Source organism: Amphiprion ocellaris, chromosome 5, assembly GCF_022539595.1.
Source record: "Amphiprion ocellaris isolate individual 3 ecotype Okinawa chromosome 5, ASM2253959v1, whole genome shotgun sequence".
Taxonomy (NCBI): domain Eukaryota; kingdom Metazoa; phylum Chordata; class Actinopteri; family Pomacentridae; genus Amphiprion; species Amphiprion ocellaris.
Genome location: NC_072770.1, coordinates 18,280,464 through 18,347,703, shown reverse-complemented (window position 1 = coordinate 18,347,703; position 67,240 = coordinate 18,280,464). Strand labels below are relative to the sequence as shown.

Genomic DNA, 67,240 nt, shown 5'->3' with positions numbered 1-67,240 from the left:
TTTCGTGTTTGGGTTGTGTTTGGTTTTTGTACGGTTTCATTTGGACGACTATCTTGAGGCCACTCCATGTGGTTTAGTGAGGTTTTCTGCAACAGTTCTACAAAGCAACCTGCAGCAGAAGAGACTTTGAGAGTTTTTAGGAAGTTCTGGAGACCAGACTTTAGAGCAGCAGAAACATTTGTCAGCAGTTTGAGCAGGAGAAGGTGAGCTTCAGAGTAGAAATGAGACAGAAACCTTCTTGACCCGTGTGGTGAGATCCTGTACCAAGAGTTTGAGCAGGTTGTGAAGAGTCTGTAGTTCTTTGGTCTGAAAGCACAAGAAGAGTCGACTCATTAAAGGAGAAAACAGGAGATATTGTTGGTTCTTCTGTCGCTCTGCAGTTTCCTTAGACTGAATATCAAGTTTATATTTTAAATGATTTCCCATTTGAGCCCAAGAAGACTTCAATAAACTCCCTCCATCCCCTGGACACAACGTATTTTATTACCATGTTAAATCTTTTTTTAAAAATGTTTTTGAGTTTTAATCATAGTTTTAGCATAGTTTTTTTCTCTTTGCTTGTTTAGTTTTGTCATCTGTGTAAAAGGTGCTAAACAAATAAAGTTGAATTGATAAACTGAATAATTGACTAACTCATGATTGTGACAACAGAAGTATTTTCATTGTGATTTAAGAGTTTATTTCATTTTTAAGGTTGGGGTTAAAATCTTGACAGAAAAAGAAGATTAAAGAAATAAACTACATTAAAAAAAGCAATTAAATCAAAGGGAAAAAAATTTAATACAATAAAACTTTTAAAAAGTTTTATTATTAAAAAGTATATTGTAAATGTTTAATATTCTTCTTGTTTAATTGTATTTTTTAAATGTTTAATATTTTTCTTGTTTAATAGTATTTTTTAAATGTTTAATATTGTTCTTGTTTAATTGTATTTTTTAAATGTGTAATTATCGAAAATATTTTATCTGTAATTTTTAATATTTGTATTTTAAAAATTTTGTTTAATTTCATAATGACATGTATTGTATCTTGTTTAATTATCTAATTCAATATTTTGTCTGTTTAATATCATTTAATTGTATTTAATGTTTAACTATATTAAACAGACAAAATATTGAATTAGATAATTAAACAAGATACAATACATGTCATTATGAAATTAAACAAAATTTTTAAAATACAAATGTTAAAAATTACAGATAAAATATTTTTGATAATTACACATTTAAAAAATACAATTAAACAAGAAGAATATTAAACATTTAAAAAATACAAAATATTTAATTAGATTATTAAACCTTTAAAAAGACAAAACATTCAATTAAAAAATTTAATGTTTAATTAGAAAATTACATCTTAAAGACAATAAAACTTCAAATAGGAATTAAACAGAAAATACAATGAAGCATTTAAAAAGAAAATTAAACATTAAAAGGTGGTAAAACATTTAAAAAGAAAAACCTTACAGATTTAATCAAAAAATTAAATATTGGGAAAGAAAAAAAAATTCAAACAAGCCGATAAAACGTTTGAAAAAGCAATTAAACATTAAAAAGACAAAACATTTCGAACTCAAATCAGACATTAGAAAAGAATAAAAGGTGAGAAAAGAGCAATACCAAACGTTTAAGAAGAATCAAACTAAAGACAAAACATTTGAAAAGACACCAGTTAGACTTTAGACAGACAAAAGTCTTAAAGCGTTTTCTAGTCTGAAATGAAAACATCAAGTTGTTTCTTCAAACATTTCCTCTTTCTATGTTCTTGGTTTGATTGTAGACAGATTTACTAAGAACTCATTCAAGAAAACTACTTTCCAGATAAAGTCTACTAGTAGTTGAAGGCATTGATCAAACTAATGTTACCTTCTGATCTCCACAAACTTTACTGTTCAGTGAAGAGAATCAAAGTTTGTTGAGGATTTCTAAAAAAACCCACAGGTGAAGGTCTGAGAAGAACTCAGATGGATGGTCTAAATGTGAAATCAAGACTCATGGTCACAAGTTTTAAGGCTTCTGTGAACCAGAAAGTTGAAACTAACAGAGAAGTACTGAGAAACTTTTAAGATTTCAGTCCTCGGACTGTCGAAAGGTTCAAACTAAAGGGGAACTACTCAAGAACTTTTAGGTTTTCAGTCCTCAGACTGTTGAAAGGTTGAAACTAACAGAGAAGTACTGAGAAACTTTCAGGATTTCAGACCTCGAACTGTGGAAAGGTTCAAACTAACAGAGAACTACTCAGGAACTTAGAAGATATCAGTCCTTGGACTGTCTGAAAGTTAAATCTAACAGAGATCTACTGTGGGACTTAGAAAATTTCAGCCCTCAGACTGTGTGAAAGCTCAGGTCCTGAGGACTTGGGAGGTCTGGAGGCTTTGGAAAGTCTTGGAACTGAGGGTTCAACCCTCCAGCACAAAGGCTGAAGTCCAACCTCCTGAGAAAAACGGTCAAGTCGAGACTCAAGTTAAAAAAAAACTCGAAAACGACAAAAAATAGATGATAAATGCGCAAAAAAAAGAAGAATTAGTATCTGAGCGAGTAGCTCAGGGGGATAAGAAGAGGACTACCAAGCGGAAGGTCGCAGGTTCGAGACCCGCCACCGGCAATTTTCTTTGTTTGTCTTTGTCAGCATTTTGAGAAAATTTAAGAAGTGTCTGGTCTTGAACCAGCGACCTGCAGCTCCACAGGCAAATCCTTAACTCACTGAGCTACAGATCAGATGAAAAGAAATGATTTCGTCGTCCCTTTGGCATCGTAGTTCCCAAAGTGACCACATGGGCAGAGCCAAGGCGGAGTCTGGGTGGAGTCAGGGCGGAGAGTAGGTGGGGAGGTGGGTGGCGGCCTCCCCTCTCTACTCCCCCACCTCCCACCACACCTTCCCCCGCCCCACGAGTTCTTCGAGTCTCCACGAGTTCTTCGAGTCTCGACAGGTTTTCCCGAGTTTCTTGAGTTTCCACGAGGTCTGAGGCAGGACAAGTTGTCATGAAGAGGTGCTGAAGTCGGCCAGGATGGTGTGACTTTTTACAGCGACTAGAAGGAAGACCACTAGAAGAGCAGGTCTTTAACCACCATCCATAAAATCCATGGAGTCGACTCCAGAGAAATGAAAGAAGGTCAACTTTTATCAACCTCCATCAAGATGTTCAACTTGATATCTTTGACATTTTTAGCACCACAAACCTCACACTTTATTATCATTTATTAGGACTTTCATGGAATCCACCAGTAGATTTAGTTTTTGTTGAGAAACTTTATTCTTCTTGTCGTGGGACTGCAGTATTTAAAACTCTTCCTTCTATTTGACCTTGTGTTTATTAGTTTTAGTGGAGAAAGTTATTTTAATTGTCCATTAGTCTCTTAAAAACCAAATAATAATTTGGATTAGTCAAGAGCTTTAAATTTCTTACTTTCTTACAAAAAATATAAAAATAAAGCGTCTTGGGACAATTGGACCTGTAATTGGCGTTACATAAATAAAAATAAAATTGTATCTTGTAATGTTGGAGTAATTCAGCCATATATGTTGGAAAATACATTTTCTTTCTCCATTAATCTGTTGTTTTCTCCAGTATTTCATTTCTTGTTTTGGTTTATAAAATGTCAAACCCAAATATATTCACTTTACTGTCATAAAAACCAAAAAGATTTACATTCATGATGCAGGAATCAGACAGTTTTTCACTTTTTATTTTAGTTTAGTCAGAAAGATAGTTGATAATGTGTGAATTGTTGCAGCTTGTGAGACGTAGAAGGTTTTAATCTTTGGGGCCGAGTGTCAAAAACCATTTAGAAACCAACATTAACAAAACACTCAAAGATTTGAACATCATTAAAGGGAAATCCAACTTTTGCATGACAATGTCTAATTAAAGGACATTTATTTCCAACGTAAATGTGTGATATTCATCCTCTGGAGCTTTCTCTTCACATCGTCTTCCACCTGGACTGGTTTGGTCAGGAGCATGTGCAACAAACATTTGAAAAACTGCACTTTAACATCAATGAATGACACTGAATTTTAATCTCTACATAAATGAGACTGAGTCTGGATGTGCTGCTCTTTCATTAACTCCTAAGTTTAGGGAAAGTTCAAACAAAAGAGGACAGTTCAGATGAGACTTGAGAATGAGTTTATTTTGAACAAACATCTCAGACTGTCTGAGCTTCAGCGCCTATAGCAAGATATTTTAACAACAAGCAACTGAAGAGATCCAGAAGTTGGAGAGAGTTAGCTTTAGCTGAGCCAAAGAACATGTGGGATGCTAACCTAGCAAACATTTCAGACTTTTCTCTGTGAATTCTGAGAAATAATTTCCTATTTATTGACAGAGCTACACATCTTAACTCAGTCTCATTAAAACAGACTCTAATTCAGTATCATCCATCCATATTAAAGTGCAGTTACCCAAAATGTTTGTTGCATGAGCTCCAACAAAACCTGTCCAGGTAGAAGGCCACTTTGACAAACAGGAAGTGGAAGATTCCAAGCAGATTTATAGAAGGGGGAACCGGACTGTACTAAGTGTGGTCAAGTATAGAGGGGTGTTTTGTGGGTTTTTAAGGCTGATAATGATTATTAGTGAGACATTTGGAGTAGATATTCATTTGCAGTAAATGAAAGTATTTAAAATCTTGGAGTTAAACTTAGAAGAACACAAACTAACAGAAAACTTTGTTGATACGTTTTTGTTTTGTTTACAGATGTTAAGTTAAAGGAGTTTTATTCGTGACGTATAACCAATCAAATCACTCCAGAAGAGAGAGCGACCACAGGTAGATAAAGGTTCAGAGCCAAAGTAGCGCCATTTTTAAATTGATTTATTACCGTAAATCAGTAAAAAAATTAAATACTGATAATCAGTAAATCAGTCAGGCCACAATTATTACAATTCTACAATGTATGTCTCTTTCCTTTGACTTGTTATTTGTACAATATACGATGTATATGATGGTGTTTTTTCATACTGAAGGCTATACTGGGCCACTGCACTCCTCCTCTGTTGTTTTCTGGATTGTACTCAGCTGCATGCCTTCGTCCACCCGGCCTCCGTTGACTCGTCCCGCCTGCCGTCTCTGGAGCTGAAGCTGGATTGGAACAGACCAAAGTACAGTCCAATCACGATGCCAGCTGCCTCTCAAAAGGCTCCTTCATCTGGCAGGTGGCAGCACTTCTTCTGAGGGGAAGCTGAGCTGGCCCGGCAGAACCTTGGAGATGTGTTCCAGTGGTTGGTGGATGTGTGGGGAGATAGAGAGAGACCTTTGAATTGTTCGGAAAGGAAAACAGGGAACCCATTGGTAGTTTTAGTTTAGGGTGCTACTGCGGTGTGTTTTTGGGTTTTAAGAGGTGAACAGGAAGTTTTTTTTTCATATTGATTATCTTTTACTTTGTTCCTGGTTGGAATGCCCATCAATGTCAACGTGAAGTTCACTTTTAGTTCTGTTTATTTATTTTTATTTTACTAACACCCATTTGCTTTTAACCCCCTCACATGTTGTGTTGTTGTACACTTACTCTTTCAAATAAATACTCATCTAACCCTCTGGAAACCAGCGTGTGGACTGTTTTTGTGTTGCTCTTCACCTACTTCAGACAGCTGGGAAATAACAACATTTTGTTGGACCAAAGGCTATACTACGACGGTTGTTGAGCGACATGCTATACTATGACGTTTTTGGTCAAATTTTGGACGAAATACTATACTATGACGTTTTTGTTAACTATTTAACTTCAAACACTGTGTTACAACATGTTGAAAAATCACATTTATTTTTCGACATAGTATACTATGGCGTTTTTTTGACGCCAAAATTCATGATGATTTCTTTTTCAAACAAAACCTTTCTGGAGTGTGTTTCACGGCCTCCGTTACATTATTTCATCATATGGCACGTTTTTACAACATGTTGAAAAATCGCATTTATTTTTCGACATAGTATACTATGGCGTTTTTTTGCAACAAAATTCATGATGATTTATTTAAATAGAAAACCTTTCTGGATTGTTTTTCACAGCCTGCTTTACATTATTTCATCATATGGCATGTTTTCACAACATGTTGAAAAATGACATTTTTCGACATAATATACTATGGCGTTTTTTTGCGCCAAAATTCATGGTGATTTTTTTTTCAAAGAAAACCTTACCATAGTGTTTTTCACGGCCTCCTTTACAGTATTTCATCATATGGCACGTTTTTACAACATGTTGAAAAATCACATTTTTTTTTTGGACATAGTATGCTATGGCATTTTTTTGCGCCAAAATTCATGATTTTTTTTTCAAAGAAAACCTTTCTGGAGTGTTTTTCACAGCCTCCTTTACATTATTTCATCATATGGCATGTTTTCACAACATGTTGAAAAATGACATTTTTCGCATAGTATACTATGGCGTTTTTTTGTGCCAAAATTCATGATGATTTTTTTTTTTTTCAAAGAAAACCTTACCATAGTGTTTTTCACAGCCTACCTTAGAATAGGTCAACATATGGCACGTTTTTACATGTTGAAAAATCGCATTCTTTTTCGACATAGTATACTATGGCGTTTTTTTTGCGCCAAAATCCATGATGATTTTTTTTTTCAAAGAAAACCTTCCTGGAGTGTTTTTCACGGCCTCCGTTACATTATTTCATCATATGGCACGTTTTTACAACATGTTGAAAAATCGCATTTTTTTTTCGACATAGTACACTGTAGCGTTTTTTTGCGGAAAACTTCATGATGATTTTTTTTAAAAAGAAAACCTTTCTGGAGTGTTTCTCACAGCCTGCTTTACATTATTTCATCATATGGCATGTTTTCAACATGTTGAAAAATGACATTTTTCGACATAGTATACTGTGGTGTTTTTTTGCGTCAAAATTCATGATGATTTTTTTTTTCAAAGAAAACCTTTCTGGAGTGTTTTTCACAGCCTGCTTTACATTATTTCATCATATGGCATGTTTTCACAACATGTTGAAAAATGACATTTTTCGACATAGTATACTATGGCCTTTTTTTTGCGCCAAAATTCATAATGATTTTTTTTTTTTTTTAAAACAAAACCTTTCTGGAGTGTTTTTCACGGCCTCCGTTACACTATTTCATCATATGGCACGTTTTTACATGTTGAAAAATCGCATTTTTTTTCGACATAGTATACTATGGCGTTTTTTTGTGCCAAAATTCATGATTTTTTTTTTCAAAGAAAACCGTACCATAGTGTTTTTCACGGCCTTCTTTACAATATTTCATCATATGGCACGTTTTTACAACATGTTGAAAAATGAAATTTTTTGACATATTATACTATGGCGTTTTTTTGCGCCAAAATTCATGATGATTTTTTTTTGAAAACAAAACCTTTCTGGAGTGTTTTTCACGGCCTCCGTTACATTATTTCATCATATGGCACGTTTTTACAACATGTTGAAAAATGACATTTTTCGCATAGTATACTATGGCGTTTTTTTGCGCCAAAATTCATGATGATTTTTTTTTTCAAAGAAAACCTTTCTGAAGTGTGTTTCATGGCCTCCTTTACAATATTTCATCATATGGCATGTTTTCACAACATGTTGAAAAATGACATTTTCGACATAGTATACTATGGCGGTTTTTTTGTGCCGAAATTCATGATGATTTTTTTTTTTTTTTAAAACAAAACCTTTCTGGAGTGTTTTTCACGGCCTCCGTTACATTATTTCATCATATGGCACGTTTTTACATGTTGAAAAATCGCATTTTTTTCCCGACATAGTATTCTATGGCGTTTTTTTGTGCCAAAATTCATGATTTTTTTTTTCAAAGAAAACCTTACCATAGTGTTTTTCACGGCCTCCTTTACAATATTTCATCATATGGCACGTTTTTACAACATGTTGAAAAATGACATTTTTCGACATAGTATGCTATGGCGTTTTTTTTGCGCGCCAAAATTCATGATGTTTTTTTTTCAAAGAAAACCTTACCATAGTGTTTTTCACGGCCTCCTTTACATTATTTCATCATATGGCACGTTTTTACAACATGTTGAAAAATCGCATTTGTTTTTCGACATAGTATTCTATGGCGTTTTTTTGTGCCAAAATTCATGATGATTTTTTTTTCAAAGAAAACCTTTCTGAAGTGTGTTTCATGGCCTCCTTTACAATATTTCATCATATGGCATGTTTTCACAACATGTTGAAAAATGACATTTTTCGACATAGTATGCTATGGCGTTTTTTTTGCGCGCCAAAATTCATGATGTTTTTTTTTTTCAAAGAAAACCTTACCATAGTGTTTTTCACGGCCTCCTTTACAATATTTCATCATATGGCACGTTTTTACAACCTGTTGAAAAAAATGCACTTTTGTTCGACATAGTATACTATGGTGTTTTTTTTGCGTCAAAATTCATGCTGATTTTTTTTTTCAAAGAAAACCTTTCTGGAGTGTTTTTCACATCCTGCTTTACATTATTTCATCATATGGCATGTTTTCACAACATGTTGAAAAATGACATTTTTGGACATAGTATACTATGGCGTTTTTTTTGCGCCAAAATTCGTGATGATTTTTTTTTCAAAGAAAACCTTTCTGGAGTGTTTTTCACAGCCTGCTTTACATTATTTCATCATATGGCACATTTTTACAACATGTTGAAAAATCGCATTTGTTTTTCGACATAGTATACTATGGCGTTTTTTTTTGCGCCAAAATTCATGATGATTTTTTTTTCAAAGAAAACCTTACCATAGTGTTTTCACGGCCTCCTTTACATTCTTTCATCATATGGCATGTTTTTACAACATGTTGAAAAATCGCATTTGTTTTTCGACATAGTACACTATGGCGTCTTTTTTGTGCCAAAATTCATGACGATTTTTTTTTTCAAAGAAAACCTTACCATAGTGGTTTTCACGGCCTCCTTTACATTATTTCATCATATGGCACGTTTCTACAACATGTTGAAAAATCGCATTTTTTTTCGACATAGTATACTATGGCGTTTTTTTTACGCCAAAATTCATGATGATTTTTTTTCAAAGAAAACCTTTCTGGAATGTTTTTCACGGCCTCCTTTACATTATTTCATCATATGGCACGTTTTTACAACATGTTGAAAAATCTAATTTTTTTTTCGACATAGTACACTATGGCGTCTTTTTTGTGCCAAAATTCATGACGATTGTTTTTTTCAAAGAAAACCTTTCTGGAGGTTGCTGTCAATGCTATACCGAGACGTTTTTTGGACCAAAGGCTATACTATGACGTTTTTAGAGCGACATGCTATAGTATGACATTTTTAGAGCGACATACTATACTGTGGCGTTTCAAGAGCGACATGCTATACGATGACGTTTTTTGGACGACATGCTATACTATGATGTTTTAAAAGCGACATGCTATACGATGACGTTTTTTGGACGACATGCTATAGCATGTTGCCCAAAAAACGTCATGGTATAGCATGTTCCTCTAAAAACGTCAGAGTATAGCATGTCGCTTTATATCATGAAGTTTTTAGAGTGGCATGCTATACTATGATGTTTTTAGAGCGACATGCTATACTATGACGTTTTTAGAGCGACATGCTATACTATGACGTTTTTAGAGCGACATGCTATACTATGACATTTTCAGAGCGACATGCTATACTATGACGTTTTTAGACCAAAGGCTATACTATGACGTTTTTAGAGTGACATGCTATACTATGACGTTTTCAGAGCGACATGCTATACTATGACGTTTTTAGAGCGACATGCTATACTATGACGTTTTTAGAGCGACATGCTATACTATGACGTTTTCAGAGCGACATGCTATACTATGACGTTTTTAGAGCGACATGCTATACTATGACGTTTTTAGAGTGACATGCTATACTATGACGTTTTCAGAGCGACATGCTATACTATGACGTTTTTAGAGCGACATGCTATACTATGACGTTTTTAGAGTGACATGCTATACTATGATATTTTGTTGAACGACATGGTATACTATGACGTTTTTAGACCAAAGGCTATACTATGACGTTTTTAGAGCGACATGCTATACCATCATGTTTTTTGGATGACATGCTATACTATGACATTTTTTGGGTGACATGCTATACTATGACATTTTTAGAGTGACATGCTATACTATGATGGTTTAGAGGGACATGCTATACTATGAAGTTTGTTGGGCGACACTCTATACTGTAGGCTTTTTAAATTGACATAACTATGACTTTTTTTTTGTTTCAGTGTTTTTTGTTGTTTTTTAGCAACATATTCTAAGAATTTGAACAGTTTTAAAAATTGCTATACTTTTACTTGTGCAATGAAATATTACTCTATGGCATTTTTTTAGACGACATATTATACTCTGATGTTTTCTTGAAAAACATACTATTTTGACAATATATTGCACTATGACATTTTTTGAACCACATATCACACATGACAATTTTAGGCAATATCCTATGATTTTGCGCTACAGAGTGCTTTGGTTACATATTGATTTATAATCTAGATTTTTTTCTGTTCTGTTTTTTGATGGGATTACCACAGACCTGACTGTGAACACCGTTGACACCCACCTGAGGGAGATGCTGACTAAGATCTCAAAGCTGCTTGGTCGTGGTCTTTCTGGTCCTGCTCCAGAACGCCTTCATCAACTACGTCTTCTTTTGAAGAGGCCCTCAGATGCTGCAATCTCTGACCTTAAGGAGGAATTGCTACTTTCACTCTGTAACGAGACGACGGTTATTTTAAAGACCCAGCTCCTGGCGGCTTTGAGTGAAAGTTTAACACCCATCAAAACAGAACTACAGACAGTTAAATCTGAGCTGTTGGTCAGTATTTCAAACATCAAGTCTGACCCAGCTGCCCTAAAGCACACTGTGGGTGAAACGGAAACTTCACTCTCCACATCACCGTCGACATCGTCACACTCCAAAGCAGAGCACCTGTCTGCTGCACTTTTAAAAGTAGACTATAAATGTGAAGAATGTGAGCAGCAGCAGACTCTGAGCAGCGGAACAGATGTGATCAGAAAGAAGTCATTTTCTTTTTTCTTTTCTTTCTGGTTCACTTGATGCTGTCAGATGCAGATGTTGGAGCTGATTCTGATCTTTCAGGATAAAAAGCTGCTTTTCCTTCACAAAGTTTTCGGGAAATTATTCTCTCAGGTCTTCTCTATTTATATTTTTATTTTCTGTGATTATTTCATTATTTCTTTATTGTAAAATAAAGTTTGAGGCATAAAGACTCATTTAGTTTTTTTATTCCTGAAATCTTTGACGTAGCAGAACTAAATTTCCATTTTCCTTCTTGTACTTCTGATACTAAACCTAAACATGTCTTCAACACGGATCATCTGGTTTTAATGAATCAGCAGCAACAACACAACAACAAATGAGACAATTTTCAACAAATTAATGAAACTGATGTCATTTAAAACTATCAGAGTCTGTTTTAGTGTCAAATTAAAGCTGATTACTGACAACTAGAACATTAACGTTACTGTTTTAATCACATTTAAGTTTCCTGAACGTTACATTAATGTCAACCAGCCACAGTTTTATGAACTTAATGAACCACATTACCTTAACACACTTCAGCTGTTTACATGAAACTCAACACATTCGCTTAATGCTACGTTAGCTTTAATCATGCTACGACTGAGCAGCTAGCTCGGTTAGCATCGCTAACATTAAAGCTAATATTTACTATGCTAACTTTCTTCTCTGGTCAACACACACTGAAACAAACTCCACCAACATCTGGAGTGCATGGCACACATTATATCTGACACTAAAGCTGCATATAAAGTGCATTAAAAGCGGCACCGATACGAAAATAAACATTTACTTACCGAACTATCAGAGTCCTTTCAGTGTCTGCTGGTAGAATCAGCCGAAGGTAGAAAACTAGTTAAAACAAGCCAGCGGGCAGGAAAACTGTCTGTGGAAAATGTTCTGCTGCTCCACCGATAAATAAACCAACAGTTATTATATCAGAATTAATCCAAACGAGGAGAGCGGAGTCTCTGTTGCCTCCTCCATAGGACCTGTCAATCATTTCAGACCAGACTGTCAATCAAGTAACCCCGCCCCCTGGCTCCGCAAAAATTTAACGCTCTATAAAAAAAAAAATCGATATTGATTTATTTTAAGATCGGCCACCTGATCTCTCATTTTGACCATGAAAACTCACGAAAAAAAATGTATGTACAGTCTATGCACCGTACTCTGTTTGGCTCCACACTTGCTGATGACCACTTCCGGTCTCAGAAAATGAAAAAACGGACCTTTTTCGTTTCTGTCTCTTACTGATTTTACTTTCTTGTTATTCTAAATATAAAACGAAAATCAAAGCATTTAAAAAAAAATCGTATATCCTTTTTGATCATGAAAAGGAAAAACGCCTTGTATTTCAATTTTAATTTTTGTATTTTAAATGAAAATCAAAAAACGACTCTTTTGCTCTTCAATACCCATTTCAGAACGGAAAATCCAATTGCCAGATAAATACACAGGCCACCATATTATCAGATTTACTGACTGATAAAAATATCCAAGATCCCCTCTGCAGAAACCTTTGAGTCTAACAGGTCAAGAAAATAAAACAAGAATTTCTGACCTAACTGCATCCCTTTTTCGGATTTCTGCTTTGAAAATGTATGGAAATTAGTTCATATTTAGACGTATATTACCTTACTTGCATTTGTAAACAAACAATTTAGTCAAATATGGACTAGAAAAAAAATCATTGTGAGTGTTTCAGCTTTACTTCATTACCTGCAGTTCGTCTTTTGTCCACATAATGTCCTCATTGCTTCACTTCCTCCATAATAAATCCAATCCTTCCACCTGTCCTTTAAACAGCTTCAGGAAAGATTTCACGTCGTGGTATCACGCATGTTCATAATCGCGACACTAAAACCGGATATCCTGTAGCTAAAGAGCTCCAAGGCAGGAAACATTAGAGAGGAAGAGGAATCCAAAATGGCGCAGATTGCAGGCTTTAATTAGTCTCATCCAGGTGTTGTTAATTAGAGTTCTCATGGAGGCATTGTACCGCAGAGACACACTGGAAATGTAAGTCTGAGTAAATCATTGCTTCGTTTTTTGCACTTTTATGTTGCAAATTTCTTTGCTTACACTCTTGTATTTAATATTCAACATTTCGGTGCAAACATTTAACATAAGCTGCACATTTAGCATTAAGTCGTGATGTTCTGCTCTTTATTTGGTTTGGCGACCGTTTTCTGCTTTGTGTGGTTATAAAATTAATTCATCCGACTGGATACTTTTGACCAGAACATTTTCCAATCCACCAAACCAAATATCTTATAATATGTAGGGATTGTATCATCTTAAAGTTTCTCTGTATGTTGTCGAAGAGCCTGAACGCACCATGTCAAGTCAACGGTATTCTACTATTACAGCCCATTTTAAACAAGGTAAACAACACTGGAGTAATGCTTTTACCTAACAAATTTAATTAGTAAGGTTGAGACTATGCAAAACTAAAAGCCTTTCTCTAATAATTTAATTAAAATGTTGGGTTTACAGTATGTAAAAGCAACCTTAAGGTTTGGCTCGTCAGCACAGTATTGCCACCACCAATGATTTAATGTTCATGCTGAATTTAATTATTTTGTCACACTGATGAACTTTTATATTTAGTTTCGTTTTATGTAGTGTGGTTGTTCTCTTTCTCTGTACCTGCCCAGTTAAAACTGATGCAAATAGCTGCTGGCTAACTGTGGTACTTTTACTTGGCTGTTTCGTGTATTATATTTAACTAAAGAAGCCACTTGGGTGGTAATGATGAAACTCTTCAAGAAAATTGAAGATGGTCAGGCGTGGGGCATGTGGTGGATTGAGGCAGAATGACCGTTTGTATAACGTGTTAACTCGGGCCTTCTTTGTTAATCCTACATTTTTACCTTAACTCACCTTCAGTTTTGACATTTCTCTTCATTCCGCAGAAATCTTTTGAGAATTAGCCAATCCGAAAAAGCAAACAGTATACGTAATGTCAAGACTGTGTGTGCCTTTTCCATATGTGAGGTTATATATTTGCTCCTGTTTCCTGTCTTTGTGTTCCTCGTGCCACAGTTGTGCAGGAGGCTGTTGAGTGTGAATGATTTGCTCTCGGCTGAAATGTGGCTGCTGGCAACATGCTAGTAGGTTGTGTAAATGAGTACCAGTGGGACCACAGTCTGCATTTTGTGGCTTTTTTTGTCTGAACTAAGTGTACTTGATTAATTTCAACATCTCTGCTTCTGAAACCATTTAAGAAACCAGCTAAATTTAATATTAAATAAGGAAGCGGGAATGCTGTGGCTCAGTTTTTCCCTCACAATAACGTCAGGCTATGTAATTTTCACATCAATCCCTGGGTTTTAATTATTTTGACTAGTGTACACAAGTGATCTCAGACCAGCTGTAGATCATGTTGAGCAACCTGATGTGATAACACTGGGAGGTGCAGACACTCCTCACCTCCATAAGCCAACACTCCAGATAGCATGAGCTGAACACAGTGACCTGATTTGGTCATTTGACCCCTGAGAGAGATGAAGGAGAAATAATAACAGAAGGAGTCTCAGAAGTTGAAGTGCTTGTATATGTGTATAATGAGAATTTAAAAGAAAAAAAAAACATGTTCTTGATATCCAATGATGAATTTAACCATATTAAAGGCAAGAAATTCAGCTTAAACATGGTAACTTCCATAGGCTTAATCTCCTCAAACCAATACCATAATTTAATCATTTGGACCTGTGATTATCACAATCCTTAGCATTTAATGCAGCTGCTTACAGATAAGAAAAATCTGTCAACACTTCAGTAGAGTTGGGTTGAATTGTGGGCGTAGGGCAATAAAGTTGACATTAATTCCACAAAGTTTTGAAAGTCTGTCCACTGGCTAATTCACAGAATACAGTATTTTTTTATTTTTAAACCTTCTGACCCTTTAACGTGTACTCAGTCATTAAAACTCTGCTTCTTTACCTAACAAACTGGGGCCAGTGGGAGTGTTCGTGGGGAATTTCTCAATAAAGCTGACGACTCGCCACCAGCTCAACAGTCATTAGCACAAAGTTCAGTGACCAAGTGGTGCAAGAAGCAGCAACAAGAGGAGAGCGTTGTCACTAAGGTTTAGTGGTTCGAAACAGTTCGGAGCAGCGTTTCAGGAGCAAAAACCACAAGGATTATTTTCAAAAACTGGTAAAGTGGCACTTCTCTGTTACTGTAAAGCTGTTTATGTTGTAGATTATTTGCCTTTTAATCAAGAAATTGTTGTGAAAAGTATCATTTATTGCAGGACTGTTTTGTTTTACAAGTTATGATACACGGACATGCCAAGGTCTGGATACTAAACAGTAGCTGCAATCCTGGGATTAGTTTTAGATTATTTGGCTTGATTTATTGTTGGAATGTGAAATTTTGTGCTTCATTATTCACTCAAAGTGAACTTGTTCCGTCTTTGAGGCCACGCTTTGCTAGCTGTGATGTCTTTCAGGTAAAATCTAGTAAAACCAATGCTGCTTCTTCCTGCAGGTCGAGGTTTTCTTGGATGGATTACGCGATGAAGTCTCTCAGCCTTCTGACTCCTTCTGGCCTTTCCAAGTAAGAGCAGTGCTCCATGAGGTGTCACAGGCTAATATGAGGAGAAGTTTTAACATAAAATGCATCCTTTCTCAGGTGTGTAACAGCCAGCGTCTCCGCCAGCAGCTCCATGACCCAGAAGCTCCTGTCGGGTCGAGCTTCTCGGCCGAAGCCCTTCAGAGTCACAAATGTGGATCGCAGTGTGAAGAAAGGTATTATGGCCGATGCACTGGAGGACCTGATGAACAAGGTGAGGAAGGGAAGTGACAAAGGGTGGAGATGATAAAATGGTGACAGAAGACAGTGACGAGGCAGTGGATGGTTTAAAAGAGTGGAATTAATACAGGTGGACAGACTTCCCACTTATTGCTACACTATCTGTGACAGTAATGGGTCATATCAATGATAAATTAGATCAATTAGTGCATTGTCCTTAACCTAAAAATAAATCTTTCATATGACTTATTTTTACCACCCACCTGTCCCACATAGTGATATAACTCTTGAAAATGTACCCCAAAATGCAAATGGGTTTTCTCCTGTGAGTTATTATAAACGGGATACTAAATCCAGAATGCCAGTGTTTGATTGCATTCGTTTATGTCACAGACAAACTGGTTGAGTTTTGCTGTTGAAACTAGGATTTATCCCATAATAATGATGCTCAAAATTGGTTATAGAGAAAATAGCGCTGAACAAAAATGAGATTTTGGCTTTAGATGGTGACACCAGGAGGGGGTGTAAAACTGATGTTGCTGTAGTTTAACAAAACTCAGATGTGTTTTTCATCCCTGAAAATTCTATGCATCTATCTCCTGTACTTGGATGAATGTATGAGGGGTGAACAAATGCTAGAAAATAAATGTTAATTAGAAAGTGTATAATTTGAAACCACCTCTATGTTCTTCGATGCCCTGTTGCTTGGGGTGAAAAATCATCGTAAGGAGGTAAAATTTTGCAAGGTTTCATTAAATATACTAAAGTTATTGAACAAAACAAAACAGCTTATTTTAGAGGAGATCATTTTTCTTTTTGGATGATTTTACATGGAATAACTGACATGTACATGTCACGCTCAGGTGGGTGAAAGGTAACAAGACTGAGTGTGTGACTCTGATGATGATGCAATGATTTGTGTCTTTGTGGAGAGAAACACGTCTGAACTGTGTCCTCATGAGTAATTTGCAGCCTGCCTCATGACCTTTAGCACATTTTCTTGCCGAGAACTGCACTCACTGTACATTTCTCTTCTCTACTTTTATCAGGTCGGTGACTCGATGAGTTTAGATTGCGTCAGTGCGCTGGTGCTGGATGAAGACGGCACCGGGGTGGACACGGAGGAATTCTTCCAGACGCTGCCTGAGAACGCTGTGCTCATGGTGCTGGAGAAGGGACAGAAGTGGAGGCCTCATCCTGTGAGTGTTTGTGTTTTAACATTCACCACTAGATGGTGCTGTTGGTCAACAGCTTCACTGCAGTGCAAAGCTGAACATATTGATGTCTCTATTTAGTCAGCATTTGTTATGCTGGTGATTCTTTGATGTAGGCAAACAGGAAAAATGTCTGTTTCTTTAATGCAGCATTCATGAATATGGACGAGTCTGTTTGAATACACTGACTATTCAGTGAAATATTTTATCCTTCAAATTGAATAGAAGAGTAATATGTGAGTTATTGTGTGGAGGCAGGACGCATAGTGAAGAGCCAAGATTAGTTTCTTCCTTCATAATTTTTTGGGAAAAATGAAAGGCAGGGGTTGAATATTAATCAGACCCAGAGGTGTCATCACATTTGAATTGTGTTCACCCAAAAGCAATTAATTTCCATAGAAAGTAGCGTTTGCAATAATCCCCTCCCACTCCCCCCAGATGTTTACTGTGGTGACCTCATGTTGACCTTGTCTCGTTGTCATTTACCTCCATTATCATCTCAGGGAGGAGCCGCTTCACGGTGGAGTCAAAGTGTGTGTTGGAGAAGGATCCAGAGCCTGCCGGCTGAAACGCCGCCACCGAAACACATCTGTTATTGTTTGATCTGAGTTATGTTCCTCTTCCTGTCACGTCACAGAACAGCCCCCCCAGAGATCAGCTCAGTGAATGCAAGCAGAAGCAAAGGACAGATGTGGCCAAGTTGACTTTCGACCTCTACAAGAACAACCCCAAAGATTTCATTGGCTGCCTGAATGTGAAAGCGACCCTGTATGGTGCTTACACTGTGTCCTATGACCTGCGCTGCTACGCTGCCAAAAGTGTGCTCAAGTGAGTGATGGATCCTGCAGAATATCTGAGACCTCTCTGATATTTTTATGCTTTTGTGTTGAACTATTATGTAACTGATTTGTCTATTTTCTCACAGCATCACTCTGGTGACTGTACTAAAACACCATGTGTGCCTCTAGTAATAGTTCAGAGATGGAAATTGATTAATTTGAATGAAGCAGATCATCACCCTGTGGCAATCCTGTTATTCTTAGTGGGTGTTTTTTTCCATCTCCTACTGTAAATCAGCTGCTTTTATAACATCCAGTTACAGTGTTGCTTGCAGCCTCTAATGTAAATTATGAAGTATTATTTCATCACACACACCTGCGTGGGTGGTAAAATGGTCAGATCACGCAAGAACAAAGGCTAGATTTTATTGAGATTGGTTTTGGGAGGAGTTATGTCATCGCTGCTGAGATCTGCTGGTTTTCGGCTTTGGCACGAAGCCTCAGTCAGAGAGGATTACATTTTCACAGACTCGTCAGATATGAGGCTCACATTGCAGCGTGAGAGGTTGGAGTGGTCTTAGATATCAGTTGATGTCAGAAATGACCGTGTGATGTTGTGAAACTATGTCACATCATTTTCTCATCTGCTCCTGCTGTGTTTGTCTATTACTCATGAAATTACACATCAGTTTTTCAGATAATACCATAACATTATCTCTCATGTTGCATGAATGCTGTTTTTTGTGTCTACTTATGTGCAATCATGTCTCTCAAAATTGAAATTTGCTATTTATGACCACTCTCCCGCTCTCTCTCTCTTTGCAGGGAGGTCCTGCGATGGACCACCTTCTCCATGCAGGCCACAGGCCACATCCTGCTGGGCTCCTCCTGCTACATCGAACAGCTGCTGGAGGAGGAGGAGCGAGCGGAGAAGAGCCTGGCGCTGCCTCAGGAAAGCAGGATCAGGCAGCTGCAGAGCATGCTGCTGGGAAAGATCTCCCACTGATGATGGACCGAGTGGTGGAGTGGACGTGACGTTCGCTCTTAGATTAAGGTCACAGTGTAAATGTCACAGATGAAACGGGGGGTCTACGACTGTTCATGTCACATTTTCCAGTGTAGTTTGGCAACAGTCACTTTTTTTGCGCTGTTACTTTTTTTTTTTTTGGCGCCTCATGTGGACAAAGAAGCCACAAGGTATTCCATAGAAAACACTTTTACTCATTTATGTGTATCTCTTTCCTATGGAGATGTAATAAATAAAGGTAACACTTTTTATTTTCCACTTTCCTGAACAATCCATTGGGGTCTGCATACAGTAGATTGCAGAGTAAGTTTAGATGTGCAGTGTGAGCCCATTAAGCCGGCTCTGTGTGAGTGTGTGTGTGGTTCCTGATCACAGTCGGTGTAATTGGCAACAGGTCCAGCTGTCTCTCCCACGCTTCCCTAATTGTCCCCTGGTCTGCACTGTCCTGTCAGCTGCAGCCAGCCCCTGAAAACCAGAGGAAAAGACCGTAGGGAGGGTGAAGAGCGAGCAGCTGCAGGGGGGCGAAGGGACGGAAGCAAACCATTATGTAGAGATATAAACAAGAGAGACGATGGTCTGAGCTGGCGGCAGAAGTGGCGTTTTTGCCATCATATTGAGGAAGGCGGTAATGAAAGCAGGACAGATTCTAACCAAATTGGCTCTCTGATTGATCCTGAAGAAGATTAATGTCAGAGGTAGAGATTCTGTAGGTCCAGTGTGGCTGTGGTCCAGTTTCTTACCTCATCTTGTTTTTCTTTCGACATGAAATGTGAGTGGGGGGAAAAAAGTCTGGTCATTTCTGTTTTAATAAACACTCCACATACCAGCTGCCTTGTTTGAAGAATATGTGTCAATTAAATAACATCTATGAATTTGTGAACCACGCTTTCACACCCACATGCAAACACAATGCAGAAATAATGCTGGTCATGTTCTGTTTCTTTATTTGCGCTGAAGTGAGTCATGAGGTTTGTGCTCGCCGTCTCACGCTTTAATCCACATTTGCTGAGGTTCTTAATGTAATAAAAGTGGGACCATTCAAGTGTATTGTAGCCATACAATTATGTGTCATTTAGATGGATTCCTGCTCTATCTGCTCTTTGTCAGTCAGTTGATCATGTCTGAGTGCAGTTTGATTTTTCTTTTTAGTCACAGTTTGCAGATGTGTCACTAATTTTAATTACAAAATTAGGGCTGTGTTGTATGGGTTAGGTGGCCGCTGAGAGTCATGATCTGTGTTCCAAAAGCAGATAAACTGCACCTCAAACAAAACAAAAACCCTAAACACTGCATTAGACCACACTATTTCCTATGCCAGATTAATTGGCAGGTCTTTTCACAGCAGGGACTAAAAACAACTCACCAACAAACAGACCGAAAATCATTTGAGAATCATGCAACATGTATTTTTTTATTCATAGTTTATCCTTCTGAACACCAATACTGTCCAGTGGGCCTGAAGGGCAGGTTTTTCTTTTTTAAATAATGAAAATCACACCAGTTATATCCAGTTAATCTGAAAAAAATGTCCAAGTTTTCAACTCTAGAGTGGCCTTGAGCATTTTATGTGTGATGTGTGGTTCCATTAAAAACAATAACCACATCTAGGTTAAACGTGTCATTCAAAGAACTCCTTAAAAAAAAAGATAAAGCCGTTCCACCAGATCCTGTAAATAATCAGCAAACCGAGAAAACACAGCTTTCTCGACTGTGAACAGCCTTAACATGAAAAAAAATCTGAGTTCTCAGGCGAACTGCAAGCTGTAGAAATGCAACGTGGCTCAAAAACGGTCGATAGAAGGATGAGTTGTGGGAAGATACATTCAGCATGGTGAAACATCTTTGTAAAATTGATGTGCAGAGTGATGTGAAAAAGGGTTGGTGTGTAGAAGGTGTAAAAATGTTCATGTCTACAGTATTGGTAACTCTTGTGAGCACTGTTGACTCCAGGTTTCTTCAGTTGCAGTAAAATTTCTATGAAATAAATCTTTTTTTGTTTGTATTTTGATGAGTTGTGGCGTTAGAACTTTGTTTAACTGTACAGAAGATATATTGGAGATCTAGCCATGCTTACATTGTGTGCATATAGAGGTGCAGAGGTCAGACTTTAATCCTGTTCCTTGTAGACAAACACCACCAACAGGCAAGTTTGGAGCTTTGACTGTGGTTTAATGTGAATGACCTTGATAGTAACGTTTGGCACCTCCCTCCTCCTTCAGCTCAGCATCCTGACAGCAGCTCCGGGTTGGATCCAGCGGGAGTGAGAGCTGTGCCTGCGGACAGAGCAGCGGTTTGTCCGTCCCACTGAGCGCTGCGCTGCTGTCTGTCTGCTGCCTGTTGGAGCTGCTGCCGCTGAGCATGTGCTCGGCTGATCCAGAGGAGACGCTTCTCTTCGACGCTCACAGGTTGCGGACATGGATCACTGAGCGCACGGCTCCGAGGTAAGAGGTAAGAGTGCAGTTTGATGAAAGAGAAAGCCAAATGAAAGGATGCGATTTAATCTGCAGTTATTTGTGTAGCCCGATAGAGACATTTTGGTGTAAAATTGCGCAGCGCTTGGAGAGCAGTTGGCACGCAGGTAGCCTCCATCTATCCATCGTGCACGAACTAAAGTTGCTCATGGATTACTCACTGAAATGATAAGATCAGGTTTCACACATTAAATGGTCTAAATCACGTCTCAAAAATGCTTAAGTTGAACTTTTACGCAGCGTGATTTAATCCAAACTTCCCATCTTTCGTTTGGATTTTAAAAAAAAAAAAAAAAAAAAAAATCTGCAAATTAGAATTGCTGCTCTCAATGCAAACTAGATTCAACTTTATGTTTTTGTTCAGTCCGTGCCTGATTGTTTGCAGCTTTTCTGTGCAGTGCAGCGCATCGCTCAGCGTGCTGTTTGGCACGAAACTACACGAAATATCGATTTTGCAGAGGAATCAGTGTTTTATTAGAAACCCCGGGCAGTGTGTGGGAGTAGGTGCTTGACACAGTTACGGGCTCTGAGGCTGTGGATTTCTCCCACGCTCCTGAGGGAGTCCTCACTGCGGTCGCTGGAAACATCTCACCGTGCACATCAAAGTGTGGCTGTCTGTTTGGATGCTGTGTGTGCTTGAGATGTTTTTTTGCAAATTTGTTTTTTGTTTCTGTATGTGCCAGCAGCCTAGGGGACAAACATGCCTTGAAATATCGCTAAAATGCATTAAACATCTATTCTTGGTGCCTGCCAGGGTCCATTTATTACTGATCATGGAAGTTGCCTCATCTTTTGGATTTGTAGTTATTAAGTGCAGCTCAGATTAGGTGCCCATTCATCTGTTTCAACCATAAATGTAGGTATTTTGTTCTCTCTGCGTTTTTCTCTGTAATTTTTTGAGCAGCATACTAAGAACTATCTGATTCCAGCTTTTCAAATCTGAATATTTCCTAGTTTTCTATAATTGTAAATGGAATATCTTTAGGTTTTTGACAGCTTGTGATACAAAGGCATTTTCGAGCACTACCTACTCTATCTGTGGGAAGTTGTGATTGCTATTTTAAACTGTTTCTTCACATTTTGTTGAAAACTCAATAGGCAAGAAAATTGTTTATTTTGGGTTGAAAAGGCCATAGAACAAGCAATATACATTTGAGTTTTGCCAGATGGGACAATATGCTGTACTGCAAGCCTTGACATGACAGCATCCTGCAAGTAAACATATATTCTCATACAATCCACCTGCTGTATTGTGCAGTTTCTGTCTCAGTTGTTCATTCCAAGAAGCAATTTGTTAAAGTCCCTCTATGGGTGTTGATTTAAGTCCCAAAAAACATGTATCAAAGGAACATATTTAGCAATTTTTCCATGAAAATAATCCCTACAACTCTGCTCAAATACAGTAAAATTATACACAGTCATATTGTAATAATAGAGTAACTTTGCTGTACAGTGTCTATAAAACACATTTGCATCCCTTGGAAGTTTTCCCCTTTTATTGTTTTTCAACACTGAATCATTGTCAATTTATTTATTTATTTTACAATTTTTAAGACTTATTCCTGTCAAAGTCAAAACAGACTTTTACAAAGTAGTGTCAATTAATTATAAGAATAAATTGTAAAATAGGTGATTGAATATGTATTTCCCCCCATTCAGAGTAACTCTTAATTCAACACAGTGCAGCCAATTGATACTAGGAGTCACAAGTTTAATCAAACAGACATTTTCTTAGTGCAGTGAATGAGCCTCAAATGATGGTACTATAAAGACACATATAACTGGAGGGTCCAGTCACTAGTGAATCAGTGCTCTTGGTTTTGACTTCAGCATGAAGAAAAAAGAATGCTCCAAGCAACTCTGTGAAAAGGCTACTGAAAAGCATAGGTTGGGATGAATACCACCAAATTTCCAAGTCACTGAATTTCACTTGGAATACAATTAAATCCATCATTGAGAAATGGAAGAAATCTGGCTCATTCATAAGTCTGCCTACAGCAGGTCATGCTCCCAAACCGAGGGGCCTTGTAAGAAAGAGACTAGACACCTATGACTCCTCTGAAGGAGTTACAGCTTTCAATGTCTGAAATGGGAGCGACAGTTCATACAACAACCGTTGACTGTTCTTCACCCGTCAAAGCTTTGTGGAAGAGTAAGAAAAGAGAAGCCACTATTGAAAAAAGCTTGTATTAAATCTCACCTAAAGTTCACCAGAAGACATGTGGAGACTCTGAAGTTAACTGGAAGAAGGTTGTTTGGTCTAATGAGAGCAAAGTGTAGTTTTTTGCTCATCAGACTATATGCTATGTTTGGTGGACACTAAACGCTGCACATCACCATGAACACACCATCCCTACTATGAAGCATGGTGGTGGCAGCATCATGATATGCAATAAGATTAATCCACCAACGTATATGGAAATTCTGGAGGACAAGCTGATGCAGTCTGCAAGAGAACTGGGACTTGGGAGAAGATTTGTTTTCCAACAAGACCACGACCTGAAGCGTACAGCCAAAACTACACAGAAATGGATTAAAGACAACAAGGTGGAGTGACCGAGTCAGAACCCAGACCTCAATCCAACTGAGAATTTGTGACTGGATTTGAAAAGGGCTGTTTACTCATGATCGATGTGTAACCTGACAGAGCCTGAGCAGTTTAGCAAAGAAGATTGGGGTAAAATTGCAGTGTCCAGAAGAGAAAGACTGATTAAGGCCCATCAACACAAGATCAATTCTGTAATTGCAGCTAAAGGTGCATCTAATAAATACTGTTTTGAAAAGGGTGAACATTTATACAATCTTGAAATAGTCTTTTAATGAAAATTCTTGTCAAAAAAGCCAAATTACAGTGACTATGATTCAATGTTGCAAAAGCAATTAAAGGGGAAAACTTCCAAGGTAGGTCAGTACTTTTTATAGGCACTGTTTGAACCAGGAACTAATTCTGAAGAATAATGGTCCAGAAAATCCAATCCCACACAGGATTGTTTTTTTTAGGTTTGGTACATATGAAATCCCAGATGTCTGATTTTGAAACCATCGCTGGCACATTGCAGTCAGAAGGTGGAAATAGTCCGTAATGGTGTTGGCTGCTTAATTCACTCATGACATGTTTTCCTGCACATATAAAAACAGCATATGGACATGTTAACAGGGGAATAAAAACGTGATTTTCACTGGAAGGGGTCTTTTAAAGAACAAAACAACAAAAAATGTACAGAGGACAAAGAAAGACCGTGAAAATGAAACTAGATAAGCAAGACACAGCGGGCGAGATGAGGAGTAACAGAGAAGCGAAGGGTTGGTGGCAACAGTGTGGAGGTGGAGGAAAGCGGAGAAAGAGAAACAGGGAGAAGTCTTGATGAAAGCATGTAGTCTGAGCTGTGTTTCTGCTGTAGCGCCGCTGTGTTCTGCTGTGGACGGCTTTGATTGTGAACATGAAGGAGGGAAACCAAATCCTGCTGGACGCATGAAGACAGAAACCCTCAGTGTGTGTGTGTGTGTGTGTGTGTGTGTGTGTGTGTGTCTGCCACTAGCTCACTAAATGGATTAACTGTCTTCTAATTGCCTCCATGTGCAGTTAAGTAACCTCATCAGTTTCCACCGTGTGGCTTTCTGTCACGCGTCTTTGCTCGTCTCTTTATCTTTTCTTGGCTCTCCACCTTACCTAACTCAGGTTTTTACCGGCTGGCTATTTCAGGTCCATATTTCAGCTCTGCGATGAATAATTCAAGTAACAGGACAACATAAAGGAGTTCAGTGAGAGTCGGCTGTGCTCGAGCCTGAATTGCCCATGTACCATTCAGAAAGTCTGCCTGAATAACAGAATGATTCTCAATGCCAAGTGTATTCACTCATTAAGTGTGTGCAGGTTATCTCTTTCTTTCTTCCTCTGCCATCATTTAAAGATATACATAAATCAAAGATGAGTCTTTTGAAAAAGTTCTAAAAAACTGTTTTGTTTGATTTTACTCTCCTTCTTAGTCTCTTATGAAGCATTCTCTGGAGTTCTCCATATTTCATACCTTCTTGATTGCTTTCTCCAGCCTCTCCTCAGCTGCATTATGAAATGAGCCAAAATATTTATGACTTAGACAGAAATTATAGCTGGAATTTGGCATTGAAAGTATGGATGCAGCTTTAACAACAGCCACAATTAAGGGCTGTAAAAACCCCGGACAGTGGGGCAATAAAACAGTGAGAGTGAAGCAAACCCTCTTCGTGTCCTCCCTGTGTTAAGACAGCATGAGACGTTGTCTGGACACAGTGATTGTTTGTTGAGTGGCACATAGTATCGTATTTGTTATAATGTTTTGAGCATTTTGAAAAGAATAATTCAAGTAAATCCAAAGAGAATTTTAAATTCTCAGGTTTTGTGTGGAAATAAAAACCATATTGTTTGTTTTTTAAATTAAAAAAAAGCAATTTAGGACATCGGCACACTTATTGCATTCAATGTTGCTGTGAATTTTGGATTCCACTCCTCATAAATCATAATCAAGTGGAAACTAGCCGGCCTTTTTTCCAACATAGCACTGATTCCCAGTAGATTTTTACTTGTCTGTATTCAAATTTCAGTTCAACTTTAAGCCACCAGAAAGAGAAAACATTCCCCATATCATAGTGGGACAAGTCCTTAGTAGACACAGCTGGACATCCAGACTATGGACAAAAAAGCAAAATATCTATTCAATTTATTGCAGTTGCAGTCTTTGTTGGGTTTCTCTGTTTAAAATTTGCAAGTTCTTCATCTTACTATGTTAAGTGCTATGAGATGACAGATTTTGTGAAGTGGTTCTATATAAATAAAACTGAACTGAAAGTGAAATGAACATACTATATATCAGCTACAACACATACAGATACATGAAATAAAAAAAACAGAAAGTGATCATTTTGTTTAAAAAAAAAAAAAAAAAAAAAAAAAAAATCTGACATGAGCAAGAGTTCAAAGTGATGACTTGGTCTCCAAATTCTGTACAGCTCAATCTGATCAAGCATCTGTGGGATGTGCTGGAAAAGCAAGTCCCATCAATGGAAGCAGCACCTCACAACCCAAAGGATTAACTTCTAACTTCTTGGTGCATGATACCACAGGACATCTTCAGAAGCCTAAACTGTTTTGGCAGCACAAGGAGGAGCTACACATCATTAGGCATGTGGTTTTAATAGTGACACTGATTGTTAAAAAGGTTCATATTTTACTCCAATGCAATCCAACAACCCAGCTTGACACTACGCTGGTACTTGATATTACAACTACAATCACTAAAATGAAAGTTCATTCTTGATCTTGGAAAGGGATTTTACTACTCCTGAGATCACTCATTGGCTGTTTCCTGCCCTTTCAACTGTATTATTTTGTTTTCATCAATTGTTGTTGCTGGCTCAGTTGTCAGGGAAAAGCATGTGTTTGATATAAACACCATATTATGCAGCTGAAAGCACCGGATAAAGTGGATGTTGAGTTGGGATCATTCTGTCAGATGAGCTCATAGATTACAACAGCATTACACTGTACAGCTGTTCATATGTTATGTCACATTGTGTCTAGCACATAAAAGCATCTGAATATACATTATTATAGCAGTAGTTCCACAGCCACGTCACGGTTTTTGTGTCCAGAACTACATATATGCATGTATTCACACAAAGTCCACTGCACTTGATGATGGTACACATTTAAAGGTCAAAGCCACAACATGTTATGGGCAGCTGGAAGTCAGATTCACCAGAGGATCCTGACTCCATTTGTATTTGTTATACATGTCATCTGCTGGCATAGAAGTAATCCCTAACATTTACAGCACTGTAATGCACTTTCATCCTCCCTGCTCATCTACAAGGCCACTTACTGTAGACTCGGCAGGTGTCCTGTTGTACAACTGTGTGTGCATGTGTGTGTACATGCAGTAATAGAGGTGTGTGTCCTGTTCTCTCAGGCCAATTGTGCTGAGGATGGGCAGTGGCCTGAAAATTTTTTGCTCTGACATGACATTTTGTCTCCGTCATGGCGCGGTGACTGGAGATAGAGCTCAAATAACAGCTTGATGCCTTGATAGGGAGTCTACACACACACACACACACACACACACACACACACACACACACACACACACACACACACACACACACACACACACACACACACACACACACACACACACACACACACACACACACGTGCTGGTGGGAGTTTATTGTGCAGACTGAATTTACATGTTCCTTGCTCTTGTGTTTTTGTTTTGTTGTTACTCACCACCTCATACTGCGGACTCTCAGGCTTCAATGCTGTCATTTCCACTGTTCTTTTTCTGCAACGTTTTGTCTTAAGTAACGTCTTGTTAAAATGAGAGCTCTGCCTGCTTTATGTGACATTGTCAAGTGACCAATGCTCCTGTAAGCTACTGTTCTGGGTAATGATTGGATTCCTGGTGGCCAGACATGCAAGATCAATGTTGTCCTTTTTTATCTGTAACGTAATTACAATCTCATTACACATACACTAGAATAAAATATGATAATTAAATGCCCTTCCTAATCATTCGTTTTCTCTGACCTGCCACCACAGAGACATCTGACTCTCTTAACAACAGCACATGACAGAAACTTCTTACTTTCCCTACAGCTTCCTTCGGTTGACTTGACGGTCTGATTAGATTTTCAGGCATTTGGCTGCATAACTTTGCATCTTAATGAAGAAAATGATTTTCTTCGAACTGTTGTAAGCCTGTGATTCTTTTAGATACTGAGTAGTCCTACTGTCAGCATCCATGTGTTGGGCGAACAGAAACATGTGGATATGTTTGCTGAAAATTACATTGATATCTTAACATTTTAATATCACAGGAATAATAAGCTTAATTTGTGATGCTTGCTAAAAACTTGAGCTCTTGATAGATCTTAGATGTAGCAAAAAATATTGGAAAATAATTGCATTATGGAAGAAAAATCAGCTAAACATATATTATACTGATCTGTACTATCTGTATTACAATGTTATTGCTACTGGTGTGATCTACAAATGGCAGTCCCTAACTCTGTAAGTAACCTGACTTCTTATGTAGCGCAACTATCAGATCAAATTTAGAAATATTCCGATACTTTACATCCAAACACGTACAAAAATAGAGATATCCCCATCAACTCTAGTCGTTTGTGTTTAGTGCAGCGTAACACATTAAACTAAAATAGTGAACATGGGAAGCCTTATACCTGCTAAATGCCAGTATGTTAGCATCTTAATGTTAGCATTTAGCCTAAAGCAACCATGGCATTAAGTACAGCTTGGATGTATTTAGGAGAATCCCACGTTACAAGATGGTGCGTCATTCATTCAAATTCACATTTGTCAGTGGCGCGTATGTCGAGAATGTTTTCCAAGATTCCTCCTTTACAATTCTGAATCCATAGAGTCTTGATTATATATGCACATGGACGGCTACGGACACCAGTTGTTGTTGTTATGCTATTTTTCTAGTAGTGGGAGATGCTTGAAAGAGTCAATTTATGCTCAGTGGGATCTACGTATCCCGTGAATATACACAACTGCCGAGCCTGTGCAGTGTCGCCCTTGTTGTCCTGTCGCCTTGTGGACACTAATTTTGAGATGCTGGTGGATGTGTGCAGAGGGATCCACGTGGACTCTTACATATAATTAAGTTTGTATCTTATAGACTCTTGTGGACCCTCAATGACGAGAAAAGTAAAACACCGGCCTTATCGTCCTTTTCGCTAAGGTCAGCATGAATGGACCATAGACTGTATACAAAAAAGGGACAGAGCAATCTTGACGTCACCCACTGGTTTATGGACCACTGGTGTGAAATTTGGCATTTAACCTTTTAAAACTGGACATAAGGAGCAAGCAGTAGATGTGACTGGAGAACCTGAGGACACTACTCATGGTGATATGCAGAGATTTGTCAGTCACAAGGTCGATGTACCTTAAAACACACCCTGGTTTATCATCTATTTAACTTTAAATGGGACCATAATTTACTAAATAAACATCATGGTGCATTCTACAAATGTCAAAACTAACAATGGAGATGAATTGATTAGGAAAATATTTACTGAAGTGACAAATCAAAGGAGAAATATCCTCATTCTCTTGTAGATTTCTATGCAATTGGACTTCTATTTGCAACCAGATGAGTCACCCCTTGCTGGCTGTTAGAAAGCAAGTGTAACGCACTTCACTTTTCAGATCCAGATGCTGTGTCCATCTAGTATATACAGTGTACGATGTGATCATGATTTCCATTAGCTGGTTCTGTTGGCTGCCGACACGCACAAATGTAATGGAACAAAGCAATCATTTGAAACTTCTAGTTTTTTCAAATGGTGTTAGACCAAGTTGAAGAAAAAGATACGCCACTATGCCAAAATCACCACACAGCCTGACACTGGCTGCTATATTTTAAATGTTTTTTGCAGTTGATGTTAGTATCTTCTCAACAGTGTTACGGACCTTACAGACTCTTTTGTACTTGTGGTCGATGTGAAAAATGCTATTTGGGCTGCAGGATTATTTAATAGCTGTAATGCCACAAGTGACGCCTGGAAAACACTGGTGGCAAGGTTGAGTGGCTGCCAAATGGCAAAATGGTGCTGTAAGGAAGTGAACTGAGTTAATCGAGACTCCCTTAAATTGGACATGTAGTGGTATTTATAATCAGGTAATAGTAAGAGCTCATTCACATTTATATGTAGTCTATGATGGTGCCGCCATATCCAGCTCCCTTATTACATCCATCATATCACTCAGTGATGCCTGGATCTGCTTAGGTTGTAACCAAAATCTCTTTGTAGTGTCTTTAAAAAAAAAAAAAATCACATTTTTATGGTATTGCAATAAAAATCCGACAATAAAATCTAAAAAAACGAATAAAATCTGCAATAAAATTCCCCATTCATGTACTTTTCTTCTACATTCTTTTTTTCTCTCTCGTCATGTCATTTTGACAACCTGTTACATCAACTTGTCTCACAGGAATAGCAAGATTATTCTCACTGCCATTCATCTTTTTAATCTTTGTGCTGCTGCTTCTGGGAAATGCTGATGTATCTATAGCTGTTCAATTATACATGCTATACAGACTCTTGTCACACACTTTCTGGTTTCCTACACCAGAGGGGAAAAGGTTGCAGAGCATCACTTTGATCTGTGTGAAGCGCAGTGGCCCTGGATGTGGCGTATCACTTTGTGATTTCACCTCCCTGCTGAGACTTTGATGCACTGTTAAAGTGAAAATGCATCCATTACATTGTCAGATTAGTCTCTGGTGTTCAGGAGTTGTGTTGTGGCGAAGTGTTCCTCACCATGTAATGATTTCCTACATATCCCAAAATGACTTTACACACCCCACGAGAACCGGTCTGAGTTCTTGCATTTACTGTTTAGGTGAAGAAGCCATTAGTGATGATCAAAATCACTGCAAAATCAAAGGAGGATTTGCTGTCAGCTTCTCTGTTTAATGAAAGTATGACACAACGAGTCTACCGAGTCTGCTGGGGTTGGATTAGTAAAGAAAGTCATGGTTTGTTGTGTTGAAAGATGGTTTACAAAACCAAAGTATTCTTAAATATTTAGCAAAATTTATATTAGAAACGAAATAAAGATCTCTAGTCTGAGAAACTGATAGCAAAGCCTGATGAATACACCGTTTAGCTTCTTACGGGTTGAAAAGTTCAAAATTAGAACATGATCCTAAATAAAGTTGATCCATTGTCACACATTAAACAAGAGAACAAAATAAGCACAACAAACAGGTCACATTAAAAATGACTTGTTAAAAAACAATTTACATATAAATGGAGCTAAACTGCGATCAAACACAGGAAAGAAATGTTTCTCCCAACTGAATCTAAAACAAAGGATTAGGGTTTAGGACCCAGATTTGGTGTCAATGCTGTGCAGAATAAAATGAATAGGTTTACATATTTCTTATGGTTATGTGAATACAAACAAACAATAATGGGGACTCAGCTGTAGCCAGCTATGACCAGAAATAAGATCTGTTTATTATCAATCAGCAATCTATGAGTAGGAGCAAACGGTACATCACACATATGGAAGTGTTTTTTTTTTTTTTGAAAACTTGATGTTTTAAGGGGGCTGCACAGTGGCGTAGTGGTTAGCACTTTCGCCTTGCAGCAAGAAGGTCCCTGGTTCGCGTCCCGGCTTTCCCGGGATCTTACTGCATGGAGTTTGCATGTTCTCCCTGTGCATGCGTGGGTTTTCTCCGGGTACTCCGGCTTCCTCCCACAGTCCAAAAATATGCTGAGGTTAATTGATCATTCTAAATTGCCCGTAGGTGTGAATGTGAGAGTGATTGGTTGTCTCTATATGTAGCCCTGTGACAGACTGGCGACCTGTCTAGGGTGTCCCCTGCCTTCACCAGAGTCAGCTGGGATAGGCTCCAGCCCCCCCCCCCCCCCCGCGACCCTAGTGAGGATTAAGCGGTGTATAGATAATGGATGGATGGATGTTTTAAGGGGCATTTTTGTCAAATACTTAAGTATCCTTCCACGTTTAAGAAATAATTTGAGAATTTCAGAAATAATTCCTATGTGTATTCTTTTGGCAACTTAGATGGGAAGGTGGATAACCCTCTCGGGTCTGTTGTTTATTATTTTAGAATAGCATAAAGACTAGAAACAGATAGAAACAGCTGACCTGGCTACTAATTTTGATTTTGCAGTGTGTTGAAGACATCACCCGTCCTGCTCTGCCTCAGACTGACTTACCCTGACATTCTTACCCAAACCCATCTCACCCTGACATTTTCACTCTCTGACCAATCAAGTAGCAATTTCTTCATAAATATTAACAAGTGTGTCTCCAGCCACTCTGCAGAAAGAAAATCTGCAGCCTGACTCCGGCCGCAGACAACAAAATCCACTTATGTCTACAGCTCACCAATAACCACGTTGTGTTATGTTTGTTTTGTTTGTTTTGATGGCGCCTCCCGCAAAGCTAGTAGCCACAGCCACACGTTAAGTTTCATTTAAATGTACGAAATTTGGGAGACACGTGTATCATGTCCAGACTCACAAAAAGCCTCCAGAAGTCATATTTTTTTCAATCCTTTGTTACAGTTTTGCATAATTTTTGCTATTTCCTTCTCTTGTACTTTAATAAATTCCACTTAGAGAATTAGCCAGAGCGCCTTCATCTGTTTGGTGTCATATAAAACATTATATATTTTGTACGCATGAATGTATGAGCATGTATGTATGTACATATACAAACTTGTCTGTGTGCATGTATATATATTTATGTGCATGTGTGCCTATATGTATGGATGTACGTGTGTATGTATGCGTATATGTATATATAACATTTTATATATACACCATACTTTAATTACATTTTCTATGAATGATGTTGTTTCCTTCTTTGTTGTCTTATATTGTATGATATTGTACTGTAAAGCACTCTGTAACCCTGGTTTAGAAAAGCGCTATAGAAATTAAATGTATCGTTATTTTTATTATTATTGTTATTATGATTATGCAAAGGTCTTTGTGATCCAAAATTATTAGTACTGTGACTTTTTCATTGAACACTGTTTCCCAGGTGCCATTGCCAATCGCAGTGTTTAACCATGAAACCCAGAGTTGTTGTAACTCGCATCCAGTTTGCGACAGTCTCCTCTTGCTCAAAAAGGGTTCAGACATGAAGACCTAAGTTACTGTCATAGCACCACCCACTGATTACAGGAAATCAGCCTTATACGACAAACATTTTCCAATTTACATGAAATTTACAGCATACAATGGAAGTGAGTATACCTTTTAAATGACAAGTTATTCAAGATTTGATCACCACTCCATAATTGCATGATGTCTTAGTCGACAGGGAGCATTTTTCTCTCATGAACAATCAAAAATAACTCACTGAAAGAGACTACATTGAAAATCAAGGTCCCAAAGCAGAAACTCTAAGAAACAAAACAAAGTGAAAACACCTGTTATCACTGACACACGAGTCAGAGAACCTGTAATCACTGAAACTAAATTGAGTACACCGCATTCTTTTCCCTTCCATTTTGGCAAAATCCCGGCTGTTGACTTCTGTTTACTGACTTCATGCTAATGTAAGCTACCCAAGTGTGCAGCCATGAGAGTGGTGCCAATCTTTTCAACTAACAGGGAGCAAGAAAGGAAACAAGCATATACACATAAGCTATTCATCTAAACTAAGGATTCAAGCTTGAAAATTAGAAATGAGAAAAATTTATATTAACATCTTCAGAAAACTTAAATTGTGTCAAATAGATTCTCATTACAGGGTCAGAGGTTCATAGTTGACGTAGTACAGCCATTTATCACATGCATCACCTTCATGTGACCTTTTCCTCATTATCAGTCTGTGGTGGTCTAAGTGACATTATTGCTTTTAAAAAGCTAGAAAATCATTACAGACACAGTCACCTGGAGGACTCCCAGGTGAGCATCTTCCACTTGCAGGCGACTCAATTAGCAAACACATCTTAAGAAATGCACCTGGTTTCACACTCGCCTGCTTTAGACACACAGCTAGTTACTGGGACTGATGGTGCTGCTTTACGCAAAGGTTTTATCCGGATTTAGGAATAAGCAGAGTCGTACAAGACTGAGCCTGAGCCAGTCACTCTGCTTCAGGTTTTTCAGAGAGGAAGAGGAGTCTTAATAACCAGCTTGAGGATAAGGAACAGTGCGAAACGGCACATTGCTCTCCAGGGCCGGACATGAAGCGCTTTGCTTCAAGCAGGGTCAAATTAATTGATTTTTCACGTCTGCATCACATGGATGCCCTTTGGAACTGAAACTTTTAATTTATAGAGAGATTAAACTGTGGGGCATTCAGAGAACTGTTTCAAGTAGAAAACGTACTCTTACGAAAAAAAAGCACTATTTACAAATCATACTAAAGCCATAACTTCCTAAAAATAGAACCTATAAACTCTGCACAGCCAAACCATTAAACCCTACAGGAGAGTCTGTGTATCATATAGAGCTCTGGGGTCATAACTTTATGACCAGATTGCTTTTTTGTGATTTTAAGATTGGCAATATCTGTCTGCCTTCCCTGCGCTAAACGTGTAACCTGTGCAGTCATCATGCAGCTTTTCACTCAGGCAATCACGAGTGCAGTCTTTTGGGACTGAAGCGGTCTTTTGGGGACTGGAAGCGACTAGGAAACCAGCAGCAGTTAGAGGAAGGCTGATGTAAGACCGCAGAGTGGAAAAAGAAACTGCCACCTCTGCTCCATGGGACATCTTGTTTACCAGCGCTTCTGGTTCCTTTCTACTTCCTTCCCTCACTCGGGCATTTGTCGTAATCTATCTCAGATTTCCAGCAGGCACTTCTGATGTCTTACTTCCAGGTGATGCATGGCCTCTTTTAAACAAGAATGCAGTACGTCTCCAAAAAAATCTACATTTCCATTTCCCCCCAGCCTCCATCCAAACTCCCTGTTAGCCTCTGATGGCAATCAGACAGTCCACTCACGATTGGACCAGCTGGAAACCTCCATGAGTGAGGCAAAGTGGCTGCAGGGCTGCACTCATGCACGCCATCACTTCTTCACTCACTGTTTTCTTCACCCCATGTTTTTTCCCACTTTACTTTCCTCTGTGTGTCTCCTTTCATTTCTCCTCACATCCCCTTGAGATATCTCTTAAATCTTTCCTTACTAGCTTACACACTGTTGAGGAAGCCTGCCTCTTGGTTCCATGAAGTCTAGACTTTGCTTATATTACTTGAAATAGTTTAATGAAGAGTGCTGTTGATCTTAAGGGTATTACCACCTTTCTCCACTTCCTGCTGTTTACAATGTCCAGTGAGAACAGAAACACGATGAAAGCTAATAGACAAATCATTGTGATATGGATTATTGGGGGCAATGTTCAATACATCTGTAGCACAAGGTTTGATTATTACACTTTCCTCTTGAGTTTCTGACTCAACAGACCCATCTGCTTGCATACTTTCTTGTTTTTTTCCACAGGAATGTAGCATGTTTTAGTCTGCGTTTTAGTTTAAAGACTCTACTACACTCATGTCTCACTGTCACTAGCATGTTGTCACCAAACAGCTCAGTGTCACACACATCAATGCTGTACTACCTGTGCCCTCATTAATCTAGTCCCTTGTGGTGTGGTTGCCGTGGCAACAGAAACAGGGAGAAAATGAGTCCATCACTCAACCTGAATGTCTTGTCGCTGGAGTGGAGTTGTGCAGAGGTTGATGTGTGAGAGTTGATTTGCTGGGCTGTTTGTTTCCTGCGCCTTTGACTCGCCAGTTTTGTCGTCAGATGTTTGGGCCTTTTGATAGTGAGGTTTTCATCAGTAAATGAGGGGAAAAGAAGCTGTGATTTTAATGATTTCAACAAATTTCCCGCAAGTGCTATTAGTTGCTACTCCATAATCAATGTCAAGCGACTGTTTTACACGCTGACTTTAATCTTCCAGCTGTCAATATAACAAAGAGATCTTGTCTGTGTTTGTAGTGAAGTTTATCAGCTAAGAGAGGTTGGATCAGAGTGTGGAGGTGAGGACAAAAATCACCAATGATCGTATGTGCTTCAGCTTTTAATAACAGCAGTCTTGACTATTCTAATTCAAATAATAAAGTGTAGTCAGCACTCGTAAGTTCAACAGAGTGACTTTTTTGATGCTCCATGTGATGCCATTCATGATGTTATAAAGAAGAAGTTCAAGCAGTAGATCGCAGTAGATCTGCAATGATGGCAGGTTTCCCACACTTTTCAGCCTCCAACTCCCAAATTAACAGTACCAGAGGTGGTTAAAGCATACAAATTTTGCATGCACAAGTATAGCAACAACACAAAATACCACAATGGCCAAAAAACACAATATTTTATAGTAATTTAATACAGGTCAATAACAGAATATACCAGTCAAAGCAATCACAGTGTATCAGCAGTAGAATAGAGTAAACATATAGTATGTAGGAGAAGCAATGTTGCAGCTAATGTTTAACTAATATTGTTATGTTTGTTTTAAAATTTTACTTGATTTCTGGAAATCATCCTGCAACCCCTGCTTAGTGTCTTGCAACCCTCTTGGGCCGTCTTCAGTCTGTTCTATTGGCCCCACATTGATCTTTTATCACACAAATTAACAAAGTATGAGAAATAAATGTAAGTTACTGTTTTCTATTGCTGCTGAAGGTATGCGTACCTGAGATACTCTGACATCGCCACATTTGCCCTGCTCGGTGATAATGATCAATAATTCAGTAGTAGCATTTCAATACTGTATCTGTGATTTTATACAGCGGTGCACTAATAACTACGACTGAACGTTAACAAAACAAAAGTACTGGTCATTTCCACACTGAACACAAAATGTTTGGGTCTAAACACATCCATCTACTATCTATTTTACAACAAACAGATTAATTAGTAGAATTAGGACAGACACCACTGGGCCATGAACTGTGCTGTGAAGACGCTTGTTTGTCAGTCAAATTGACCACGCCCTTAATTGTTCATAATTTTAAGCCCTTACACGACTTAAATGAATGAGCTGTATAAAAATTCACCTCTGTACAGTTACTTCTAAACAGGGAAATTAGCTACAGACAGCAAAACCGTTTTCGTACCAGATTGTAAACATGTTGTTTCTGCTGTAAACAGTTTGACCCTTTTAACATGAAGGTTTGTGGGAATTGACTCACTTTTGAAGGGAGCCTCCAGTGGTCATTTGAGGAGCTGCAGCTTTTGGCATTCGCACTGTGGCTTCATTTTTCAGGTTGCTGAATGGTGTCAACGCATAATTCAATCCATTCTTTTATACTGTTCCCCCAGACTTTTTATCGTACTAAATGTATCCAGTAAAAAGAAACTTAACACTATCAGACACTTTGCCTCACACATCCTTGGCCTTCGTATATCAGACCTCTCCAACCTCAACAACAGAGCAGTCACAGTGTTTTCTCTAAACACAACAGGAGAACATGACTATAGAGTTAGGAATTAAATTACTTTATTATATCATGATAATGCAGCATAACAAGGCTATAGATGCTACAAATTATTTTTAAAGATACAGTTTAACATTTTTAGAATTGTATTTTTTTCTTCTTTTGTTGTTAGATGACAGTGACAGTAGGATACCTGTCTCCTGTCTGTGCTCATAGGCACTGTAAAATTGGGTTTCAAAATCAGGATAAAATAGGCAATTTTATTTGCTGTAAAACACTGGATAGCATTTCCACTGATGGTGTAGAAACTACATCTAGTCGCATGAAAGGTGCTCCATCTCTCAAATGTCAAGTACCACTATAACCTGAACAATGGATGCTCAGTCCAGCAGTCTGACAGCAGATGGAGACCCACCGTTTCAAATCGTTTCACTTGAGTTGTTTGGGCCTCACCAGGATTCGACTGACAGCTGTCACAGCAGCGTGCAAACTGTCCTGGTGGGTTCAGGGTATTATTGTCAGTTTTACACCCTCCTGGGAAGACCAGGTGTCCCTTGGTCGATTTTCGCCATTACCCACTAAGAATGCTATAGTAATCCACATGGCTGTGTATTTTCCTATCAATTCCACTTATGAAATGAGGCCAGCATAACTATAATAACTATAACTGTAATAAGTACATACATTAACATTGGCTAATGTTACATTTAACTCACATGAAAATGATTGGGGCTGCATTTTGTACAAAATTTAGTAAAATTCTATTGAATTAAGTGCTGTATTTGTAGCAAAAGTACACAAGGCATTTTATACTTATTTTGTGGGTTTGTATTTCTGACTGCCACCAGATGGCAGTGAGACGGGCCAGGGACAGAGGTATGTTGGTTGTGTGCCATCACTGAGTTGCGGATTATCCACAAATCTCTGCTGGCTCAGATGAAAGCTTGTAAACTACCCAAAGTTCTGCATATTCTATTACCCAAAGAAGAGGGATTTACGGGATGAAGGTGTAGCTAGCTACCAAACTGTTGGCTGCAGTAGTTGTAGTAACTCGTGATCGAGTGGGGGAATCACTGATGCTAAAGCAGTCTAATTTTTATTGGCACAGTCATGCAAAGTATGAATCCAGTGCATGACAAAGGCACATTTACTAGGTACCAAAAAAAATCCTCCCAAAAATGACAAAAAACCACCTAGTGTTCAGTACTGCGATATATCATGTGTAGAATCAAATATTTAAAATTCCTTTACATATACTTTAACTCTTCAGATGCGACACTGATGCTAAAGTGAATTAACTGATGTCTTTGTCAGCTTGGCCGAGACCTTGAAGCACATGATAAATATGCTTCTTTGGCACAAGGGCCATTTTAAAATAATCGTATGGTCTGCTACAGTCGCCAGAAAAGAGATCATAACCAGTTTTGTGTAAGTTGCTGAATGTGTTGTTTTCTACTTCTACGATAAGGACAGCTGATTGCCTGAGGGTCTGATTACTTTGCTTCATTCAATTTGGTCATTCCCCTGAGCTCCACTACACATTAGTGATGGTCTATTGTGGCGGCCTGTAGCTCTGACAGCTTGTGCGCACAACTCAAGCTGGGACTAAGCCAAAATGACAATCAGTGATACTGATAGGAGACCAACTGAAGAATGGAGGGACGCATAATGCAGGGACTGCTCATTCTACAGATGCTGAGGTTGATACATGCAAATGTATTACAGAGACAGACATACAGACAGACAGACAGACATAGACTGATTTCTTTTTTGGTCAAACATGGATAGGTTATGATCTCTGTATAATGATTTTTCTGTCCAAAGCAATGTTGAGATCTCTGACATGCCATGAGAGAGAATAATATGTTTTGATTCTCTTCTCCACAGTTCATTTCTCATCTGTCTGCATTGTGTTTCTGTCTCCGCAGCGCTGTCACCAAGCTGTTATTCATCCCTGCATCATGGAGGCTCAGCCTGGTGCATCATGGGAGCTCATCAGCAGTGTGACAGATACAATATATGAGGACTGAGAGGTCGTCATGGAGACTGGCAGCTACACCTCAAGCCCAGCCACCACCAACTGGGTTGGGACGGCGGCTGACCTGGAGGGAATGGACGTCCTTCGGGAGCACGGAGCAGGGGTCTCATCCAGCACTCCCGCATCCTGGTTCATGCCGTACTCACTGGGCTTCCAGGTGTCACTCACTGCCTTCCTCATGCTGGAGCTGGTGCTGGGTTTCAGCAGCAACCTGACTGTGCTGGTGCTCTACTGCTCTCAATCCAACTTAGTGGACTCAGTGAGCAACATGGTGACGGTCAACCTGCACGTGTTGGATGTGGTGGTATGTGTGCTGTGCGTTCCCCTCACTCTGGTGGTCGTGCTTCTGCCCCCGGGACCGAACCTGGCTTTGCTCTGCTGCTTCCACGAGGCCTGCGTCACGTTTGCCAGCATCGCCACAGCCATCAACATCTTAGTTATCAGCTTGGACCGATACGACATCTCGGTTCGACCGGCCAACAGGCTGCTGACAACACGTAGAGCAGCGCTGCTCCTCACTGCTGTCTGGGTCACCTCGGTCGCTGTGTTTTTCATCCCGTTCTTGGAGACGCAGTGGTCCAGTGGAGAAGGAGCTGAGGACACCGGGCAGGTGACACCTTTGTCTTTGCCCTCATATGATGTCAGCGCCACAGTGGTGCCAGCGTGGCGAAACCAGACTCTCCTGTGTGTTGGCGGTCAGGGCTATCGCACAAGCCTGGGTATATATTACCATCTTATCCTACAGGTGCCCATCTTCTTCACCACTGTGGCAGTCATGTTGTTTACCTACTCCAGAATACTGAGAGCTTTAAACATTCGGATTGGCTCCCACATGAAGAAGAACCAGCGTTTCAGGAGCCCCTCCTGCAGGGGGTGCCACAAGAGACAGAAAAAGAGCAAGGCGGGGCTTAAAATGAAAGATGGCGGGGAGGCAGGAGGAGAGCAGTGCACTGTAGATGGCACCAAACAGCTCAATCATCCTCCCCTCATCCCTTCCCCGTCTCCCACCCCAACAGCTACCTCCCCCCCTGCTCTGTCCTCTTCTGCTCCACTTGTCTCCCCTGATATGGGTGCTGCCACCCCCATGCCGGCCACAGTGGGCGTCCAGGCGTCTGTGTCCGCCATCATCGCCCTGCGTCGGGCAGTGCGACGACATCGGGATCGACGAGAGCGCCAGAGACGGGTGTTTAGGATGTCCCTCATCATCATCACAACCTTCCTGGGCTGCTGGGCTCCCCTCTCTGTGACCAACGTGCTGATCCTGGGTATTGGCCCCACTGATGCCCTGGTCAGCCTGCGCTTCTGGTTTCTAGCTCTGGCATATGGCACCACCGTCTCCCACCCCCTGCTCTACGCCTTCACCCGGCAGAAACTGCGTCGTGCCCTCCGTGCCAAGGTGAAGAAGAGGGTGGTGTCCCTGCTCCAAGTGGACCCTTCACCAGGGGGCACCGTAATACACAACTCCTGGGTGGAGAACAGAAAAACCAGCCGGCAGGTGCGACTGGAAGCCAGCGAAGGAACTGACCGCTGCCTGGCAGAGGCCCTGTGAGGCAGAAACACATGGGCCAGCCTTGTATAATTAAAAACCAGAGGAGAGTCACAGGTGTGTTCTATTATAAAACTCACTGATGCGAGAAGGCAGTATAAGAAATGTGAAAAACACATTTCCTCCTCTGGGAGATTTTTTCATGTAACCACCAGCAGCGAGCCCGTGCTAAACACAGCGAACATTCACCTCAGGCAGCAGTGGAAGCAACGCGCTGTTGTCACTGTGGTGCGCACAGACTCTGCACCTGAACAAAACCATACAACAGACAGGTGTATATAATTTGGATTCTGTGAAATACTGAAGTCTATTTGCATACAGAGATGTGTGATCGAGCATTCTCATGGTGGTGCTTACATAACTTCTCCAAAGAATGTGTTTAGCCAGCAGAAGCTATGATCAGCCTCCCACTCAAAGGCTCCAAGGCAGCTTTTAAAAATGTCGATACACTTCAAACACATAAAAAAAACTCTTTACTCTTTGTTTAATATTATCTCTGCCTTAATTCTGCTCTGAATGGAACATGGAATTTTATGAACATGGTGACTCTTACATGAGATATGATGATGAGGTGTATTAGTGTCAGAGAGTAGGCGAGGAACAAGTCGGAGGACAATTAAAGGGTGAAATATTAAATACATTTTTGCTTTAGCTTGAGTACTTATTATACAGTCAAATGCTACAGTGTTTACACAAGATTTTGCAACACTCTTTGATATAAATGCAACTCTTTTGCCCCCCACTTTGCATCAAATGGTGTAATATATTATCTGGCATTGCTGGCTAGCTGTTTTCCCCGTTTACACTTTTTTTTATACCAAGCTAAGCAACCACTGGCTGTGGATTTATTTTAAACATGATAAATCTTTATACCTGACTCTTGAAAAGGCAGAGATCTTCCTAAATTATCATAAAAAAACAACATCTATTGAAGGATTAGTTGGTAGCAATGTGGGTGAAGTCAGCTGACTGAAGTAGTGATAACACTGTAACACAGAAAAAGTTAAAAGAAAGTTTGATAATATTATCGAAAATACCACCATTTAGAGAGATTCAGTAATCTCTGTGATGCATTTGCAACAATAACCGAAGACTTAAAGCTTCATAAAAATTTGTATTTATTGTAGGTCTGTTGTTTTAAATTGCATTACATTTACACTTTCCCTGTGGCTCAGTTTAGGGTTTTGCTAAAAGCATGTGATGCTCTTTTGACAGAGCATTTGTGTACATCATGTAAATATTGACCAAATCTAAACCGATCACGTGAAATCTTCACTTTGATCTGTGTGTGATTATAGACTACCTTTCTACGTTAGAAGAGTGTTTCAGTTGCCGCTGCCTCGTCTCTGTGGCAGCAGCCAGACATGTGGTCCAGTGGGTCAACTCATCATGGGGGTTGTCCAGCAAACACAAGAAAGTAACGACAGACTGGTGGGATTATTACTACGACTAGTGTAGTGTTTGCTGTTGACTTTGTTCTACCTGCTTTTGTGTTCACTGCTCTAGTGCTGTACTCACACTGGGGCTCATCGCCGAGGCCACGTGATTTATCGTGCACACACTTAATGCATTTCTGAATGTAAACATGTGGAAAATATATATATATAAGGTATTGTATGTGCACCAGAAATATGCTATCTTTATAGGGTTTCTCCATGGTGTTGTTTTTATGTGAATGTGTCACAAAACGGAGAATTACATCAATAAATATGAAATACAGAGGTTTTGTTGTCTGTTGTGCTCATGTGTATGAATCGTGTGTTGTCTGCCACGAGTTTGTTGAATAACCAGAATGGTGAAAGTTTGTAAAATTAAAAAGGCTTTGAACTCCTGACCTCGGGTGTAGCTGTGGTAAACAGCATTTTTTTCCTTGTCAAGAATTTAACTTGAGAGAAAACCTGCTATGAGGGGAACAACGTGAGGATAATGCACAGCTCTGTCCATACAGCTCATGTGGTTATTCCCTAGGGAGCTGAATGGACACCCAGTGACATACAGCCAAAGAACATAATGTCCTCCTGGACACAAACGGGTTTGCAAGAATAACACTTCCCTGTAACATTTATTCTGTGGGATCTGTGTGAAACGGAGACTGTATTTTGCACAATATAGCCTATTGTGTTTGTGAATGTGTTCATTTATTGCAATCAGAAAGCAGCCAATAATATCACGAGTGGGTGGTGGCATTTGTATGTGTTAATTTTAGTACCATCTTCCCACAGTTGGTGTGATAAAGTCAAACCTCATTGCTGAACTGGCTACACACATTAACATACAAACCCGTACTTTATAGTTTCATTGGGTCCATGTTGTCTTTAGGTGCCCTCTGCAGACACTGACCACTAACGAAGTTCATCACGTGCTCCTCCCAGTGAGTTCTCTTCTACACAGTAGCTCATAAGCTGCCAACTTGCTGTTTGAAAACTTTGCGTGGGCTTTTGGCTGCGTTGGAGGGAGGTGCAACAGACCTCCGCAGTATAGAAAAAAAAGGCCATCTATGTGGGAAGAAGCCTGCAGGACAACGTAGGCTAATTCAACAGCACTTAAACCTGGAGAGAACAATCAGGCACTAATACTTCTGCTGGTCTTTGTATTTCAACATAATTTGGGTAACTGCAAATGACAAATGAATCCCAAACTCAGCTTATGTGGGAAAAAACACAACCATTAAAATCAGCAATGACATCAAGTGGCCCCTGAAGTTACATTTTTCCAATATTGAATCATACAACATAGCTCAGTTGGTAGACACAATGTATGAAAGTCACATTTTTGATAACAGGTGTTTTCCCAGTTTTGTGATAGGCCATCATGTCACTACAGTCAGAATAAAACCATCAGCACTTGAGTACAACCAAGATTAAACACGGCGTGAGCACATTTAATTGGATGCTCATTAGGGATGATCACATTTAAGTGGCACTCATGCTCAAAACACCCACTTTTCACCGAATCTTTTTCAACACGTGTGTACAGGAAAACAGAGAATGCATCAAGGCCTCTTGTTCCCCAGCCAATAAAAACACACCAGAGTAAGAACATGCAGTGAAATAATGAGGACTGAGTATTAACCTGTAAGGAAACATGTGCAGAGTGGGACCAGTATGCTGTTGGGAGCACTGAAAGATAAGCACATGCTGGAGTGGAAAGTTCAAGTAAGGTTCCTGCTGAAAGAAACTGGTTTTACAGAGAATTTAAAGAACTGACGCACTAAGCTAAAAGTGCCTAAAGGCCAAGATTCAGTCAAGCAAACAGTTACAACTAGTTGTGCAGAGTTTTGCAGCTCTAACGGCAGAGCATGGAAATCAGTCAAAGGATCAGCCAACACATTTGGATACAGGACAGTCATCAAACCCATGCTGTCTGAGGAAAAATACACATTCTTTAAACAGGGAGTTGCACAACTTCAGACAAGCCTGTCTTGTTGTGTTGTTGCTGTAAACAAACATTTCTGTGCAAATTTCAAATATATACGTGTGTACTAGATAACATGCTGATTTCACAAGAGCAAAGCAATCATCAGGCTGAATGATAAAAGGGTTCATGTAATAAAGACCAGCAGCTGGGTGCCCTGCTGTGAGGCAGACAGCATGATATTTCTGTACAGTACAGTACATTAGAAGCTCATATGGTGATAATGCTTTAGCTGAGGGACATCAAGTTGATCCTGCTGCTGTTCTGAACACTGAGTTGTCCTCTAAACTACAGAACATTGTCGGAGTGAGTATATGACACACTGTATTGCTTGAATTAGAGCAGCTCAAAGGCTAGATCTTTTACTGGATAATTAAAATATGTCCAAGTATAATAGGAGTCTTGCACCTGCAGTGATGCTATTATCAGAAATTACCTCCTCCATTGCAGACTTCCTCTTTTCTTCCCATGAGGTAACAAAAAAACACATTGGTTGCTGATCACAGGATCCAGCATCCAAACAGTAATGAAGAACATTAGACTTTTGCCCGCCATCTCAACTGCATGTTGGTTTCTGGTTGCAGTCACAGAATGAATCTGGAGCAAAGGACTGACATCAGGTTTTTGGCTTGCAAGCCTTGAAACACTGAAGGATGTGTGTGGGGAGAAGACAGTCTATTAGTGACAAGGAGGTTCAGAATGAAGCAGGTTGACATGGAGGATGACCCAAAACCAGATGCCCCTCAACAATGAGAACAGATGACAACATGCAGAAGGTCAAGAAACTGGTGTGGAGTGATCTCGGACTAATGATCAGAAACATGGCTGAGCAACTGGGATTGAATAGGGAGCAGGTCAGGACCATCTTGTTGGATGATGTGGACATGCAGGCTGTCTTTGATCTGGGTAACGTCGTCCTCTCGGTGTGGTACCTGAAGACCCTGGTCTCATCCCCAGTGATGATGTTGTCCAGAAACCCTGGGTTGCCGTCGAGCAGCTCCAAAACAACCTTGGACACATCCACATGGTGAATCTTCTGGTCCTTGGAGAGCAGTTTGGACACCAACTTTTTGCAAATCTTCCACATTCCCACCGCATGGCAAAGATTTCTGCTGGAGTTTTTCCCAAGTTAGCTAAGAACTTGATGTTAGTCTTTTGCTCAAGGTTCATTCTTGTGGCAGAGAGCACTGGACTGCAGCTAGAAACCCACCTGTGAAAAGAAAGGTAATGAATCAGTTGAATTGTTGCTTTTCTCATGCTGTTTTGTGATGTTGGGCACTATGATGTTCTTCATTATTGTGACTACCGTGTTATCAGCAGTGAATGTCTGCTGGCTTCTTTTTTGTCACACCTTGTAAACTCTGTTAAAATATGAATACGTTTACCTTTGCCATTCCCCTAACTTTTTTGCCTTCGTGACCAGGTCTCCTTTGAAAAACAGATTTTAATCTCAAGGGACTTCCTGGTTAAATAAATTCTAAATAAAATGAAATGAACAAAGAGCCAATGTGATGCAGACAGCGTGTTCTTCCGGAAGGGAGGCTAAAACAGCACCCGCTTATTGGTTTTCAGAGCAAAACTGCCCATTAAAAACAGCTCTTAAACCAGGGTTTACACTGTCGTGGTGAAATGAATCATGTTTGCGGTATTTTTAACTAACAAAAAACTGAAAGATCCACTGCAGGTACATACAAGACTTTGATTAACTTGTTGTAAAGAGGCACAGTATGGGACCTTTAAGATTTAAACATCCTAACTTGTACAAGCACAGGGTCAAAAGTCAACGTTGATCCTGTGGATGTTTACAAGAGATGGTTTGACCTGTTGGACTCCATTATAAAACTGTATATAGTGTCTTCTCAGCATTGACACCAGTGTCAAATGAGTCATGGACAGACTCTTTTGAATTCCAGCTCAAAAACCTGTCTCTTTTTCAGATTTTGTACTCTCTACACCACATCCTTTATTTGCCTGTGTGAGAACACTGTGCTGTCTCTATTGACACTTGTTTCATATACAGTGATAATATATATAGCACTTTAGGTAAAATGTTTTTGAAAAGCTTCATTAAAAAAAACAAGAGGGCGCTGGTGATGTGGCAGCCTATTATGGAAGCTCCTTAGTACTATGTTTTTCAGTTTAGTGTGTTTTTTTTCTCCAAGCCTAATATTTTTACAGTCCTTGGCGATTTAAGTGTTTATATTTCACTCTATTAATTATCTTGGAGGAGTGAGAAGCGAGAATGGAGTGGAGAAGACCGTTGCTACCGTTACTCAGAAGAGTAGCCAGGCAGCTATTGTTTACTCTCAACAGGAGCTTCTTGATCTCGCTGAACTCTCCAAAACTGACACGGATATTCTGGAGGAATTACTACAGAAGAGACAGAGAGGGAAGCGAGCTGGAGTAAAAAGGAACAGGCCACACAACACTATCAAGCCGGCACTGCTTGGTGAGAAGACGAGGATGATGCAGGTGGAGGCAGCACTGGTTTCCTGGCTCATGGACTATCTCACCTGCAAGCCAAAGTATGTTCAACTGCAGAACTGTGTGTCCAACAAACCCCTCAGCAGTCCAGGGGCACCACGAGGAACTGTATTGCCCCTTTTCCTCTTCACATTATATACCTCTTACTTCTGGTATAACTCAGACAGCTGCTTTCTTCAGAAATATTCTGATGACTGCACGGTTGTCGGCTGTATCAGAGGAGGACGTGAGGAGGATTACAGGGACACGATCATGGACTTTGTTGACTGGTGCAACCTCAACCACCTTCTACTGAACACCTCTAAAACCACGGAGGTGGAGGTTGTCTCCAGCTATGGGTACCTGGGAGTGCAGCTAGAAGACAAGGTGGACTGGTTCAGACACATGGAGGCAGTGTATAAGAAGGGTCAAAGCAGCCTTTACTTCCTGCGAAGGTTAAGGTCTATTAACATCAGCAGGCCTCTTCTATGTACATTTTACCAGACTGTGGTGGCAAGTGCTTTACTCTTTGGGGTTGTGTGTTGGGGAGAGGGGGCTCGTTCCAGGGACAGAAACCGGCTGAATAAGCTGATCAAGAAGGCAAGCTCCAGAACTGGTGCTGAGCTGTAAGCAATCCAACAGGTGGCTGGGGTGAGAATGATCAGGAACTGAACTCTATTATGAGCAATGCTTCTCACCCACTACACAATCTGGAGGCGTTTCTGCAGAGCACCTTCAGCCACAGACTCATTCCCCTTCAGTGCAGGTTTGAGAGCAGCAGGAAATCCTTCGTACCAGCTGCAATCAGTCTTTTCAATTTTGATTCATATGCTGTGCATATGTTTTAACTTTCAGAATTTTTTTTTTACTTACATACTATGTATATGGTCATACGAGTTTGTGGGTTGTGTGGGTGTGAACATACTACTGTAACAAAGTAATTTCCTTTAAAAGATCAACAAATATTATTCTATTCTATTCTATTCTATTCTATTCTATTCTATTCTATTCTATTCTATTCTATTCTAGTAAATTAAATGACATCTTAGCTAAAACCTTCAAAGAATTTCAAAACTGTATGCAGTGCACTGGGCTCTGTATGGCATGAAAGTCAAGATAACACAATAAAATACATGAGAGCATAAATGAAACATTGCAAGGTATTTGCTCACTTCTAATTAAAAGAATCCTGGCATTATATTAGTAATAAGCAGGTATTATTGATAATGAGGGAAAATGAGAGCATTTGTCGATAGGGCCCGAGGTGAATGAAATCTTATGGTAGAACGACCTCTGGTGGCTGCAGTTAGAAATTGCATAGGTCGCACAGATTGCTCGGCTGGTTGAGCGGGCGACCCATGAACAGGGCTGCAGTGCTCCATGCAGCGATCCGGATTCGTTTCCAGCTCACGGCCCTTTGCTGCAGGTCTTCCCCTCATTCTTCTCTCTACTTTCCTGTCTGCCTCTCTACTATCCTATCTAATAAAGCCAACAAAAGGCCATAATGATAATAATAATAAGTTTGGGAAATTGCATAAGGGGGTAATTCAGGACAGAGTTAATAAAATCAAGTTGAATTTGAGAACACAGGTAATATAAGATATGATGAGCTGATAGGATGTAACTGAACATGTAGATGTTAGACTTCAGAGCGCAATATGTTGCTAATAATATACAACCACTACAGCTGCAAGTGGTTTAAACTGATATTTAGGAAATCAGATATAGCACACAAATTTAAAATTCATGCTATCTGTTGCATAGTAAAAGTAAGCCTGGTTTTATTTAGGTTCATGTTAAAATTTTTCATGATTGAATCGTTTACAACCGAAACTTTTGGACGATCATCACACAGTTTTGAGGCGATTAACATCCAGTAGATGGCAGCAGTTCTGCAGGACTGATAAAGAAACCTGCACTACACCGACGCACAACTGATTGACATGAATACAGGGACAATTGCGCCCCCATGTGGAGCGCGTGCCGAAATAGCTCAGTTGGGAGAGCGTTAGACTGAAGATCTAAAGGTCCCTGGTTCGATCCCGGGTTTCGGCAAGCAATGGGTCGCTTTTTTCATTCAGCCGAAGGCATGTTGTAACAGAGTCAAGTTTGAATAAACAGACGAAAACCATGTAATCTCACACTTGCTAATTTACATAAAGTCAATGATTAATTAGTTGTTTTTTTATTTTTAAGGTTTAAAAAGGTCTTATCTTTTAAAGTATCAAAACATATGCATGCATTTTCAGAACAGAGATCTAAATGTTGCATAAAGCTAGATTTATTAATATCTCTTGTTTCAATTTGCTGACACATTAGAGTCAAATGTTTTTACAGGACGAATTTTGAAAAACTCTTTTAATCACTCCACAAATCATGAAGTACTGTCAGCAGCCAGATTAATTAATTTATTACATTTAAGGGAATAAAATGTTGTCAGACTATCAGACTATCAGACTATGAGTTATATATGAAGAATTTAAATATGAATAAAACCGAAAATTTGGGTGGAGGTAAAACAATTTACAAGTCTTAAGATTCCTTTTAGATTTCCCCCGTTGATTACTTATATTACAACAATTATTTTCTGTGCAACAAGTTGATGGTGTTTTATGGCTAAATGTGAAAACCATAATCATAAAGTCATAAAAACACAAATCTGCATAACTTTTCAATAGACAAAATGTAGCTAAATTAATACATAAATGTGAGTTTGGAATGTTTTCTTTCCACTGCTCTAACAACAAAACAACAACAACAAAAAAAACATGTTAAGGAAGCAAAATAAACTAAAATCTCAGAACTGACTAATTCATGACAATGTTTTTACCTGCAATGACTTACCTTCACTGTCCTGTTGCATTTGTGCTTCAGTGTTGTATATGCTGTAAGATTAAAAAGTACATTTTTGCCTAAAACCTTTTATTGTAAAAAAAAAAAAAAACAGCAATGTTGCAGCTTTTTTCTTCAACCTGCACAGTTTGCTAATTGTTAATTGTTTGTTAATTGCACATTGTTTTGCATATTAGTTTCCTTATTTTTCTTAGATGAAATGTGTGAGCTACTGGATACCTTAAATTTTTCCATTCTAAATACTGCTATGCTGTCAAACTGCACCTACATTTAGTTGATTGATTTTTTAAAAAGTAACCTGATGTAATATCAGCTAAACTATTGAGGTCACAGAGAAGAAAATAAAAACAGTACCGAGGATTCAGGAGGAAACAGAGTCAAATGCTGTCCGGCAGAGTTTGGCTCAATAGGATTCAGTGAGGTCTAGCTGCAGCACTGTGGTTTAAACAAGGAATTATGTAACAAAATGTGCTTGTGTTACACATTTGGGTCACATCAGACATCAGATCATGCCAAGAGAGCCTCAGCGGGACTGCAGCAGGTTTATAGGACCTCCTATGGTACATTTGGCAGTTCTGGCGGTGTCTCAGCTGTTCTAATCTGTCTGAGTGCCAGTCAGGGCGTGTAGAGGCAAGAGAGCCTCAGTCCAAGAGAGCAGGTTCAGGCCACGGGGCACGAAACAGGTCAGGGATTTGCGTCATTCCTATTGAAACTTGAATGAATGGCCAACTGGCTCTCTGTGGTGATGTTCTAGTCAGCAGTGCATTGATAATGAACCGACGGAGCACCAACAACGCAGGAGACTGACAGCACAGAACAGAAAAGGTGCAAAGTGTTCTTCTGGTGCTCTGCAGGTTTGTGTGTCTACACAATGTCTGCAGACTTATAAATAAAGGCAACAATGATAGGAAGAGAAATAACAATATGGCGGGAACTGAGACATTTTAATGGGACTAATTGGACTACACAGCTTAGCAACCTGCGGTATCACAGAACTTCCTGCGAAATGAGACACATAGTTCACTATGTTCCTGTAGCCGTTTGCTTTCAAAGTGAGGCTCATTTATGGGGAAATTACAGCAGTACAAGAACCAACAAGACAGATAGGAACAGGATGTTGATAAACAAAATGAAACAAATAGTCAGAAAGCCATATACCACAAGATACACTAAAATGACTACACTGCTGACAATAATAATAGCAATATTTGAACAATTTTACTTTTCCAGCTGCAGGTGCATGCAAACAAAGTCCGTATAGGCAATTCTCATCAGTCTGCAGCCATCTTGGTAACACCCTTTGCCGGTTACTTCAAGCTTATAAAACTACGTCCCGATTTAAATAAATGGGGAAAGAGTCATAACTGCAATTTCACTGATAACTAGGACACAAAAAGTGCATGTATAAAATCAAATCTACTGAAAATCACTTGTAAAGGTTGGTGACTTGGCCCCAAAATAAGGTTTAAAAATAAATTTTCATCAGTATACGCGTGAACAGTTTCTCAATGCCACAGGTCAGTCAATGCAGCAACACCATTGGCTGGATGTATTTTGGTCTGGCAGTTACAAAGCAGATGTTTGGCTTTTTGAAGAAAGGGCAGAAATGTTTCATATATCCTCCATCTTTGGCTTTACAAAATTCTCCAATAGATTTTTAGTATTCAAAATTCTTTAATAGGTGAGCCTCTCCCTTATTCCATCTTTGATCCAAACAACAACAAACAATAGTGGCCACTTTACTGCTTTAATTTGAAGTGTAAAAGCCCAAATCCTGACCCACCTGATCAATAAGAAGTTGTGCTGTGGGATATATTCCTCTCTTTTGTGTCTGGATGTGTTCAGAAATGAGAAACGTGACTTTAACATAACAATCAGAATCAGCATAACTTTAGCATGATTTGATGGGATTAGGTGTAAGTAGCATGGCACTTCAGACACATCTTGCATGTTATATGTGTGTGCGTGTGCATATAATAACATAATAATAATAATAATTTTAGATAGATAGATAGATAGATAGATAGATAGATAGATAGATAGATAGATAGATAGATAGATAGATAGATAGATAGATAGATAGATAGATAGATAGATAGATAGATAGATAGATAGATAGATAGATAATTGACATTGAAGCATTATTGTACCTCAGCTGCAACATCTAGTTCTCTTATTTTTTTTTTTGCATTTATCCTTTATATGTCACTTTTGTACAGTGTCTTTTTTTAAATTCTATTTTGACAGTTGTGGTATCTGTTTTTTCATTCGACTTCCAAGAAAGCCATGCACAAGAATTCCTACGTGCCTAAACTATTTGTTTGTGTGTACAAATGGCAAATAAAAATCTTCAACTCTTGAATGTTAGTGTTGTGAAGTTAAAAATCATGCAAAATGATAAAGGTCAGGGTTAAGGTCAGGAGAAGGAGGTCATTCATAGCAATGATGTGAAAAATGCTCCAAAAAAATAAAATAAATAAATAAATGAAATAAAGTACAGTGACCTGGTAACATTATGATGTGACAAAACAAATAACAACACCGCTGGAAATCAAGCCTAATTGCGTTTTTAAGTTCAGAATCGATGTACAATGACTAGGCAGTAAGCATTTGATCTCTGCCCTCTAAAATCCTCCAATAGCAACCTAATGTACAGAACTCTCTGTAACAAACTGCTTGTTAAAATAGTACCATAGTATGCCTGTCTAGTTTTGAAACAGATTGTACAACTGTGTTTGAGGGAGATGATGCTGAGGTTAAAATGTATTTCTCCTCCACTCAGCACTGATTGCTTAAAACAATTTAGCTGACAGAGATTACAATCTAATTGTGTCTCTCTTCTTTCTTAATGGATGTTATACTTCATCATTCGTTACTACGTAATTTGTTGCTGTGTAATATCCTGTGCTGCGGGTTATGCAAGGTTTCCCCCTCTCTCCCTATTCATAGTGGCTATAACTGTGTTTCCACTGCTGTATTCTGGTTTCCTGGTGACTTTGTTCCCGATGCTCTTGGAGAGCTCCAAAGAATGCCTGAAGATGCCAGTCAAGCTCTAAACCAATTCAGTTTGCTGGCTGAATGAAACCCGCAGGTGGAGAGCAGGCCTGACAGCCAGACGGATGGACTGGAGAGGATGTTTTTGCTTTAATTAATCAAAACTCTATTCAGAGCTGTTCCACTTCCAAGCAGCTCCCACAGACGTCTCGACTGATTTGGCATAGCTTCAGGGCTTGCATAACTGGAGCAGCAGCGAATTACACCCAGAAAACTTTTGTCATTTCTAGTCTATTTGCAACAGAGGTTGAGCTCTAAATAGTAGAGCAGTTCATGTTACACTGCTTAAAGCCTAATCTCAAACCATCATAATGATGCTGCGATGTACACTGTTAAAAAAAATCCAAATTTTATGGAAAATAATTAAGATTTCACAATAGTGTTCCGTTTTTAAAGTTCTATAAAAAAGACATGTTATCTGTAATATTATCACTCAACATTTTTTAAGCACTTTGTCAATAATGGTAAACTGTATTTATTTCTCTTTGTTTAACAGAAAATTATTTATTTATTTAAACTATTTTTTGTGTAAAATGACTATCTGTAGTAAAATATGTAGCAGTTTATGTAAAGCTCTACTGACATACTATCAATTTAAGATTTTTCTTTATAATTGTAATTTAATAAGTTTTGTTATGCACTTTTACATTCAAACTCTGTGATTCTGGATACAAACTGAGCAAAATTTAATTACATCCAACCAAAAAATAGATGGAATTGGGAAATTTTGTGCTTGCTGGACCTCACAATGCTTTCATGGCCACAGATACTTCTGCACTTTTCCCCCTTAAAATTAACTGAAGCTATTTATTTATTAAAATGCAGTTGATATTTTTGTAAACTCTGGTGTTTATCTCCATTTTATGGTGTGTAATTAATGTGAGTAATTGGTTGAAACTGTAAGTTTCCATCTGAATATATTAAACAAGTGTTTTGGAAAAAGTGGGTAGTTCATTTTTTAGCCATAATAATAATGTGTTACTGAACAATCTTCATGTGTAAACACTTTAATAGTGTAAAAATCTGTAAAATGACAACTGTTTGACTGCAGAACTGTAGGTCTTTTAATTTATAAAATATAGAATGAAAATATTTTACCTGAATTTAATTTACTTTAGGGCTGCACAGTGGTTTGGTGGTTAGCACTTTAGCCTAGCAGCTAGATCTCTGGTTTGCATCCTCGTCTTCCTGGGATCTTTCTGGCTGGAATTTATATGTTCTCTCAATGCATATGTGGGTTTTTTCCAGGTACTACCGCTTCCTCCCACAGTCCAAAGACATGCTGAGGTTAATTGGTAACTCTAAATTGTCCATAGGTGTGAATGCAAGTGTGCTTGTTTGTTCATATGTAGCCCTTTGATAGACTGTAGATCTGTCCAGAGTGTCACTTGTCTTCACCCTGAGTCAGCTGGGATAGACTCCAGCTCCTCCACAACCCTAATGAGGATTAAATAGTGTATAGATAATGGATGGATGGATGGATGGATGGATGGATGGATGGATGGATAATTTTACTTTGTTTGGCAGGTGGTGTGGTCACTTGTTGCTATCTAGTACATCTACCACACCTGTGCATAGTTTCACATCACCATGGTGGAGTCAGTGAAACAACAATTATTACATGTTTCCGAGTTAGACTGCTGTAAAGCGAATAATTGGATTTCTTAAGGGAAGAGCAGGACATGCACTGAAGAATTTTCCCATAATTTTCTGTTAGTAATTCTTTAAAATGGCAACTCTCTTACATCTCTGATGCAAATTAATGTATCTCAGCGTGTTTTTGTCATTCTAGAAAGCACAGAAATTCATATATATTAGTTGTTACATAACTGAAACACAACAAATGTGTCCCTGAAGTGGCGAGATCTGCTCTACAGAACAGAAGTATGCCAGTGTGTTTCTAAGACGGTCTTGTTGGGCAGCTCTTGTGACATAACCCACCATGATGCATACAGTCAAATGTGACAAGGGAAGGTTGTTTAAGGGGAACAGAGTATGACCTCGCTGTTGTCCTTTGAGACAAAAAGAAGCCATTGTCTTCATAGACTGACTGAGGAGAAAGTAACAAACCCACTCAATGTTCCTTGAACCAGCTCCAAGGACATTAGCGGGGTTTGTCTCTGCGTGTTAATCTGTGTAGATGTCCTCGTTCAGATCAGCATTGTTCTTTCTCGGCACTGTGCTGACCTTTGCAAATGCCTGGGTGCTGATCTGCGTCAGTATATCAAAGCTGCGATTGAGAAAAAGTTTGCTGTCATTGTTCTTTTGTTCTCCACAGAACAATGTTGCTAAAGTGGAGGCTGGATTTTGAGTGGTTATGTATTAAAATCCCAAAAAGTTCAAATAATATCAAATCATCTGACTCTGGCTATTATAAATTCATGCTGCCCTCCAAGATTTTAGCCTTAAAAAAGAGCTAGAAACAGTAATAGACATGCTTTAGAATTCTGGAGTTTTCCCATATTCTAGCACGTGTTTTCAAGATTTAATGAACCTTCTGTTTTCTGCCGTTCAATGTGTAGCCTATTTATCTATATCTGGAGGATCACATACAGGTTATTAGTGCCGAGGAAGAATGTGCAGCTTATGATCCTCTGCTTTACATGTTCCCATCCAAATGAAGACCATTGACATCATGCACCAGACTGACACTACCAGCTGCACCGGTCCAATCCGTGTTGCTCCGTCTGTGAACTTCAACAGTCTAAAACCTCTAGCGCATCACATTCACCAGTCCTTATAGGCTTCTTCATTTCACATCGTTTCCCCTTGACTCAGAGGGGCCACAAGGGTTAATGACCGTGGTTATAGTGGTTACCTAATGCGCCATGCCACCATGTGTCAGTAGAGCAGCCGCACTTTGCAATGAATTAGCCATTTCCATCCTCTCTGCTGCGAATGTGCACATCATTATCGGTGCAAGTTTATCTCACATGAGTGGAGCATTTGAGGTTTTCCCACCATCTGTCAAATACTAAATAAATGAGAAAATAGAAGCTGAGTAATACATAGGAGAGTGACTGAGATGGTAAGCGATCGCTGGCAGGGCTGTGGCTAGTAAGCAAACACTTTATTCAGGGAGAGTCTCAGCTTGGCCCCCTCCTCTTTCTATTAGCAACACACACACACACACACACACACACACACACACACACACACACACACACACACACACACACACACACACACACACACACACACACACACACACACACACACACACACACACACACACACTTGTCTATTGATATCTGTCTGGAGCCTGGCTGCTTGCCTCCCCCCGACTCTCTGCCGACTCAGGTTCATGACCTGTTATGTAACTCTGCTCCTCAACCATTGTGGTAGACATTAGGCATAATTGCACCTAAAACTGATTTTATTTTTTTGCTTTCCATTTTTAAATATGCAATCATCATTCTTATATAAACCCTGCGATAGGCTGGCGACCCATCCAGGGCGTCCCTTGCCTTCGCCCTGAGTCCTGATGAGCTCCAGCTCCCCCAATGTGACCCTACAGAGGATTAAGTGGTGTATAGATAATGGATGGATGGATGGACACTGCAGTAAGTGGGTATAACTGCTTATTTGCCAGTAGTGGAAGAGTATGAATCATGCTGCGGTGGATAATGTACACTAACTTTTCAAAACACCACAATCAAGAAGCCTGTGTACAAAACTTTACTGTCGCAATATTAATTATAATGCTGAAATATCATTTTAAAATCTGCTAAGATCATTTGAATTAAGATTTAAACACAGATATTCCTGAATCCATTCATCAGAAAAATAACTCACTGTTTTACGTTTTGTGTTAGCTCATTAAAGAGAGCACACTGGTGACAGGGCTCTTCAGACTTGATGGTTATGGAGCTATTAGCTCTTTTTCAGAAAATAAAGCATGAAGGCAACAAGGCACGGGTGGAGTAGGAGAAGGTCGAGGAAGAGATATTTTCTATTTCTAGTTAGATAGGTTATCATTCTAAAAAAAGAAGACAGAATAAAACTTCTCTTTTTGTCAGCAACACAGACAGCGGATTTGGTCTGATTATTATTTGGGGTTTTGTGTTATTAGATTTTCTAGGCGAACTTTTCTCCTCAACAGCACCTGGATTACTTGTCCTCTTTAGTCATCCAAATTACAATTCAATAAAATTATTAATAAAAAATCCAAATGAGTATTAATAACGCATAAGATGTTGTGGAAATTCTCCAAAAAGTAAACTCACACAGTGTCTATTACCCTCCAATCGGAGGGACAAATGTGGGCGTAAATCTCTCGTGGTTTGCCTGACTGTCCCACTACGGAGGTGCTTCAAGGCCTTCACAGAAAAACTTTTGTGGGCCTTCAAGTGACAAGATAAGATCGCCTATGGACTTCGATGATAATGATAAATAACAAAAAGAAAAATATGGAACCGACTTTCACATGAGGGAGCACACAGTTAATATGTTTGCATATACTGTACATGGTCTTTACAAATGTATGTAAACAACTGTATACATACTAGCATGTTCATGCAAAAGAATAATATACCTGAATAAAATATGAAATTTCAATTATACAGGATAACCAATGTCACCTCCCGATGGTAGCTAAAACTGGCAACCCTGGTGTAGGTCAGTTGCTCCTAAATGTCTTTGTCACAAGGCGCACCATTTATAAAAACACAAACATTGCCAAGGCACACAGTTTGAGAACCACAGGTCCAGCTGTCCTGCAGTCAGTGATAATAATGTGAAACATGGGGCTGGCAGAGACAGAAAGTCAAATGACCTCACTTTGCCAATTGCACAGTGCCTCTAAAAGTATATTCATTTTATCCAGACATAATTTAAATAATGGTGCAACTATCAGGTTTAAATCCAAAGATTTCTTTGCTTGACAAAGAACTAAATATTTCAAGATTCTAACAGCACTTTTATAGTTGAGTAAGGTTACACTCATCATACTGTAAGGGAGATTTAAGTTTAGCTTTGCATAGTATTTCAAGGATTTGTGGAAAATCATAAATGTTTAATTTTAATCCACTAAGCAGGTCAACAGTTTACACTATTTCTCTCAGAAATTTAGCAGGATCATCTGATTAACAAATTGGAACCACTCAAGCAAAGCACTAGCACCCCTAACTTGCACCAAAATGCAGTTAAAACTAGAGTATCTAGAAACCCCCTTGTTGCCATGGCATCGAAATCGGTCACTTCCGGTGTAGCGAGCCAATCAGAATCATCTGCTACAACCGGAAATGCACGCTTGAAAACGAAGGAGGGTTCGTGAAGGAAGCGTGGCTTACGAGGTGATGTTTAATATTTACTCAGTTTTACTTCGCTATGTGATGAAATTATTCGGATAGTAACTTGTTTTAAACGCAAATTTGCTTTAAAAAAAGATACGTTTCATTCACGTCAGCTAAAAGAAAAGCAGAAGTTTTACGCAGTTACTGAGTGACGCTGCATCACCTAGGTGACCGTTAAACCAACCGGCAGGTGTAAATCTAAAGTTTGATTATTTCAACTAATTTAACGAGTTTTGTGTATTATTAGCAGAGGTTTTAAAGTGCAGCTCGAACAGTTTGCGTGAAATGAGAGTCGCAGAGAGGGGCCAACAGTCAACGCTGGTTGTGTTGTTTGCGAGTGTTGTATTAGAAAATAGATCTTCTTTTATCTTTAATGTAGCAGCAGCTTTGGCATATCTAGACCTGTTAACCTGTCTAGAATCACTCCATTGGTAGTATCTGCAGCATACATAGCCTGTGTGTATTAGTACCAGTTGTGTGGCATAGGTTTGCACTGAACTGATTAATTTGCTGTTTGTTTACTTGATTTAGTAAAGCATAGTTTGTTTTCTAAAATGTCAGAAACAGTGATCATATGGTCAAACAAGGTTCCCAGGTTTTTGTCCGACCAACAGTCTGAAACTTAAAGATATTGAGTTTACAATGAAATGAAATGAAGAATAACAGCAAAAGCTGGAACTAATATTAGATTTTTTTTTCCAACAGAAAGACTATAACTATTAATCAAATCACTGTCAATTAACAATTCCAGCACTTCCTAATTCAGCAATATATCTATTTTGCACTGTTCTTCCTAAATCAATCTTATTGGTCATTTCTCTTATAACAAATTTGTTTCCTATGGTACACCGAGTGCAGCTACACAGTTGTTTTCTTAGATGAAGTCAGCCGGGATCAGCCAGTGAGCATGGCCTTTTTGTGAGTCCGCTGGAACCATTGGGGATCTCTCCTAATTGATAGGACTTGTGTTTTGCTCTTACGTAACACAAGATATAGTGAGGATTCCCCCACACACATAAGGCCTCTGACCGGCCGGCTAGCCTCCCCCATGCTGTGTTAGTATCCTGTGTCATTGAAAATTGAAGCTGAGCGGTTGCCTGAATGATGACAAGCTGTCTTCTGACCACACATTCACAGGCTCTTCTCATTTTCATCTGTCACGGTGCATGTGCGCACACTGACGCAAACACGTTTAATCATTTAGTCACTGATATTATTCAAACTGTCCATGTAGTCACATACTCGTGGCATGATAAACAATGATTTAATCAATAATTTGTTTCAACTGTTACATAGTTTGGAATGTCAGGTTGGGGCTTCAGAATAAATCCTGTCTAATAGTATTTGCACAACAGTATATTTTTGCTGAACTTAGAAAATTAAGCCTTTCTGGTTAATTTAAAAAAAAAAAAAACAGCTTATTTATGAAATAGTTCTTAGGAAAAGTGGAGTGTGTCCATCCGCTAAAAAGCCTATGCAGCATCAACTGTATCTTCTGCTGCCAAATGGTGATGAAGTGAATGCTGGGCTGCTACGCCTACAACAGATTTGTTTTGCCGTGAAACATACGGAACAAGCTACTGAATTTTGCTCTGTGTCCCCTGAGAGCAGAACACTGTAATATGCTTTTCTAAAAACTATCATGACAGTCAGGGATAAACGGCACATGCAGCAGCTGGATTATTTTGAAGTTATTTGATAACCAGCCATAACTGTAACTTGTTTCAAGTGGCATAAGCCATGAGGCCACATTCAGAGATGGGGAGTAACAGGTTAAACAGACTTTATTACTTGATTGCGGCAGTGTACATCTTTCTTTGTATCTTAGCAAGATCTGATGGTAGTTCGTGCAATCTGACTGACCAAGAATAAACTCAATAAAGTGTTGACTAAATCCCACGATGACGGATGCTATATGGACTAATTGTTGCAAAAAGGTTATAATTTAGTGAAATGATTGTTCCTAATGGGCTGGGCCCCATTAATATACTTGCTAGGTTGTTTGCTACAGGGCTACCTTTTTGGTCAGTCAAATTCATGCTCTGATAACAAAGAACAGAGACGATACTTGCTTGGCACACTACATGTTGGATCTACTTTTAAATATTTAAAGGATGGCAAAGGCATTTATGTATTTGCATAATAGGCCATAGAGCCTAACTATCCAAAGTGCCAGTTTCACATATCATCACAGGCATTTCAGCAGGTCTTGTTATTGTGGTGCCACCTATTATTCAGTTAGTCCAGCTCTTGACCCATAGCATCTCTTTCACTGATCCTTTAAAGGCACGCAGCTTCTTGCAGTCAATCATTCAGCCCCTGTTAATCTTGGAAACCTTTGATCTGAGAGCTCGTGTTACACGTATTCATACCCACAGCCATGTTTGCTGGGACAGTGCCATTTGGGATTTAGAGACTTTTACTGGGAGCTTTAAGCAAGACAGGTCTGTGTTTCGTGTATATGTATCTGAGCTGATTTACCTTTTAGGGCATTTCTGTTGTCACGTGACGAGGTGAGTATGTCCACTTCGAGTTGTCACATGTTCACATACATTTTCCTTAATCTTCAGGCAGGTGATATCACAATGAGTGTAACTGGCCAGCAAGCTGAGTGACAAAAAATTTCTTTAATGAACAGGTTCATAGAGCAACAGCAGTCTGATGTGTCAGAAAATCTAAGAATAGTTGCCCTAATGCCTCTATCTATGTGTTTATATTAAGGAAGGTGATTGTTACAATAAAGCTTGGTCCACGACTCTACATCAGTATAGGGCTTCCCTCTGAGAGCTAAATGCTAGACGCTAGATGCTTGATACTGGATATGGACAAGTACTATATCAGGATTGTGTTATGGAGGGAAAGCAACACCATGGTCCTGCCCCAGGCACAAGTATCAAAGAATGGCTCAGGCCCAGAGCCAGCAGTGCTTCTTTGACCTTCCTGAATAATTCAGATACTAACCCTGAACCAACAGGGCTCTCATTCCTCTTCGTGGATGGGACTTACCAGTTAGTCACCATCTCTCAGTCATGGAACGTGTGACGAGCTTTAATCCTGAGACTGCATATGATAATCTCTTCACCAGCTTAATTTTTTTGCTTAGCTGCCATGAGCCCTTTTCGAAATGAGGAGCCTGGTTCTGTGAGGTTCTGCACTGGGGTAGATTACTTGTCTGTGCCAGCGAAACTAGTTGAACAGAAAAGGAAGACAAGGTATTTGTCATTGAGAGGACAATGAGCATGAAACTGTTCCATTTGATGAGTAGCTGGCCTGCTCTCAGTGGCTGTGGCAAATAGTCCTGGGCTTTTGCCAGCTACATTCCTCCTTCTACCTCGCTCCCTGTAGCTCATACCCTACCATTCAGGCAGACTCTCATTAAATGCCCTTTTGTTGGGGGATTACTGGGTTTATATTTAACCTCTGTTCTCACTATCACTGGACTGTCGAAGCAGCTGCTGCCAATGCCAGCTGTTTTCATGTGGCGTCTGACCAGTGTCTCCACACATTTTCAGCCTCTGTCTCACATCTCACTGTTCCAAGGACTGTTCTCCCTCTTGATACTTCAGAGGCCTTTGTCCATCCAGTCGCTCTTTTATCTAGTTTAGCCAGCTGCAGGACCTGGACATCCAGAAAAATAGACTTCCTGTCACTGTCTTGCATCTGATTTGTCAGACAGTTTTTGTTTGTCATCTGTCTTCCTGAATACATGCTTTGCTTACATATGCAAACATGCATGCATGCACACACATGCACCTTTCATTTCTTGTCTGACCGAATTTATGTGTGTGTGCACAATGATTTGAGGAACATACTGTATTCATCCTACTGGCCATGACAGAGTCAGACAGAGCAACTGGTTTGACTTTAAATTCGTCCCTGACTCATTCAAAGTGCAGTTATGGGATTTGGCCTCAGGAGAAATGCACTTTAGTAACTCCTTCATGGCAAAAACACTGTAATGGTAGAAGAAGTCAGTGACATGGAAACAACGGTTTCTATTTTTGGGGTTTGGTTTGTACCTGTGTGTGTGTGTGTGTGTGTGTGTGTGTGTGTGTGTGTGTGTGTGTGTGTGTGTGTGTGTGTGTGTGTGTGTGTGTGTGTGTGTGTGTGTGTGTGTGTGTGTGTGTGTGTGTGTGTGTGTGTGTGTGTGTGTGTGTGTGTGTGTGTGTGTGTGTGTGTGTGAGTGACACTGAGTATTTTTTTTCTTAGCAGCGTATGCACATATACAAAACATAAATATCCTAAATCTGAGCATTTCTGTGTTTCTTTGGGGTTGACCGATAGAGGTAGACAGACCAGGCCAAAACAGTTTTAGCCTCAGGTAGGCAAGGACATTTGTAAGGTATCACTTGTCCACAATTCACATTCTAAAAATAACTACTATACCCGTTCTTTGATTTCCACCCTAAGTGTCCCGATCTCTTCTCTCAGGCTCAATCTCTCCTTCTCTATCTGACTCTGTTTCAGGTGTGGTGTTACAAAGTCAGGTCATGTTAGTGTTACGTAAACATGTTTGGGACTTAGGGGTACAGACATCCCAGATCAGATATTTAGGCTGCTGTGTACTATGCATAGCTGTAAATGTAAATGTCCTCACCCGGAGGGTAGAAATGACCTGGTCTCTGATGGTCCAATATAATGTAACTAACACCAGGAGCAGGACACGTCCTTCTAGATGCCCAGTTATTCACCTGGCTCCGAGTGGAAATAAACAGGGCCAGAGATTGTAAATGGATTTGGACACAAAGTTGGTATGCCCTGTTTTAAGACTGCTGTTATAAAAGCCCTAAAAGGAAATCACCAGAGGAATAGGCTGATCCTGATTTAGAAGTGTTACATGAAATGTGACCTTCTATCAAATTTTCGCTAGTATGTCTGTGCTTGGTAACATATGTGTTATATCATAGCAGAGGTGATCTGACAGAAGTAATTCTGTGCCTAGTGGCTCCACCAAAGGTCTCTAGTCTGCTCCTTGTACACACACCTTGTACTCTTTTGCACAAACTTCAGTGAAAAGGAACTGGTTGTTAAAATGGATGGGTGTGTATAATATAGAAGAATTCTGAAAGCAAAAAGTGCTGTTGCTGCAAATAAGGAATGAAAGAATTGCTCGTAAACAATTATTGTGTAGGCCATAGTTATTTTCCCACTCAGTGCACTCTCAATACAACCGCTCATTTCTAATGTGACAGCTACACATTAGAGCTCCTAAACTTTAACCTTCATAGACTTAACCATGATACTTAAGAAGTACATTTAGTTCTGACACTTTCCCATTGAATGAAAAATACAGTCCTTTTTTTTGCCAAATCAAAGTGAAATTAGTGTTGTTAATTAAATATGTTCTCTCTTTTAAATACCAATTGGCTGATCAATTTTCAAATCTGTGTTCTATTAGCTGCAAATCCAGCAGTGTGAAATGGACTTGGCAGCATATCAGGACCAAGCATTGAAGCTAAAAACATACTTGGGCATTTTCTACATCACCAACTCAATGCATGTAGATTTCCATGGCAACACAACGCATACAATTTGCACTAATGTAACTGAAACGCTGCATTGAGTGGCATTACTAATGTAAGGCTCAACAGGGTGTCATGATTTCCTTCAGCTCAAAATCTGTATTGTTTATAGAGGATATGGTCAGGAAAAGATCAGGTGAAAAGGTGGTGCTTCTTACAGCGAATTTAAATCCCCAACTCTGAATATAATTTCCAAACTAGGACGCTGGGTATGCAGTATAAGTTACCATGGTGATCCAGCAGGTTTAGGGAGATGTAAGCTGAACATTCATCTCTTACTCATTAAGTTCACTTCATAGTTCACCCCTCAGGTGAGAAAATCCTCCAACATACAATGTAGTTCTCCTGCACAGACATGTATCCACAGCTGGTAAAAACTTGATTTAGTCGGCAGCTATGTCATTTATTTATTTATTTATTATAACAACGTTCTCTGTTTGTCAGTTATGAACTAAACTTAATTCTCTCTCAGGTATTATAGTTATTTGATGCCAAATACTGTGTTGCAAAAAAGGCCAAACATCTCTTCCCTGTTACAAGATGTTCAGTAAATACTGAACACAATGGTGATCCCAAACAACTTCTCCGTGGTGTTTTGATACATTCATGCTTTTTCACAGTAAAATTGCAGTTAAACTAAACATTTTTCATTCAGTTAGATGGTATCTTCTGAACCCTCTTGACACTGTTAATTTGAAGTCATATGCAATAAACTAATTTAGAGGTAAATCCCAGTCAATTACATCAAATTCAGCACTGGAATCTAATAAAGGCAGCTCCTACCATCTGTCAGTAAGCTTAATCACTCCGCAGCCATTTATGTTAAAGCCATGCAAGTAGAATGCTCTTTCGAAAGCACAAATTGGAATTCACAATTCAAGCCTTGAAGTCTGGTTATACAGTATGTTTTTATATGAGTTTAAAACAACAGGATAAATACTGATGAACCTGGTTGTTATTGTCTGTAAATGTGTCTTCCTCTTAGGCACTGGAATAACCTTGTTAAGTTTCCAGTTTTATGGGGACCCTCCCTCCTCCAGGCTTAAATTTATAATGTGGCATATGGATGCAGTCTTAAATCAAGAGCTAATTTTCGTTACATTTATATTTAAATTATCTAGTCCAATGGCCTTTGTTCATTATTATCAGATTTAGATTATATATTTATTACTTACTAACTCTGTTACTATCTTTTTGTCTAACTTTTTGAGTCCATGAAGAGTACAAATATAAAGTCAAAGACAAACTGATTTCTTACGTTTTGATCACTATTTAGTGTTATTAGTTTTTTTACTTTTTGCAAATATTGTCCAGATTATATGACAAGCAGTGATGTTAAGGGTAGAAGAGGCTTTACTTTTCCACTGTAGACCATTTAAATGTCCTTTTTTCCATCTCTCTGTGGGCTTCAGGTGTTTTAAGTCAGTCATTTGGAACAAAGCCAAGCTCACCCATCAGCACTTACTCAGAAGCCATCATCAGGCCCATCACCCCAAACCCCAGGAGTCTCTGCACCCAACCCACCACTCTGCTTATCTCTCACCTGCACTGCTCATTATTCAGGTACGAGCACTATCTTATGAGAACAGGGGACAGAGTGATAGGAGGAGAGCCAAGAGGTTATTTTAGGTTAAATAGAACTGGGTGATGAGAGGTTAATAGGAGATATTGCAATTGATACCATATTTTGTCCCAAAAAAAAGCGGTTTCCTTCTTTAGACATCAATTGTAGTAGACTGAATGCTGTCTATATTATGCTGGATTGCTGGGTTGTCTGCTGCTTTGAGGGAATGAAGTGCTTATTGTGGTGGATAAATGCTGCTGTTTTGGGGAAGACTGAGGACTGGATGTTCATTTGACAAAGGGATAGAAATGATGGTTGCATTAGTGTAGCAAGAGGTGTAGATTTTATCTGAATGGGGGGGGGTCTTCAGAGGGGGATATGGATGGGCTCTTCTGTAATCCTCTGACATGTGCACTCTTCCTCACGTGCACACACAACCACTGCACTGCAGAGCGGTCTATGGCACAGAAACATGCTGCACTGCTGCCAGCAGAGCCCACGCTGCTTTGTAGCAGTCAACGTCCCAGCCCACACAGACTATAAACCCACTATGCATTTCACTACCTCGTTATAATTCTCTGTGCTGCTTTCTCACCTGAGCTTCAATGGGGTTTTATTCCTCTTCCCACTCACCCACTTATGCTCTACTGAAATACCCCAAAGTCTCACCATTAAGATGATGCTCCTGAGAGCAGTGGGTGGCCTTTGTAATTAAAGGAGCCATAGTTTGCTTCATGACCTATTTCCAGTTTTAGTGCTAGTAGTGCCACTTTTGGTTTCCAAAAATCAGAGAACATAATAATGGATATATTTTAGTGGCTTACTAATATATTCACACTTGTAGTGTATACATTACTATGAGAATATTTGACAAAAAAAAATTAATTTAGGCAAAAAAATGCATGTGCATGCGTGTGAAGCATCAAATAATTGTTAGTACAGTAACCACAAATAACAGCTCTGATGATGGATGGATAGATAGATACATAGGTAGGTAGGTAAGCCTAACATATTGTTACTTCTTATGCTGGTTATAGGCATGTTTTATTTTTCCTGCGCTGAGATGCTGTGTTCAGATGCAGCCTGCACTGCAAGTCATGTGAGTCAAACCGCTCAGCAGGGCATCACAGTAGCAGACTCGTGCTTGATAGCCCCTAGTTTCTCTCATTTCCATCACAATAAATATGGGCATGTACTTGAGGTCAGTCTGCACCAAGCCTCTCAGTTGCTGTAACTGTATGCTGTGTTAGATCCTCGCCTTACCGTATTATGTGTATGCACGTGTGTGGGCTTTTTCCAAGGATTAATATTCATCTGGGAAGTAGTCAGCAAGGGCTGAGACTGTGTGCTTTCTGCATGCTGAGTTGGTTTAGAGTATTAGGTGTCCTGGGTGTAGCAGTTGCATGTCTTCTCACTGCAATGATCACATTTCTTTTAAAATGTTAATATTAGGTTTCAAGCCATGGCTTCACATTTCCTTCAGTCTGGCCTGTGTTAGGCTTCACTTGTCCTCCCACCATTCAGTCACATTATTTCTTGGTTTCTTTCCTCTTCTCCTTCAGTGCTAGACAAATCTAACCCATTCAATTTTCTTTTCACATTTATTTTTTCCTTATTTGTTTTGCCTTACTTTTATGAGCTTGGCTCTACCCCATCCTTATTACGACATACACACAGATGCACGTGATTTGACAGTGTGTTGTCACCATTGCAATGACCTGTCCTTTTTGGGTAAGAAATAGCTTCATCCACATTGTGTTTGGCTTTGAACAGCAATGTGAGTGTCCGCAAAGAGCCTTGGTATGAGCAGCTACACTGAGGGCATGCCATTGTGTTTGTGTCAGTTCCCAGCTTTTAATAGAACGCGATAAGATGTATGAGTGCTTTATTTGAGGCGACAGAGGTGTGTGTGTTTATATTTGGTATGAGAGATGTGCCAATGTGCTACAGGATGTGTAGGCCTCCATCCCGTCACCTCACGTGGGGTGTTAGATGGTCGTAGTTGACACACTTCAGAGGTGAGGAAATGTCATGGATGCACTTACTATATTGACACACACGCACACCCTAAATAGAGGCGCTTGCTTTCATTATTTTGCGTCATTGACATTGCCACAGTTTTTCCACACAAGCACATGTTTATATACTCATTCTTTTTTCAGAGCATTTCTACTTATCTGGAAGAAAGCTACATTAAAGCATCTTTGCTTTTTGCATATTTAATTTGCTTCTCTATATCGTTTGCTCACCAGATCAGAATT

The 67,240-nt window shown here is 39.3% G+C and overlaps 2 protein-coding genes and 1 non-coding gene across 5 annotated transcripts; all 3 read left to right on the top strand.

Moving 5' to 3' along the window:
• The first annotated feature begins 12,971 nt into the window (after nt 1-12,971).
• cidec (cell death inducing DFFA like effector c) lies at nt 12,972-19,076 on the top strand. Of its 2 annotated transcripts, none has more exons than XM_023265088.3 (6): nt 12,972-13,059; nt 15,535-15,603; nt 15,679-15,832; nt 16,848-16,997; nt 17,650-17,840; nt 18,617-19,076. In XM_023265088.3, exons 1-6 carry the CDS (start codon nt 13,025-13,027, stop codon nt 18,795-18,797), a joined length of 780 nt encoding a protein of 259 aa, XP_023120856.1. In that variant the 5' UTR covers nt 12,972-13,024; the 3' UTR covers nt 18,798-19,076. The 2 variants fall into 2 exon arrangements, with proteins under 2 accessions (XP_023120856.1, XP_023120858.1); XM_023265090.3 differs by lacking the exon at nt 12,972-13,059 and adding an exon at nt 15,055-15,201.
• A 719-nt stretch (nt 19,077-19,795) lies between these two features.
• On the top strand, nt 19,796-42,537 carry LOC111565100 (G-protein coupled receptor 22-like). Of its 2 annotated transcripts, none has more exons than XM_035945879.2 (2): nt 19,796-21,259; nt 39,160-42,537. In XM_035945879.2, exon 2 carries the CDS (start codon nt 39,271-39,273, stop codon nt 40,816-40,818), a length of 1,548 nt encoding a protein of 515 aa, XP_035801772.2. In that variant the 5' UTR covers nt 19,796-21,259; nt 39,160-39,270; the 3' UTR covers nt 40,819-42,537. The 2 variants fall into 2 exon arrangements, with proteins under 2 accessions (XP_035801772.2, XP_023120855.2); XM_023265087.3 differs by having other exon boundaries at nt 19,796-21,266.
• A 6,137-nt stretch (nt 42,538-48,674) lies between these two features.
• Nucleotides 48,675-48,747, top strand: trnaf-gaa (transfer RNA phenylalanine (anticodon GAA)). Its single transcript has one exon. It is a non-coding gene; the product is annotated as a tRNA-Phe (tRNA).
• Nucleotides 48,748-67,240: the final 18,493 nt, after the last annotated feature.

Coding starts and splice junctions, on each gene's coding strand:
- cidec (XM_023265088.3), top strand. CDS start 13,025: ATGGAGGCATTGTACCGCAGAGACACACTGGAAAT. Junction 15,604..15,678: donor ACTCCTTCTGGCCTTTCCAA/GTAAGAGCAGTG, acceptor ATCCTTTCTCAG/GTGTGTAACAGCCAGCGTCT. Junction 15,833..16,847: donor TGGAGGACCTGATGAACAAG/GTGAGGAAGGGA, acceptor TACTTTTATCAG/GTCGGTGACTCGATGAGTTT.
- LOC111565100 (XM_035945879.2), top strand. CDS start 39,271: ATGGAGACTGGCAGCTACACCTCAAGCCCAGCCACCACCAACTGGGTT.